Raw genomic sequence first — 72,089 nt, 5'->3', positions numbered from 1 at the left:
CAAATTCCATCATATCAGAGCCTCTCGAATTTATACCTGTGCTGCCCCAAATGATATGGTGAGCATTTATGTCACTGCCGATTACAAGCGGTAAATCACTTTTGCAGCAGTATGATACAACCTTTTTGAAGTCATCGCTTGGCGAAGGTTGGTTATGCGGCAAATATGCCGAACAATAGACATATTTCTGGTCTATGCCATCAGTAGTCATACCAACTGTGACAGCACAAATATCCCGAGTTGTGAGCTCCGATATGAGAGAAACATCGAGAGCACTATTTGCAAGTATGCATGCTCGAGGCATTTCACGTGGATTAGTCATACCGGTCTTGTTGAACAAAGACTGGGTTTAACAATTTTCCAACGTAGAAGTTTCCCTTTTGGAAATATGGTTCTTGAACCAAAGCTAAAGAAGCTTTACCTTCTTGCAGAAGTCTGGATAGATTCATAGTTGCTGTACGTTTATGCTGAAGATTGATTTGTGCTACTCTAACCATTATCAATTAAAGTAACGAACACTCCACCTCCAGCACTCACCGTACAACAACTACAAGAAACCAAATATATTGGCTTATAATCGCCTACAGCGAACCATGTAAGGATTTTTTTAAATGTTTTAATCATTTAAATCCCACGAGTTGCGAAGAAAGAAGTCGTTCACTGTGCTAAAGCTTCGCTTAACACAGTAAGGGAAAATCCCAAGATATTCCGTTCACGACTGCATTGTTTAACCTCCTGCAGCCATTCAGCCATCGGCACGGAAATACATCTTGACTTAGGAGTTCCTATTTTTGTGGCCTTTTACGACATGGAACAGGAAACCAGTGGATCAATTCTTGGTAAAAAATAATTCCGCCGGATGCCACACGGCTTACCTGTTTGGTGGACTTATACCACCGGTACAGGTGAACCGTAGCGTTATTCTTAGCCAGTTGGGAAACCGCTACCGACACTACACGGCTATCTAGGATGCTCAGAGAGGGAAGTTGACATTGATGGTCAACTTTTATGGATGGCCGAGCAGCCAGAATAAAAGTTATTCAAAATTTGTCGATCTTATAGAATCTAAATGTAAAAATAAAAAACAACGGGCGGACTTCCCTTCCGTTGATCCTATGCAGTCTAACAATATAAATAAATAAATAAATAAAGTTTTTCGAAAATTCCCAAAATGGACGCTTTCTTTCTGGGACGAAACAACAATCTATGCCTTCAGTGACGGTGATGATTTCAGACTTCAAAGCATTCCGCACTGAGCTTTCTACTTTTCTCTTGGAAGTAAAAGTCTCATTTCAAATCGGACGAAGAGGAGAATGTCGAGTCTTGGTTGGTGGGTTTGAAGATTACTAACGTCTTCTCCGGTATTTATCCGAGAAACTTCATAAATTTCATTCATATGATATAAAATTAGACAGACCCTTCAAGGCTGTCTTGAAAGGCTGATGATCAAAGAACTGATGAAATTAAAATTGGGGACATTATAAACGGCATAATGGTATTGCAAACTTAACGCAATGTTGTCGGCTTCGACCAGGGTATCAAAAACTGTCGTATGGATATTCGGTGTTTGAATTGTTGTAAATCGCATTCGAAAGAAGTCTGTTCAATGAATGAAACAACTGATAAATTTTCATTATCTAATTGTGATGGAAATCATAAATCCAATTATGCGATGTTTTAGACAACAAGTCAAATCAACGAACTTAACTTTACATAACATACCTGAAAATAAAAAAAAACGATGCAAATGACACGAACATTCTTCTAAGGTGCTTATTTCTTCGAATATAAAACAAAAAACCCTTCTTAATCCACCTAGTGGTGTGATAATGCCTTTCTCTTCTTTCATAACAGTCTCATGAAAATATGTTTCATAGTTTTATTAAATAATTTTGGACACTAATTTTGACAACAATTGATGCAGATTGATTCGAGTAGTTCACAAAAGCATGCTTCAGTATTTATGTCACACAGTCAGCATCATTTTTCCAAACTAGTGCTTGACATTTGCGTTGCCTATTTGTATAAGAACAGTGATGCTAATCTAAAAAAAGCCTTCTTAGTCAACTTAGTGGTATTTTCATATATCTTGAAAAATCACCATAGGGGGGAGTACATGAAATTTTCGAAATCGAAAAAAAATTTTTGATGCCAAACGGCTTAGAATTGCATGAAACGTCGAGATTTAGTGTCATCTCGAAAAAAAATTTTTTTGAAAAAATCGACTTTTTGGGACTTAGAAAAAATATGAAAATTTTTCTAAGTCCCAGAAAGTTGATTTTTTCAAAAAAACTTTTTTTTGAGATGACACTAAATTTCGATGTTTTATGCAGTTTTAAGAGTTTTGGCATCAAAAAAAATTTTCGATTTTGGAAATTTCATGTACTCCCCCCTATGGTGCTTTTTCAAGATCGAAAATTGTCAAACCTTTACCACCGGGCAGCACCCCTTACGCATGTCCGATTTAGGTCAAATTTTGCATGAAGGCTTTTTTCGAGGTGCTTAAACTTTTGAGCACTAGAACTTCACGAAAATAGAGGTGATCCTAACATTTTGGCACCCATATATATATATAAGAGCGGTAAAAATCAATGCGTTTTGTCGGTTACGTCACTTATACCATCATATATCTGGAACCAAAAGTCACAACCATTTGATCTTCGAACTTGATCAATGGTCCGACAGTAGCTTTCAAACGAGCCCAAGTTTGTTAAAATCGGTTCAGTTATCTCTGAGAAAATTGAGCGCGTTCAAATACAACGCTTTTTGTCGGTTACGTCACTTATACAATCATATCTCCGGAACCAAAAGTCACAGCCATTTGATCTTCGAACTTGATCAATGGCCCGATAGTACCTTTCAAACGAGCCCAAGTTTGTTAAAATCGGTTCAGCCATCTCTGAGAAAATTGAGCGCGTTCAAATATCTTCTAAAAGTGCACACACACATACACACACACACACACACACACACACACACACACACACACACACACACAGACATTTTCCGATCTCGTCGAACTGAGTCGAATGGTATATAACACTATGGGTCTCCGAGGCTCCGTTCGAAAGTCGGTTTTTCCAGCAATTCTAATACCTTTCTATAGAGAAAGGCAAAACCCTTCTTAGTCCACTTAGTGGAATTTTCATATATCTTGAAAAATCACCATAGGGGGGAGTACATGAAATTTTCGAAATCGAAAAAAAATTTCTGATGCCAAAAGGCTTAGAATTGCATGAAACGTCGAGATTTAGTGTCATCTCGAAAAAAATTTTTTTTGAAAAAATCGACTTTTTGGGACTTAGAAAAAATATGAAAATTTTTCTAAGTCCCAGAAAGTTGATTTTTTCAAAAAAACTTTTTTTTGAGATGACACTAAATTTCGATGTTTTATGCAGTTTTAAGAGTTTTGGCATCAAAAAAAATTTTCGATTTTGGAAATTTCATGTACTCCCCCCTATGGTGCTTTTTCAAGATCGATAATTGTCAAACCTTTACCACCGGGCAGCACCCCTTAAGCATGTCCGATTTAGGTCAAATTTTGCATGAAGGCTTTTTTCGAGGTGCTTACACTTTTGAGCACTAGAACTTTACGAAAATAGAGTTGATCCCAAAATTTTGGCACCCTTATATATATAAGAGCGGTAAAAATCAACGTGTTTTGTCGGTTACGTCACTTATACCATCATATATCTGGTACCAAAAGTCACAACCATTTGATCTTCGAACTTGATCAACGGCCCGACAGTAGCTTTCAAACGAGCCCAAGTTTGTTAAAATCGGATCAGCCATCTCTGAGAAAATTGAGCGCGTTCAAATACAACGCTTTTTGTCGGTTAGGTCACTTATACAATCATATCTCCGGAACCAAAACTCACAGCCATTTGATCTTCGAACTTGATCAATGGTCCGACAGTAGCTTTCAAACGAGCCCAAGTTTGTTAAAATCGGTTCAGCCATCTCTGAGAAAATTGAGCGCGTTCAAATAGCACGATTTTTGTCGGTTACGTAACTTATACAATCATATCTCCGGAACCAAAAGTCACAGCCATTTGATCTTCGAACTTGATCAATGGCCCGCCAGTAGCTTTCAAACGAGTCCAAGTTTGTTCAAATCGGTTCAGCCATCTCTGAGAAAATTGAGCGCGTTCAAATACAACGCTTTTTGTCGGTTACGTCACTTATACAATCATATCTCCGGAACCAAAAGTCACAGCCATTTTATCTTCGAACTTGATCAATGCCCCGATAGTAGCTTTCAAACGAGCCCAAGTTTGTTAAAATCGGTTGAGCCATCTCTGAGAAAATTGAGCGCGTTCAAATATCTTCGAAAAGTGCACACACATACACACACACATACACACATACACACACACATACACACACACACACAGACATTTTCCGATCTCGTCGAGCTGAGTCGAATGGTATATAACACTATGGGTCTCCGAGGCTCCGTTCGAAAGTCGGTTTTTCCAGCAATTCTAATACCTTTCTATAGAGAAAGGCAAAACAGGTACGCCTTCCAATTTGTCTTCTAAAGAAAACAATTTACTGACAGGTAGATCGACCACGTCATCATCTTCTTCTAATGACAGTTACGCTATGGTAAAAGGTAGACAACAACAGGTTGCTTCTCTTCCGTGAAAAATCCCCCTACAATTGATCTGGTTCTAACAGATCAAAGTCACATTTGTAGTGAACCGCTTACACATGTTTACTTCGACTCGGATCATCTTCCTGTAACATTCAGATTTTCCAACGAAGCTATAATTAATCCAATTAGTTCTATATTCAACTATCATAGAACGAATTGGTTGGAATACAGTTCTCACATTGAAAATCATTTGGATCATGAAATTATTTTAGAAAGTTCTATAGACATCGACACAGCAATAGATAATTTAAATTGTTACATTATCGAAGCTAGAAATCTTTTAGTTCCCAAAGCTCAAACTAAATTAAATTGTCCTATCATCGATGACCATCTTCAACTACTCAATCGGTTGAAGAACAATATCAACGTTCTCGTGATCCTACTATGAAAACCCTTATCTTGAACCTTTCTGGACACTTTCTAAGGTTCTTAAGAAACCTCAGAAACCAATTCCTGCTCTCAAGGAAGGAAATCAAATACTTCTTACGTATGGTGCAAAAGCTCAAAGACTTGCTCAGCAGTTCGAGAGTGTCCACAATTTTAATTTGAACGTTGTGAGTCCTATTGAAAATGAAGTCTCACTGAAATATGATCATATTTCAACACACTTGTTATTGCAAGATGATATTAAGCCAATTATTAGGAAACTTAAAAACATTAGGGCTCCTGGTAATGATGGAATCTTTAATATTCTTATTAAAAATCTTCCCGATGTTACCTTGAGACTCTTGGTTAAAATTTTCAACAAGTGTTTTTCATTAGCTTACTTCAGAAAGAGATGGAAAAACGCTAAAGTAATTCATATCCTCAAACCTGATAAAAAACCAGCAGAAGCATCAAGGTATCGACCAATTAATTTACTTTCTTCTATCAGTAAACTTTTTGAAAATAAATCTTGTTGAGAATGATGTGTCATATAAACGAGAATTCAATTTTTTTACAAGAGCCGTTTGGATTTGGTCACGAACATTCAACTACTAATCATTTTGTAAGAGCACCGACCTACCTAATAGCTATAGGCCTGGGGTGTCCTTTGCTGTATCAAGCATACGTCTCCACATAACTCGGTCCATGGCTGCTCGTCGCCAGCCACTCGAGGCACGGACGCTTCTGAGATCACCCTCCACTTGATCGATCCACCTTGCTCGCTGCGCTCCTCTTCTTCTTGTACCATTCGGATTAGATTCAAGAACCATTTTCACTAGGCTGTCGTCCGACATCCTTATGACATGCCCAGCCCATCGTAGACGTCCGATTTTAGCTGTCCTTACGATGGGTGGTTCTCCTAGCAGCTGTTGCGATTCGTGATTCATACGCCGTCTCCACGTTCCGTTTTCCATCTGCACTCCGCCATAAATGGTCCTCAGTACCTTTCTTTCGAAAACACTAAGGGCGCGTTGATCCTCAGCCAGCAAAATCCAGGTCTCGTGGCCATAGAGAACAACCGGTTTAATGAGCGTTTTGTAGATGGTCAATTTCGTGCGGTGGCGTACTTTTCTCGATCGAAGGGTTTTTCTGAGTCCAAGTTTCTTCTCTAGATTATGTTTTCGACACATTTATGGCCAGTCCGATACGCCTAGCTTCAGCTTTCAGTCCGATGTAGGTTTCCGTCATCTTCTCAAGGTTACGTGTTACAATATCAATATCGTCAGCGAAGCCAAAAAGTTGTACGGACTTTCGGAAGATCGTGCCACTCGTGTCGATCCTCACTCTTCGAATCAAACCTTTGTTTTGTAAAAGTAACGAACATGATAAAAACAAATAAATTTTCTGGGTTATCCACTGGAGTATCTCTTCTAGACATAGAAAAAGCATTCGACAGTGTTTGGCACAAAGGTTTGGTGGCAAAAATGTCTCATTTCCAGTTTCCTATTTATTTGATCAAAATGATTCAAAATTACTCTTCAGGTTAGCTATCTGAATTGTAAATCTGAATTGTTACCCGTACAAGCAGGTGTTTCGCAGGGTTCGAGCGTAGCTCCAATCTTGTATAATATTTTCACTTCTGATCTTCTAAATCTACCCGTTGGTTCTCAGAAATCGCTATTCTGTAGCGACACAAGTTTGGTAGCCACAGGTAGAAATCTAAGAGTGATCTGCAGTGGCCTACAAAGAAGTTTAAATATTTTCAGTGATTATCTGTCAAAATGAAAAAATTTAACCAAATGCAGCAAAAACGAAATTAATTATCTTTCCTCATAAGCCAAGAGCTTCTTTTCTTAAACCAAACAATAATCACATTCTCAAATTGAATGGCTTGGAATTGACATGGTCTGATCAAGCTAAATACTTAGGTTTAACGTATGACAAAAAACTTACTTTCAGGATCACATTGAAGGAATCCAGGCAAAGTGTAATAAATATATTAAATGTTTATATCCTTTTATAAACAGAAATTCTAAGCTCTGTCTAAAAAACAAAACATTAATGAAGCAAATTATAACCAAATCATGTCTATAAAACTACACGCATCAGCCCCATGGGGTTGTTCGAGCCATTGATGTGGAACAAGGCTCGACATTTTCAATCAAACAGTTCAATCAACTGCCAGACTTTTGAATCCGCAACTGCACGAGAGTCTGCTTAGATTGATCTTTATTGGGAACCAACACCAAACACGCGAATCCAAAATATAGACTTTATTTGTCTTGATTTGTATTTGTTTTGTAGCCGACATGATTACATCAATATCCCAAATGTATGCATTTATATTTTTGTACATACTTGCGATACGGATTTCGATATTTAAGCTTTTCTTCGCCAAGCTTGTGTTCAAGTTTTGTATGCAAGCAATTATTTTTATAGCGTTAAATTTCTCTACCATTACTACCATTCTGCCATTTCGGTTGAAGCGATAATTTCTCATTATTAATCGAGTCATTTTATATAAATTAGGAATTAATCTTAAGCAATCAAACTTTACCCTGTGGTAGTTGCAGATTTCTCAGGCGAATGGAATTTCATCCGAACTCGTATGACACAAGATCAGAGCATACCAATTAAAGCTTCAAATCGTTTTATGGCAGTTTTTGCCTTGCTACAACCTTCGTCTGGAATGCTATACGTAGGACTGTAACGTTAGTTATAATTTTGCCTCTATTTATAGATTCGCGAGCTTCCAACAGCTTCGTTTTGCATTGTTTGACCAATCAGAGCGATGCTTTCTCATTGAGATATCGCTAACTCCTTCAAAAGTGTCGTCTAGGGCAGGTAAATCCGGTATGCCGGAGATTTTTTGCAGACAAAATAGGACACTGCTAGCTATCAATCAACATTTCAATGATATATAATTGAAAATACATGACTATGGACATTCAAATCAATACGTAGAAATATTTTCAATCATTTGGTGATATAATGTTACTGATTGAAACTAAACTGAATGAGCTGTAAGTGTTCAAAACCTGACCACATTTGTACTTGTATTTACCCTTGAATTCCTAATGGGGCTGAAAAGTCATCACTTGTCGTTGAACACCCAATTTGAATTTTAATAATTCAATTTTAACTCATATTCCAATAAATAGTTATTTTAAAAAAATTTAAAAAAATAAAACAAATACACCTTACAAACCATTCGAAATAGTGACTATTGACACGGTAGGCCCGCTACCCAAAACAGTCCATGATAATAGATACGCTGTTAGCATACAGTGTGAATTAACAAAATATGTTGTATACATACCCATACCATTGAAAGAAGCTAACGTAGTAGCTAAAGCGTTAGTAGAAAATTTTATTCTCACATACGTAAAATTTCTAGAATTGAAAACGGATAGAGGAACCGAATAAAACAACGAGGTTCTGGAACAATTTAAATTAAACAAACTTTTTCAACAGCTTATCATCCTCAGACAATTGGCTCTCTGGAAAGGAACCGCATATGTCTTAACAAATATCTGCGATCCTTTACCAACAAACATCAATCTGACTGGGATGATTGGCTACAGTTTTATGCATTTACATGCAACACAACACCACATTCAGATCATGTGTACGCACCCTATGAACTGGTATTCGGTGTAAAAGTTAAATTACCACATGAAACATATGCCGGCAAAACCGAACCAGTATATAATTTCGACCTATACAATAAGGAATTACAATATAAATTACAGAAAACATACAAATTGACTAACAAACATCTGATTCGACAAAAAGAATTTAGAAAATCAACAACAGACCATCTTGCGAACCCATTGGAAATACAAATTAAAGACATAGTTTACTTACAAAACGAAAACAGACGTGAACTCGACCCATTTTATATACGACCATTCAGAGTTACACAATTGCAAGATCCAAATTACGAAATTCCAAACCTACAAACAAAAGAAAAATCAATTGTACACAATAGACTAATTAAAGTCTAATGTACACCATTACATTATAGTTACTATACCTTTATAGATCTAAGTTTAGTGCTCCATCGAGCCTAACTCCCACGTTAAACCCAAAAATATACAATAGAAAATCAAAAAAGTACGGGTGTGTAATGTCAGAGACATAACTGGATGTCGTGAATACAAATATGTCACGCTTTATTTATACTTCCGAAATCGAATTGGTAGTTGATCGATTGTTTGAATTGTGCAACTTTCCCTTCTTTCATTACTAGAATTTTAAACGATGCGCCTAGACTAAATTACGGATTAGTTACATTAAACATTCTAAAACGCAATTGAATATTATGAAATAAGCAGTATAGTTCTTTATAATAAAATCAATCATTCGAAATATCGATTATTCAGCGCACATTAAGGTGTAAGATTATTGTAAAATATCAAGAAACGTTATTCTGCTATCCGTAATTTTATCACTAGAACTTCGAACAATTTATTTCTATTAACGCTGTCGAAGTTCAAGGTAGCTAGGATTCGATCGGAAAATCAATACGTCACTATTCAGAATAAGTGATAATAACATACCTGATCGGATTCCATTCGAGTGCTCATCTTGTACTCCGCTCGGTTGCGAACTCAACAAACCACCTCCATCACTCGGCTCTGCTACTGTCTGCTCAACACGTCTCAACAACAGACGGCTCTCCTTCTGCGTGTTCTGTTGAAGCCTCCTGCTTCTTCCGCTTGCGGTAGCAAGCTTTGTATTTCGCCTGGAGATGCTTCGATCGCGCCATAATCGATACGTTAATAACGACAGCCAAATTCGAAATGAATGGCTTCTGAGTCGGTGCTATACATTTTATATAGCAAATCAGCAGGAAACATTATTGCATTTTATATAGCACATCAGCAGGAACAACTAATTTAAAAATGGGCCGTATAGAGTACAGTAAAGTAAAATTTCGCATAATTCTTTGGGAGTATTATTATGATTCTAATAAGAACCGATTTGAAGAATTCTGAAATTAGGAACTGGATCTGAGTTCAAGAACTAAACTCAGAACTTAGAACAGACTCAGAACTCAGTTGGATTTTAGTTCTAGAACTACAATTTCGAAACTGAAATCAGTTCCGGAATCATTTTCCAAAATCCAGTTCAGCACGCAGACTCTGAATTCTAAACCCATATTCCGGAACTAAGCTCTGAAACTTGAAGACGATTTTTCGCCATGACTACCGAAAAAGGGTTGTATAGCGAACAGTAAAGTAAAATTCCGCATAATCCTTTAGGATTATTATTATGGTTCTAAAAAGAACCGAATAGAAGAAGTCTGGAATAAAGAACTGGACCCTGAGTTCAAGAACTAAATTTAGAACCAATAACAGACTCAGAATCCAATTCCAATTCTAGAACTGCAATTTCGAAACTCAAATCAGTTCGGAAATACAGTTCTAGAATCCAGATTCAGCACGCAGGCTCTGCATTCTAAACCTATATTGCGGAACTAACACATGGATCAATAAGTCCCGAGACTAAAGCAGAGATGGCGCTCGTAGTAAACCAGTAACCACGTCTTTCTAGAGTCCTAACCTTTGCTTGAAATGGGTCAAAATTTTAAGTCGTTCGGACCAGAAACAGCTGAGTTATCGAGGTTGGAGTAAAGTCGATTTGTAGTTTGTTTAAAAAATTGAAAAACCCGAGTTTCGTGTCTTGATAAAACATTGTTTTTAATGGGTAAAAACAACGAGCGAAACAATGGATTGAAAAATGTTATCCGGACTCTTGTCCATCAAAAGCAACGATTTGTCGGTGGTTCGCCGAGTTTAAACGTGGTCGTACCGACACAAATGACGCGGAACGCTCGGGTAGACCTGTGGAAGCCGTTACACCGGAAAATGTGAGTGAAGTGACAAAAATTATAATGAAAGATCGTAAAGTGAAGCTCCGTGAGATTGCTGAGATGACACAGATATCATATGGAAGTGTATTTACTATCCTTCATGAAAAATTGAGCATGAAAAAGGTTTTTTCCAAAAGGGTGTCGCGATTGCTTTCGATGGAACAAAATGCACCCTGCCCTGTCGATGAAAACAATGGCGAAATTGAACGAATTGGGCTTTGATCTGCTTCCCCACCCCCATACTCGCCAGATTTAGCCCCCAGTGACTACTGGCTCTTTGCTGATCTTAAAAAAAAATGCTCCAGGGAAAAAGATTTGGCTCAAATGAGGAGGTCATCGCTGAAACTGAAGCTTATTTTGAAGCGAAAGATAAATTTTTTTACAAACATGATATTGAAAAATTGGAAAAACGTTGGGACCATTGTGTCACCCTGAAAGGTGATTATGTTGATGAATAAAAAAAAATTTTGCAAAAAAAATGTTGTTTCCATTGTTAGTCTCGGGACTTACTGATCCATGTGTTAAAATCTGAAACTTGAACTTCTCGTTACGACTACCGGAAAGCATATAGAGTTGCGACCTGAGCGTTTGAGGTTTTAACCACGCATAAGGTGCACTCTCCGTCGCTACTGGTTGATGGTTTAATTCCCGCGATGCCAGTCTTCTCGCCCTGATGGCCAGCAAGCGAATGAGAGTTGCGACCATAGCGTTTTAGGTTTTAAACACGCAGAAGGTGCACTCTCCGTCGCTGCTGGTTGATGGTTTAACTCCCGCGATGCCAGTCTTCTCGTCTTGATGACCAGCAAGCGAATGAGAGTTGCGACCTGGGCATTTGAGGTTTTAACCTCGCAGAAGGTGCACTCTCCGTCGCTGCTAATTGATGGTTTAACTCCCGCGATGCCAGTCTTCTCGCCTTGATGGCCAGCAAGCGAATGAGAGTTGCGACCTGAGCGTTTGAGGTTTTAACCACGCAGAAGGTGCACTCTCCGTCGCTGCTGGTTGATGATTCCACTCCCACGACGTCTGCTTCCATTGAACGCACGAAAAGAAATGATCGATTTTCGACCACGGTTCCCCTTTTATACGCATTCAGTTAAAGATATGTGCCTGACTACCTCAAAATCGTCGTCCTTGCGCGAAAAACCCAAGCGAAAGTAAAGAGTTTTCCGCATAGTTTTCAAATTTTGAGAAAACTATTTTTGTGTTATTTGTGGTTATCTCACATTGTTCAAAATATCATCCTAAATTCCTGATCACATTTTTCATGAAATGGTGGAAGAATTATGTTGCTACCATTAATACAAGTCGAGATATTCACGATTAAGTTCTGTCCATTCTTCCATATGGCTAATTTTGAAAAGGCACCCCATAGTAAAGTAAGTCATATTCACGACAAAAAACATTGCCGTGGAAGTAGGTAAAGTTTAACTTAGCTTCCCTGAGAAAAACTGTGAAATTGGGTTATCATAATCATACGACAAATTCTGTAATGTTCATTAGATATTGTGAAAGTGATAGTACATAAATTACCCACAACATAAATGATTTCACTACGTTTCATCATTCTCTCAAAGGATGGTGATGTAATATGACTAGCTAAGATAACGTTCTCACACATCAAAGACCACCTTTATAACATGAGTACTCTACGTCGCGCAATCTAACATAACGCTCCAACGCACCAAAGACCACCCTTATCGAAACACTTAAAATCATGCAGAACCATACCCGCTCATCGAAATTAAACTGACAACCAAAAACGCTGATACTTTCCCAAGCACCCTTGTGAGCATGTATCACTCACCACTTGTAAACAATCTTCGTGACATCACAAAATAAATGCGGATATAAAACAGACACCAAGGTTTCACTAACCCAAGCATAACAAACATATAACGCAAGGCAGCAACTCATCGACCGTACACCCGTACGCTCACGACAGACACTCACTCGCTCTTTAGAACAAATTAAACGAACTTTAAATAACTCGCTTCTGATTCTCACACGCTCTCCCTCCGTCATCAAACATGGCCTCGCGAAGCAACGCGATTGAGTAATCCTTATGTACTGTTAATTCCCCTACCGCCATACGAAAATGTAAACTAGAGAATAAGCTAGAACAGATTAAAAAATAGTTCTGACAGATCAGTTCAATCTTATAAGTGTTGTGTCATAATAATCTTTCAATCTACATTTCCGTAATCGTGAACTGTTTAAAAATAATGTTTCTTAAAATACATACGCCCTTTTAATTAATTAGTGTTGAGTGGAAAAAATCTCTAGACCAGTGAAAAATACTTCATTTGCTATAACGAACACACATGCAAAGTTTCATGCAAATCGAAGGGGGTCGTGCCAACAGTCAGCCGAGAACTGGGAGTCAGCAGCAATAAACACTCACTGCGAGTTGGTTACTGCTGCGAGCATTCCAGATTATGTTCAGAGCGAGTACCCATCAATACGCACAGAATCGGAGCACTCCTCCAGTGTGCTAGCAGTGTAGTGCGCAGGTTAGTTTTCATTTTAGCAAATCGAAGTATATGCGAGCACCATGATAGCCACACGCGTATGCTACAACTTGTTATCATCATATGATATGCTATTAGTATGTAGTCTAATCCATCTAACACTTCACATAGGATAATGACAAAAACCATTAACTTGCGATATGCACTGTAGAATTTATTGGGAATTACTGGAATTTACCGTTATAATTGAAAGAAAAAGTAAACAAAGAAAAATTGTCATTTGCACTTGACAATATAATGCAATCAGGATAGTTTTTTTTAATAACTATCTATTGGAATATGAGTTAAAATAAAATTATTAGGATTTAAATTGGGTATTCAGCTACAAGTGGTGACTTTTCAGCCCAATTATATACATGATTTGGTTATTATTTGGGTAAATTCTAAACCTACTTGTATTGTGTAATGGGGAAAAGCAACTTATATACTTACTAACCAACTACAGATAGCGAATCGATTCAATTGAAGATTGCATCGATTTTTGTCGGAATTTGATTATAATATTATGTGACATTACATCTAATGGTTCTATATTTGTGAGTCTGTGTAACTCATTTGTACTAAACCAGGGAGGATGTTACAAAATCATTTTCAGAATTTTATTCTGAATTCTTTGAAGCGTTTTCTTCCTGGTGGAACAACATAAATTAATAATTTGTTTTTTGGATTTTGGCTTGATCAGATCATGTCAATTCCAAGCCATTCAATTTGAGAATGTGATTATTGTTTGGTTTAGGAAAAGAAGCTCTTGGCTTATGAGGAAAGATAATTAACTGCGTTTTTGCTGCATTTGGTTTAATTTTCCATTTTGACAGAGAATCACTGAAAATATTTAAGCTTCTTTGTAGGCGATCACTCTTAGATTTCTACCTGTGGCTACCAGACTTGTGTCGTCACAGAATAGCGATTTCTGAGAACCAACGGTTAGATTTGGAAGATCAGAAGTGAACATATTATACAAGATTGGAGCTACGCTCGAACCCTGCGGAACACCTGCTCGTACGGGTAGCAATTCAGATTTACAATTCTGAAAGCTAACCTGAAGAGTGCGATCAGTTAAATAATTTTGAATCATTTTGGTCAAATAAATAGGAAACTGGAAATCAGACATTTTTGATATTAGGGGTAGATGGGGTAAGACGCACCCGGAAGAATGTTTAATGCATGACTATCTTCCGTAATCATTACTTCTCAAAATTAGGTACAAATACTCGTTGAATGCATTGAAAAATTCATGAAATATCTTATTTTCCAAAACGCCTACAAATTTTATATATGCGGGGCATGACGCCCGATCATGGAAAACATGAAAAATATACATTTTAAATTACGCGAAGTGACGATTATCTGAACATAGAGGCAGGATGATCTTAAACAACGGATAAACATCCATCAAAACAACGGATTAAAGCTCATTACAACCACGTGCAATATGCACCCTCATAAAGCTTCTTCTTCTTATTTAAAGAAAGCTCTAGACTTTTTGTTGACGAAATATTTGCCAGGTGGAAGATTGTTCACTATTATTCATAAAATTGATGACTTATGGATAATTTTTGTAAACGAATTCTGGAGCATTTTGCCTCACACAATTCGGATCGTTTTGCCCCCAAGAATATGAGACGATAAATTTTACGTTTTTTCTATAAAATTGCAAATACATCGTCTGTATTAGAGCTAATTTTAGAAACCCGAATGATTGGCAAAGAAGTTTACTGGATACATCATTAAAATCTTCTTCCTCATCCTAGAAAATTACTATGGAACGAACATAAAAAATTACTTATAACAGAGACATAATTGTTGTTTTTTTAATTTTCCAGATATGATTGAACCATCGCTACCCAAATTTTACAGTAATCTGTTGTTATGGTGGACTTTCGGTTTCATTAAAATTTCAGTGAAAAAAATTGGTAACCTTTGAGAAAAGCAAAAGGTGCATTATGCATCGGGGGTGCGTTTTACTCCATCTTCCCCTAAACCTTTGTGTCAAACACTGTCGAATGCTTTTGTCGTGAATACGACTTACTTTACTATGGGGCGCCTTTTCAAAATTAGCCATATGGAAGAATGGGCAGAACTTAATCGCGAATATCTCGACTTGTATTAATGGTAGCAACATAATTCTTTCACCATTTCATCAAAAATATGATCAGGAATTCAGGATAATATTTTGAACAGTGTGCGATAACCACAAACAACTCAAAAATTAAGTTTTCTTAAAATTTGAAAACAACGCGGAAAACTCTTTACTTTCGCTTGGGTTTTTCGCGCAAGGACGACGATTTTGAGATAGTCAGGCACATATCTTCAGCTGAATGCGTATAAAAGGGGAACCGTGGTCGAAAATCGATCATTTCTTCTTGTGCGTTCGATGGAAGCAGACGTCGTGGGAGTGGAACCATCAACCAGCAGCGAGAGAGAATGCACCTTCTGCGTGGTTAATAAAAACCTCAAACGCTCAGGTCGCATCTCTCATTCGCTTGCTGGCCATCGAGGCGCGAGGACCAGCCAGCAGCAGCAGCGGGAGTTAACCAGCAGCGAGAGAGAATGCACCTTCTGCGTGGTTAATAAAAACCTCAAACGCTCAGGTCGCATCTCTCATTCGCTTGCTGGCCATCGAGGCGCGAGGACCAGCCAGCAGCAGCAGCGAGAGAGAATGCACCTTCTGCGTGGTTAATAAAAACCTCAAACGCTCAGGTCGCATCTCTCATTCGCTTGTTGGCCATCGAGGCGCGAGGACCAGCCAGCAGCAGCTGCGAGAGAGAATGCACCTTCTGCGTGGTTAATAAAAACCTCAAACGCTCAGGTCGCATCTCTCATTCGCTTGCTGGCCACCAAGGCGAGAACCAGCAGCGACTGAAACTAGATTCTGAGTGTTATTGGATCTAAATTTAGGTCTTGAACTCAGGGTCCAGTTCTCTATTCCAGACTTCTATTCGGTTGTTCTTAAAACCATAATAATACTCCTAAAGAATTATGCGGAATTTACTTTACTGTAGCTCTATACAACCCATTTTGTCGTGAATACGACTTACTTTACTATGGGGTGCCTTTTCAAAATTAGCCATATGGAAGAATGGGCAGAACTTAATCGTGAATATCTCGACTTGTATTAATGGTAGCAACATAATTCTTTCACCATTTTATCAAAAATATGATCAGGAATTTGGGATAATATTTTGAACAGTGTGAGATAACCATAAACAACTCAAAAATTAAGTTTTCTCAAAATTTCAAAATAATGCGGAAAACTCTTTACTTTCGCTTGGGTTTTTCGCGCAAGGACGACGATTTTGAGGTAGTCAGGCACATATCTTCAACTGAATGCGTATAAAAGGGGAACCGTGGTGAAAATCGATCATTTCTTTTCGTGCGTTCGATGGAAGCAGACGTCGTGGGAGTTAAACCATCAACCAGCAGCGACGGAGAGAGCGCCTCCTGCGTGGTTAAAAGCACAAACGCTCAGGTAGCAACTTTCATTCGCTTGCTGGCCTTCAAGGCGAGCAGACTGCCATCGCGAGAGTTAAACCATCAACCAGCAGCGACGGAGAGAGCGCCTTCTGCGTGGTTAAAAGCACAAACGCTCAGGTAGCAACTTTCATTCGCTTGCTGGCCTTCAAGGCGAGCAGACTGCCATCGCGGGAGTTAAACCATCAGCGACGGAGAGAGCACCTGCCATCATTTGGTTTTCGGTAGTCGTAACGAGAAGTTCAATTTTCAGATTTTAGTTCCGCAATATAGGTTTAGAATTCAGAGCCTGCGTGCTGAAACTGGATTCTGGAACTGTATTCCGGAACTAATTTGAGTTTCGAAATTGCAATTCTAGAATTGAAACTGGATTCTGAGTCTGTTATTGGTTCTAAATTTAGTTCTTGAACTCAGGATCCAGTTCTTTATTCCAGATTTCTTCTATTCGGTTCTTTTTAGAACCATAATAATACTCCTAAAGAATTATGCGGAAATTTACTTTACTGTACTCTATAAAACCCATTCTGGTAGTCATGGCGAAAAATCGTCTTCATGTTTTAGAGCTTAGTTCTGGAATATGGGTTTAGAATTCAGAGTCTGCGTGCTGAACTAACTCAAATCGTCACCATTTTTTTATTATAAAGAACTATACTGCTTATTTCATAGTATTTAAGTGCGTTTCAGAATGTTTAATGTAACTAATCTGTAATTTAGTCTAGGCGCATCGTTTAAATTTCTAGTAATGAAAGAGGGGAAAGTTGCACAATTCAAACAATCGATGAACTACCAATTCGAATTCGGAAGCATAAATAAAGTGTATCATATTCGTATTCACGACATCCAGTTATGTCTCTGACATTACACACCCGTACTTTTTCTATGTCTAGAAGAGCAACTCCAGTAGATAACCCAGAAAATTTATTTGTTTTTATCATGTTCGTTACTCTGACAAGTTGATGAGTAGTTGAATGTTAATGACGAAATCCAAACTGCTCTGGTAAAAAAATTGAATTCTCATTTATATGAGACATCATTCTCAACAAGATTTTTTTTCAAAAGTTTACTGATAGAAGAAAGTAAACTGATTGATCGTTAACTTGATGCTTCTGCTGGCTTTTTATGAGGTTTGAGGATAGGAATTACTTTAGCGTTTTTCCATCTTTTTGGGAAGTAGGCTAAAGAAAAACACTTGTTGAACATTTTTACCAAGAGTCTCAAGGCAACATCAGGAAGATTTTTAATAAGAATATTAAAAATTCCACCATTACCAGGAGACTTCATGTTTTTAAGTTTCCTAATGATTGAAATAATTTCATCAAAATTCGTCTCTATATTGTCATTTGGTAATAACACTTGCGTTGAAATATGATCATATTTCAGCGAGACTTCATTTTCAATAGGACTCACAAGGTTCAAATTAAAATTGTGAACACTTGATTTCCTTCCAAGAGAGCAGGAATTGGTTTCTGAGGTTTCTTAAGAACCTTAGAAAGTTTCCAGAAAGGTTTAGAATATGGTTTAATTTGTTCAACTTCTTTAGCGAAATTTTCATTTCTCAAAAGAGTAAATCTACGTTTAAAGCTTGCTTCAAATAGAATTGGAACAAAGACAATTGCCTGTATTTCAGTTATTTATTATTGTATTCAAGATCTTTTTTTATACAAATGTAGCGTTTTCTTCATACTTTTAAGAAAAAAATACGGATAAAATTATTCGTCACGGTTTTGAAGGAATTCTCGAATTTTTCCTGTAACACGGCTCAGCAGGCGGTGCACACCTTCTTCGTCCATCGTTTTAGCTATCTTATTCCACCAGGTCGTCATCTGATTGATGTCTTTGACAACGTTTCCCTTTGCCTTGAGTCTCCTCTTCATGATTGCCCAGTATTTCTCAAAAGGGCGGAACTGGGGGCAGTTGAGTGGGTTAAGGGTTTTCGGAACAAACTGGACCACTTTCTCTGCATACCATTCTTAAACGGCTTTGCTGTAATGACAGCTTGCCAAATCTGGCCAAAACATTACAGGATGGTCGTGGGATCGAATGAACGGCAAAATTCGTTTTTGGAGACACTCTTTTTGGTATAGTTCCGATGTCATTGTCTTATTTGTAACGAAAACTTTCGTTTTTTTGCCGCAGCTGCAAATGCCCGGCCAAATCATAAATTTTCTTGCAAATTTGTCGGCAAAAACAAATTTAAATTTGGCTGGAACATCCCCCCGAGCCGTTGCCAAGTAAAATTTTTGACCTGAGATTTGACCGAAGTCAGCCTTGACACAGATTTCATCGTCCATCAGGAGACACCCATTGAACTTGGTCAGCACCTGGTCATATAGTTTCCGAGCACGAATTTTGACCACACTATTCTGTTTCACGGTCCGATTTGGCTGTTTGCTAGCTCGATACGACTTGATTCCTTCCCGGAGTCGAGTTCTCCTCACGGTACTATGGGCAGCACCGAATTTTCTGACCAAATCACGGTCCGACAGATTAGGATTTCTCTTAATCGTCTTCAAAATCTTACCACGCAATTTCCGGTCGTCAGTTCGACTCCGACGATCGGCTTGAGGCTTTCGAACCGTCGTCAATGTTTTCTTATACCGTTTGATAACGCGCCATACGGTATTTCTGGGCAATTTCAGCTGTTTAGCTAGCCTAGATGCAGACCACAATGGATTTTCCAAATAACTGTGCACAATTTTTTTTCCTTCTTTCGGCTTCCATGTTGATTGTTTACAAAGTACAGTCGATTTTCGGAATGTCAAAAATCATACGTGAAGCTGACAAAATTCCCGACACGTGGGCGCCAAGAGCTTCCAAATCCGTCCATCAGGAGCGCCACAATATGAGCAAAAGTTTGTTCCAATTCTAAATGAAGCAAGCTTTAATACCTTTTTGTATATCCTTAACTAAGTTTTTCATAGCAGGATCACGAGAACGTTGATATTGTCGTCGACGAACATTCCTCAACCGAATGAGCAGTTGAAGATTGTCATCGATGATAGGAGAATTTAATTTAGTTTGAGCTTTGGGAAGAGAAGCAAGTCGGATTACTGGGATGAAGAACTGTGAAGTAACCAGCAGAGAGTTGATTATGAAGTATTTTACCATTACTGTTATTTTGCCTACAATTCCACTGAACATGCTTTGCATTTAAGTCCCCTATTACGAAAAATTTCGGTCGATATCTTGTGAGCTTTTGCAAGTCGACTTTAAAGAAATTTAATGCCATCAGGATTGTTGATTGTACCAACATTAAGCTGCTAAGCGGAAACTATACGCAAAACTTGAGCTGAATCAGACGAGGGCACGTAGTATCGTTAGAAAATTTTCAGCTTAAAAAATTGCCAATGATGAAAGGAGGAGGCAGGGGGGATTAATTATTCTTTTCTTCAGATGTTACAGGAATGCATGGGACATCTTAATCTAATGCAATCTCGAGATCTTTTTTGCGAAAATCGTCTCTCTGGAACTTTTGAACCTAGTGGTCATTCGAGCAATTTAGAAGTTCCGTGGATATGCGAAAGGCGTCAAGTTCACTGTATTCTGCGATCACGCTGCATTGTCGTACCTGAAAAACAAAATACTGAGAAATTGCCTTCAATCGTAGCGGCAATCAACTGTGCAAAGCATAAAGTCACAGGAGTAAGTCCACACTTCGCCAACTTCGGTAGAAAGCTGATCCTATACAGCGATTTCTACAAACAGCAGGACCTCAACACCCCGCAGGACTTGAAGTTGGCACAAGACCTTCGGTTATCAAATCTCAAGCGGATCCAAGAATTCATGCTTCAACGAATTAGGAGCTCACACGAAAACGTGAAGCAACGGAACAATTTGCGCACAAGAACGGTGTCGATTAAAGTCGGCGACTTAGTTTGGAGAAAATCTTTCGGATTATCATCCAAGGCAGACTACATCAATCAGAATCAACCTGTACGCGGTAGAAGACGTGTCACCCGGTAAGGCAGGTATATTTCACGCGAGAGACATCAAATCGAATTGAAAGCTATGCCTGTCAACGATGAGTTCAACCCACAAAACACCGTTAACGATCGGGATAAATCGTAGACTATCAGGGTGTGATGAACAACAATCCATTGAACCACTTCCCCACCTTGGCACGAACAGAAAACCAGCCTTCTGCAGGCTTGCCGTTAGCGGATCGGGAGAAAACGCAGATGAAGTCGCTAACAGAAAATAGCTCTCTGCAGGCTTGCCGTTAGCGAATCGGGAGGAAACGCAGATGAAGTTGCAAACAGAAAACAGCCTCCTTCTGGCATACCGTTAGCGTACCGTGAGAAAATGCACCCAAGTCGAGAAAACTTCAAAACAAATTGCCTCCCACAGGTGCGTCGGTAGTGAACCGGGAGAAAAACGCACATCGGAACACTCGCCAAATCAGCGAAGCAAAGCCTCCACAGGCCAGCCGGTTGCGTACCGGGAGAAAATCTCGCAGGGACGATTCAATTAGCCAGAAAGCCTTCAGTAGGCCGGCTGAAACCGTAACGGAAGAAAACGGACAGTCGAAACATAGGGTCGTGAGTCTGGTCAATTCAAACAATAGGATCGAGTAAAGCGATTCATAAGACAGACAGATTGGTCGAGGAAGGGCCAAGACAACTGGCAGTCGCAGCAAGTTGCATTCGAGACGTCAAGGACAAGATCGAACTTCCTTCTAAGGTCGAGGATATCTATACGTTACCGTTCAGCGAAAAAACCGACTCAAACTAAGCGATAGCATGACTTATGTCAATAATACACTTTCAAAACCCATAAAGATGACAGTAAACAATGAATTCAAGGGAACGAAATGTGTCGGGAGATTTCGAAACGAGAGGAAACCGCACTCAATAGCTGCGAGTTTCAGGGAGTAAGCCTTCTGCAGGCCTGCCGGTAGCGATCCGTGAGAAAAACGCACTCAAGTACCACGATTGGTTAGGAAACGAGCCTCCCACAGGCGTGCCGTTACCGTAGCGAGAGAAAACGGATAGATGAAGAATCGAATACTTTCACCGACGCAACCGGAGTGCCTCAAAACGCAGTCGTCAACAAGGATCTAAGAAAACGAGCTATGAGCAGCACCAGCTCCCAGAAAAACATGTTCACAAAGTACGCAAACGGTAAAAGTTCTCCTAAAGCCTGAACAGGTGCACAAGGTTCAGTGATACAGTAAGTCTTGTTGGTTGGAGGCGTCAATATAAATTCCCTAAGACTGTCAATTCTATAGTTAAGCCAATCAATCATTCTTGCATGTGGCATGTTGTTAGCCATTAAGACTAAATAAGTGCATGTAGTTGAGGTGTAAGATCGCAGCGTGTAAACGCACGGAATTATGCTGCATGGGACCAACGAAAAAAGATTTTGGAAACAGTGACCTTTATGTAAACCTCGGTCACTTGTAGAGTGCGGAGGTGTTTTTTTCTTGGTCTTGGGCACGATTACTCGTGGTGGAAAGTGTTCTTGGTTGGCAGAAAGTTGTCCGCGATGTGCTATATAAAAATATGCAGGTTCTTGAAGCCGAAACATTATTGTTGAATTAAGCAAACCCAGTAGCCTCTTCAATTCATGATCCGTTCGTGTGAAACATTTTCGCAGAGTCAATATGCCTGAACTTACTTGTAAATAGTTTTGGGATTTCAATCGAGCGTAGGTGTTCCGGGATTCCACGCACTTCGCGCTGCATGGATGTGTTTCGAAAAATAATGTTGAGTCAGGGACATTTAGGAGGCTGTCACGGAGAGGAATATATCTTGAAGGATTGATTGTAGAGTGCGGAGGTGTTTTTTTCTTGGTCTTGGGCACGATTACTCGTGGTGGAAAGTGTTCTTGGTTGGCAGGAAGTTGTCCGCGATGTGTCGCGAACCACCGGTAAAAATCGTTCAACATCGCTATTGACGATCAGTCGGATGTTCTGAAGGAGACAGAAAATTGCTCGATGTTAACAAACAGAATCGATCGTTCCTGCTTCCTGTGGAAATCTCCCCCAAGCGAACGAAGAATGCAATGTAGTTCTAGAAGTGGTCTCTCAGTTCACAGTAGAAGCCGTGTAATGTGACGATTACACTCAAACTATAATGAACTGCTATATAAAAATATGCAGGTTCTTGAAGCCGAAACATTATTGTTGAACTAAGCAAACCCAGTAGCCTCTTCAATTCATGATCCGTTCGTGTGAAACATTTTCGCAGAGTCAATATGCCTGAACTTACTTGTAAATAGTTTTGGGATTTCAATCGAGCGTAGGTGTTCCGGGATTTCACGCACTTCGCGAAGCATGGATGTGTTTCGAAAAATAATGTTGAGTCAGGGACATTTAGGAGGCTGTCACGGAGAGGAATATATCTTGAAGGATTGATTTCCTGTGACATATGGTTAAAATTTACCGTCATGAATCTTGTTTAAGATTGAAGCTCAACTAGCCTTTAAAAGTTTTTAATAACCAGGGGATTCAGTACATTACATCTTATTAGCAGTCGCGATGAAAGCTCCCAAAAACGATCTTTCAATGAAAGAACTCCTGCCAGGACTTCAAGACTCATTATATGTGTCGAGTGCATGCAGCCTAAGGCGATTCGTAAACAACGATACTGAATTCGCTCAAGTTTGATAGTATGAGAATTTGCAGCGGAACGAAAGCAAACGCATCCATATTCCTTCACTGAAAGTATCGCTGCGTGATACAATTTTATTAGATCTTCCGGATGAGCACCCTACCAAGATCCTATTATTGTTCGAAGAATTTGGAAGAATTTTCTTTGTTGGAATTTTGTTATCAGATACCTAATGTGTGCTCCCCACGTGCATTTGGAAACAAACCACAACCCGAGGTATTTGAAAGTCAAAACCTGTTGCATCATTCTTTCCATCATATGAAGATGAAGCTGCGCGGGATCCTGCTTTCTTGAAAAGAAGATGAACAGTCCAATTATCCAATTTCCAATTTATCTAAGGTGTCTTGCAATGGTTTTTTCAGATCAATAGTTTTGGGTCCAGTACCTGAAAACGCGCCATCATCTGCCAATTGTCTTAGTGTACATGGGGTTACTAGACAGCTGTCAATGTCATTAACATAAAAATTATAGGGGAGCGGACTGAGACATGATCCTTGCGGGAGACCCTTGTAGCTAATTCTGAATGTTACCAAATCGCCATGTGAAAAATACATGCATTTCTCTGACAAAAGCTTATGCAAATAATTATTTATAAACGCTGGGAGTCCATGTTGGTGGAGCTTGTCTGAAGGAACATCAATGAAAACTGAATCAAATGCTCCTATAATGTCTAAAAATACAGATGCCATTTGTTGCTTTTGAGCGAAGGCAATTTGAATGTCAGACGAAAGTAATGTAAGGCAATCATTCGTCCCTTTATTTCTACGGGAGCCAAACTGAGTATCTGACAACAAACCGATGCAGGACAACATTGCAATGGGTCTATATGAGTTGTGATTGGAAGCTGGGTTCCCCGGCTTTTGAATGGCAACAACTTTCACTTGCCTCCAGTCAGGTGGGACAATATTTTGCTCAAGAACTTGTTGAAAAATTCCAATAAACGTCTTTTTGAAAGGTCGGGCAGATTCTTCTCCAAGTTGAATTTAATTCTGTCCAACCCAGGAGTGTTATTGTTACAAGACATGAGTGCTATTGAAAATTCCATCATTGAAAAGGGACTATCAATGGAACAATTATTTGGAGAAGACTCCCTAATAATGTTATGCGTAGGAACAGAATCTGGACAAACTTCCCTCGAAAAATCAAACATCCATCGATTCGAGTATTCCTCACTCTCATTTCCTACGTTACGATTCCTCATTCGTTTGGCCGTATTCCAAAGAGTGCTCATTGAGGTTTCTCTAGACAAACCGTTGACAAAATGTCTTCAATAGATACATTTCTTGGCCAGAAGTATGTTCTTGTACTTGGTTTTTAAAGTCAAGAATTATTCAAAATTCTGAGGAGTTCCTCCTCCTCGTTTTAAAAACGTCTTGAAAGCATTTTGTTTCGCGTGTTTAGCATCTGAGCACTCTTTGTCACACCAAAGGTTTGGAGGCCTTCTGTTAGACGATGGACCAAGAAATCGTTTTTTGGCTTGTTCTGCGGCCTCCAGGATCGAACAAACGAGGAAGTCATATTCTTCAAGTGGGGGGAGCTCTTCCATTGAAGTTAAGACACTTGAAAAATTACTTTGGTATTTAATCCAGTCAATATTTTTGTCAAATCATATGGAATATTAACTGAATTAGCAATGCCCTTGTTACTGCTAATTTAGATGATGATTGGTAAATGATCGCTACCATGTGAATCAGGAAATATTTTCCAGGTGCAATCTAGTCGAATTGGAGTCGAGCAAAGAGATAAATCTAATGCACTTGGAAGGTGCAGGAGGTCTTGGGATCGGTGTCATGCAACCCATATTTAATACCGTCATGCTAAAATTATCGCAAATATTATATAATAAGGATGATCTGTTATCATTGTAAACGGAATCTCACATAATTCCGTGCAAATTGAAATCTCCCAGAATCAATCGTGGAGCAGGGAGGGCTTCGACCATTTCATTAAGCTGTCGCTGTCCAACTTGTGTTCTTGGAGAAATATACACCGAGCCAATGCAGATGTCTTTTCCTTTAATGTTTATTTGACAAGCAATCACTTCTTTGCTAGAAGTCGAGGGAATATTCAATCTAGAAAACGAATAACTTTTCTTAAATTTTAAAAGCACTCAACTTTACGGAGAGTCTCTATCGAGACGTATAATGTTAAAGTACTTAAAATTTGAGGTTATGTATGATGTAAGCCATGTTTCACACGAAGCAAATACATCACATTTTTGACTATGCAATAAAACTTTAAATGAATGAAGTTTTGGCATGATGCTTCGAAAATTCCACTGCAGGACAGTGATTGATTCATTTGCGGCGTATGATAAATTATCCATCAAATGATGCAAAACCTGAGAGAACTGGCCATTAAGCCGATAAATGTTTCAAAACAGTTCTAGCTATTGGAGGAAATGCCATTACGATGATCTTTAGAGGTTCAGAAATATTGAATGCTGCGAAAATCCATTCTACAATTTCTGAAAATTTCAGTAATCCTGTTGGTGATTGTCCCCAAGATAAACAAATTTTTCAATATCTTTATCGCAGATTATCCTTATGAGGCCCTTGACATTTTATACATTTAGATTTATTACTGCAATAAGTAGCTGTATGTCCGATTTTTTTACAGTTCGAGCAATTCATAATATGCGGTACGAAAAGCCGAACAGGAAGACGAATTTTATCGATATAGACATGGCTAGGCAACGCAGATCCCGTAAATGTTACTCGAAATGAAGCTGAGGGACGATAAGACTTAATTTCATCGACATTAGATGCTGAGTACAATTGCTTGCACTCGAGTATCCTAACTCCCTCAAGCATGGAGTGTTTAAAACGACCAACTCCATTTTTAAGTAAATCATCGGCTGTCATACTTGCTTCCGTCACAACACCGTCAATTTCCACTTCCTTCGATGAAATGTAAACATAGTTCAACAGTAAATAATTTACAGGTTACAATATCGTTTGCCTGTTTCAAATCGTTAACAACAACTCGAATTTTATCTTTATTAATTTTAGAGATTTCTTCAACTTTTGAAAAATGTGATGTCAATTCCTTTATAATTTTCATTAAATTAAATATCTTTTCTTTTTTTCGAAAATATACTATCCATGGCCCATTGGTACCCTCTGGATAATGTTTAGCCCTTAGAGTATCTAAGATCTTACTAGTATCCGGAATCGGATTCGGATGATGTTCCATGAGATCATCCATAACATTAACTGTTTTTTTGTAGATTAATAATATCAAAATGAAAACTTATGTATAGTAAAATTTCAGTTATAAGAGAAATAAAAAAATTAAATTAAATTAAATCTACCTTGTTACTGTTGTCTCTGTTCCTCTATCGTAAAGAACGACGTGAAGCTCATCCAACGATTTCCAATTGGCAGTCTTTTGGTATCGTTTTCTGCTATCTCAGTTGCTCTGCCGTCGTTGTGGTCACCACTGAACTTGGTGTGGTGCCTGTATCTGAACCTAAGTACAATGTTGTTGCTTTTGTTGCTTTTGGTGGTGATAAAATGTGATCGTTGCAGTGTAGCACCTCACGATATATGTCGTCTCTTTCGATCCTACGCAGCGTACTAATTCTAGTACCTGGTAGATAAGCACTGGGTTGCTTTAGCACCTCTGTACCTTTGCACCCCTTCGTCTTCGCACCTCTGTGTCTCTACACCTCTGTGCGTATGAACGGGATGGCCTTCGTTGCTAGCTTTCCAGTCGAGAAACGCCCCGAATATTGCCGCTTGAATGGTTTTACTGGTACTTCCATATTTGATAATTTGATATTTTTGCTACACTGATTAGTAATTATGTATGAATAATCGAACCGCTTGGTGCTAATACCGTGTGATCAAAAAAGAACCAGAATTTTCATTTTAAAATTCCCGCGCTTGTCCAATCGGTAAACTTTTATTCTCTCAACGTTGACAAACACTTTTATACACATTCTGTCAAATTTTGACGCATATCGTACGATTAGTTTTTGTTTAGAAAGTTGAAAAATTTTCGTGTGGCGATTTTTATAATGGATGACAATTTAGTACAACGGCTCGCCTTCGAAGCGCCATTCGGTCGATTGTTGTGCGGTTCCGACGTCATATTCGTAGATCCACACCTCATCACCAGTGAGGTGCTACTTGAATGATAAAGCTGAGATGCTACTTATACTTCAATTAGCGCCATCAACTATAACTAAGAATTAGGATAAAAATGAGAACGTCTCCCATTGTAGTTTCTTGTTATGGTCAAGTTCAAGATTTTATGTACATTATCGAGCTTGATCAGATTGCACATTAGTCCTAGCGCATCAAAACCGAATACACTGGGGTCTGGTTTTACGCGGTTTTATGTGATATTTTTACGCGTATTTCCGAAGTTACGCGGTTTTTTTACGCGGATTTTCGAAGTTACGAGGATTTTTTTTTCGTTGTACGTATCTTCCGCGTAAAAATAGACCTTAGAGTATATTATTAGTTTACGAATGAGAGCTAAATTGTGAGTAGGAGCCAGAGTGCGAGCGGGAGTTGGAGCGGACAGGGAGGGACAGCTCCAGTAAATGTGTGCACGCCGACGAGTAGCCCAACGAAAGAGTGAGTATTACACGAAAGGAGTGCTCGGTGCTCCATCGCCACTCATAGAAGAGCACTGCGATTGCAAAACAAAGGATGAAAAACACCACCGGGAGCACATTTATATGGGAGTTTTAGATTTATTGATGGCACACGATTGAGAATTATGTGCACAATATGAGCAAGTTTGGTAACACTGGTTTCCATCCGAAACACGGTGCAAGTACGAATGTCTGTTACAAATTTGATTTTGTTACACACAATGTTGAGGTTGAGACAAGTCAAACATTATGCGGGAAACGCACCCGAAAGAACGAGGAGTGAAGTTTATTTGAAATTATATGCACCGGATTTTTTGTGTTACTGTGACTAACATGATTAAACACTAGAATAATATGTTAATGGTTGGTAAACGACTGGACAATGCGCAATTCATACCCCAATGTGGTTCTTAGCCTCTTGTTTAGAAACTCCTATTCCAACCTCACCGCGGTGCCAACTGGGTCGTTTGCTGACAGGGAAGGGGGAGTTTACCTTCTCTTTACAGAGAGCGAGCCTACCTGAGCGTTTGTTCTTCATGTTGGGGCGGCTCGAAACATGTTAGTATCGGCTGATTACTGTCCTTGTGTCAGTGTGGGACTCTAAACAGTGCTGACACGTAGGCACTCCGGCTGGACAGGAGGTTGGTGCAGGCCGCCCAGAAAACACATTTTACGTGCAATCAGGATATAAATACGACACGGAATAATCGGCAAAGACCCAGGTGACGAATTAAGGACTACGATTGGAAGCTTGGCACATGGAACTGCAAATCGCTTGGCTTCCCAGGATACGGCCGAATGCTGCATGAGAAGCTTCACACCGCGGCTTCGATGTCGCAGCACTGCAGGAACTTTGTTGGACAGGACAGAAGGTGTGGAAAAGTGGGCATCGAGCGGCTAACTTCTACCAGAGCTGTGGCGCAACCAGCGTTCTAATAACGGGATTTGTAGTGATGGGCAAAATGCGCCAGCGCGTGATTAGGTGGCAGAAATCAGTGATAGGATGTGTGTATTGAAGATCAAGGGCCGTATCTTAAATTACCGCATCATCAACGTGCACTGTCCACATGAGACGAGAAGGAAACATTTTACGCGCAGCTGGAACAAAACTACGACAGCTGTCCACAACGGGATATAAAACTCGTCTTAGGCGAAATGAATGCTCATGTAGACCGGGAGGCAATGTACAGGCCTGTGATCGTGCTGGAAAGCCGGCATGCGGCAACAAACTACAACGGTCAACAATGCGTTCACTTTGCAGCTTTCAGAGGAATGGTAGTTCGAAGCATCTTCTTCCGGGGGGGGGGGGGGCTCGATTCTTCTCTGACGTCATCAATGCCCGCTTTTACTGCAGTGCCAACATTGATTCTGACGGACCAGGGTCATGTCGCCGAAAGCCATTTCGCCGAAAGTCGTTTCGCCGAAAGTCATTTCGCCGAAAGGGTCATTTCGCCGAATGTCATTTCGCCGAATGGGCCACTTCGCCGAATGTCATTTCGCCGAAAGCCATTTCGCCGAAAGGGTCGTTTCGCCGATTCCTGCAATTATCTTAAAATCGTAATGGGAATTGATTTAAAATAAAGACAAATTAAAGATGATAACGTTAACGCCCGTTTTGTTTTTTTTTTTATTCAATATTATAATACAATTTTAAGGCACACTGCTTAAGCTCTAAGATGCCAAGGGTATTTACTAATCTTAATTACGACTATATTAAAACTAGAATAGTATCATTATGTAATGCCGGAGAATTGGATATTGCATGAGGGTCTCCCATATGGCGTTTGCAAATGTCCATGTTGGCCGCATCCTTCGGTCCGTGTGGGTCCGCGGGAAACACCCCCAGGCTACGAAGGCCCGGCGGGTGGCCCGCATGCTGGTCATCGTCTGGAGCGTAGGACCGTAGGCGGTGATGGTGATGTTACGAAGAGATGAGAAAATAAAAAAAGTAAATATTGTGAAAACCGAGGTAAATAGGGGGTATGGAAACAAAATGTCTGAAAACTACAGAGATCTAATTAGTTGCCATCGAGATGGTGAAGAGACATGGAAGGGGGGAACGAAAAGTTAGTGACAAAAAAAGATCTTGTTAGTTACAATGAAGATGGTGGACAGGGACGGTGATCGAGAGAATCGAGCGGATGTTAGTGTCGAACCTGTAGGTGGAGATTATACTTTCTGAGCGAGGTATAACAGATTACACTTGGATATTAATGTGTTTGAGGTACTGGTATATAAGAAGCATATAAGAGATATCCCGACTAGCCAACACATCTCGGACCGGAACTTCAGGGCTATTGAACTTAGACTGTCCGTGACAATGAAGTAATGGTCTTTGGGCAAGGTTTCAATGATCTCGAGGGTGTACTGAATAGCAGCTAATTCTGCGACGTAGACTGAAGCCGGATCACTGAGTTTGTACGAAGCGGTGATGTTCTGATTGAAGATTCCGAAGCCTGTGGACCTGTTGATGTTTGATCCGTCAGTGTAAAACATCTTTTCACAGTTGACTGTTCTAAATTTATTATAAAAAATATTTGGGGCCACTTGAGGGCGCACGTGATCCGGAATTCCACGAATTTTTTCTCTCATGGATGTGTCGAAAAACACAGTAGAATTAGTAGTATCCAAGAAATGAGCACGGTTGGAAACAAACGAAGAAGGATTAATATTCTGAGCCATGTAATCAAAATACAAGGACATAAAACGGGTCTGAGAATTGAGTTCGACAAGCCTTTCGAAGTTTTCAATCACCATCGGATTCAAGATATCGCATCGGATTAGCAATCGATATGAGAGATCCCAGAATCGGTTTTTCAACGGTAAGACGCCCGCGAGCACTTCGAGACTCATCGTATGAGTCGACTGCATGCAACCTAAGGCAATACGCAAACAACGATACTGAATTCTTTCCAGTTTAATGAAATGGGTGTTCGCGGCGGATCGGAAGCAGAAGCATCCATATTCCATTACGGACAATATCGTTGTTTGGTACAGCCTGATCAGGTCTCCTGGGTTTGCACCCCACCAAGTTCCGGTTATTGTGCGAAGAAAATTGATTCTCTGCTGGCATTTTTGTTTCAGATATCTAATGTGACATCCCCAGGTGCCTTTGGAGTCGAACCAGACCCCGAGATATTTGAATGTGAAGGCCTGAGCTATGGTTTCACCCCCTAGTTGAAGCTGTAATTGTGCTGGTTCTCGCTTTCTTGAAAATACGACCAGCTCAGTTTTCTCCGTAGAGAACTCGATACCCATTTGAAGAGCCCATGTCGACAAGTTGTCGAGGGTATCTTGTAATGGTCCTTGGAGATCGGCAGCTTTGGGTCCTATAATGGACACAACGCTGTCGTCGGCAAGTTGTCTTAGCGTGCAAGATGTGTTGATACATTCATCAATGTTGTTTACGTAAAAGTTGTATAAAAGGGGGCTTAAGCATGAGCCCTGAGGAAGACCCATGTAACTGAATCGTATTGTCGACAAATCACCATGTGCAAAATACATGTGTTTCTCGGACAATAGATTATGTAAAAAGGTGTTCAAAACCGGCGAAAGACCATGCTGGTGCAGCTTCTTAGATAGGATATTTATAGAAACTGAATCAAAAGCCCCCTTGATATCTAGAAATACTGATGCCATTTGTTCTTTACGAGCAAATGCCATTTGAATTTCGGTTGAGAGCAACGCAAGACAATCGTTCGTTCCTTTACCCCTGCGGAAGCCGAATTGTGTATCTGAAAGTAAACCATTAGTCTCGACCCAATTGTCTAGACGGAAGAGAATCATTTTTTCGAACAACTTCCGGATACAGGAAAGCATAGCAATCGGCCGATACGAATTGTGATCGGAGGCTGGTTTCCCAGGTTTTTGAATGGCGATAACTCTCACTTGTCTCCAGTCGTGTGGAACAATATTACCCTCGAGGAACTTGTTAAACAAATTCAGCAAGCGCCTTTTGGCAGAGTCAGGAAGATTTTTCAACAAGTTGAATTTAATTCTGTCTAACCCCGGGGCCTTATTGTTACACGACAAGAGCGCAAGTGAGAACTCTACCATCGAAAACGGTGTTTCGTTTGTATTCAAAGTCGCGGCGCGGGATATCTTCTGTTCCGGAACAGAATCAGGACATACTTTTTTTGCGAAATCGAATATCCAGCGGTTAGAATATTCCTCGCTTTCGTTCGTTGTGTTTTGGTTGCGCATTCGTCGGGCTGTGTTCCAAAGAGTGCTCATCGATGTTTCTTTTGTTAATCCGTCAACAAACCGTCGCCAGTAACCTAGTTTCTTTGCTTTAACTAAGTTCTTCATTTGCTTATCTAGCGCTGCGTAATTTCTATAATTATCAGGTGTTCCATATTTTCTGAACTTTTTGAATGCTAAAGATCTTTTCGCGTTCAGTGATGAGCACTCTTTGTCCCACCACGGGTTGGGAGGACGAATGTTAGTATTCGCGCCGGGTATACGTTTCGTCTGAGCTTGAATCGCAGTGTCGAGAATCAAGCCAGCCATAAACGTATACTCTTCCTCCGGAGGAAGTTCTTGTGTTGTTTCTAGTTTCTCAGATATCGATATTGTGTAGCATTTCCAATCAATATTTCGTGTGAGGTCATACAAAACATTGATTGTTTCCGATGGTCTTAATCCGCTGGCGATTGAAATTACGATAGGCAGATGATCGCTACCGTGGGGATCAGGGATTACCTTCCACGTGCAATCCAACCGTAGCGATGTCGAGCAGAGGGATAAGTCCAGCGCACTTGGTCTTGCTGGTGGTGCGGGAATTCGTGTCATTTCTCCCGTATTCAAGATTGTCATATTGAAGTTGTCGCAAATATCATGGATCATAGCTGATCTGTTATCATCATGAAGACAACCCCATCCCGTACCGTGAGAGTTAAAGTCTCCTAAAACTAACGTCGGTGTGGGAAGAAGTTGCATGATACTGCTGAGCCAGTGGTACCCAACTGAGGCTCTAGGGGGAATATAGATGGAAGCAATACAAAGGTCCTTGCCTTTAATTGTGACATGACATGCGACAACTTCAATACCTGATATCGAGGGGAGGTTAATTCGAAAGAAGGAATAGCACTTTTTGATCCCCAAAAGTACTCCTCCGTAGGGATTATCTCGATCCAGGCGAATAATGTTAAAATCGTGGAAGTTTAGTGATACATCAGAAGTTAACCAAGTTTCGCACAATGCAAATGCGTCACATTTCAGATTATTTACTAAGTATTTAAAAGGATCTATTTTCGGGATGATACTTCTACAGTTCCACTGTAAAACAGTGATCGAATCCTTGACCTCGTTCGAAAAATTAGCCATCGAAGGAAACGATTGCTGAGAGGAGGGGCCATTTTGCAGTCAGCTGCATCAAAAACATTTTAACTTTTGGCAGGAAAGTCATCAAAATACCTTTTAGGGGGTCAGAAATGTTGAAGACGGAAAATATAAAGTCCACAATGTCACTGAATTTTACAAGTCCAGCACTTGATGTGTTTTCTGGTTCCTTGGGGACTTTCGGGGTTTTGGGTGTCCCCGGAAGTGTTGGATATTCTTTCTCCGATTTCAAGTCTCCGGAACTAGGAGCTTTTGGCTTCTTCTTTTCGTTTTTTTTACCAACACTTCCATCTGCTGTTACTTTTGGAGGGCCTTCAAGAGATATCTTCGAACCCTTTCTAGGGAGTTTAGGAGATGATATATTTTTCCTCTTCCTAAAACTACGAGGGACAGTTGAAGATGTACTTTCTTGAGGATCGTCAGAGTCGCAATCGTCCGTAGACAAACAGGTGTAGGGGTTCTGTTCAGGTGGTGTGGCGATTTTCAGCATTTCTGCGAACGAGCGGTTTGATCGTTGCTTGAGAGATCGTTTCAAATGATCTCCACGCAATTTATACGCAGAACATGCTGTGAGGTCATGCGGGGCCGCCCCACAGTAAAGACACTTTTCAATGTCTCTGTCGCAAACGCCATCCGCATGACTCTCTCCACACTTCGAGCAGCGGGGCCGATTTCCACAATGGGAAGCTGTGTGTCCTAGTTGTTGACAACTAGTGCAATTCATTACCCGTGGTACGAAAAGTCGTACAGGTAGACGAACCCTGGCCAGGAGAACGAATTTCGGCAAAGCCGAGCCGGAGAAGGTCACCCGATACGAGTCCGAGTGGGGATAAGACTTTGTCCCATCCGCGGCGATCGATACTGAATGCAAACGTTTGCAGTCCAGTATCTTGACATTCTTAAGCAAGGGATCTTTAAAACATCCGACCCCATGTTTGAGAATGTCCTCGCATGTCAGACTTGGATCCGTGATCACTCCGTCTATCTCGACTTCGCGAGCTGGTATGTAAACGCGGTAGTCCCGCGTAAAGTGGTCGTTTCGAGCGATCTCATTAGCATGTTTCAGACTGGTCAACGAGACCCTGAGCTTATCGGGACGAATTTTTGAAATAGATTTCAATGTTGCATATTTCGACTCCAAGTCTTTAGATATTTTCAAAATATTAAGCGGTTTATTCTTCTCTTTGGTCCGAAAATAAACCACATAAAGGCCGGCCGAGGGTGAAGGCTCTTCGGGATACTGTTTAACCCGGTGAGTCTTACTATTTGGAGCAGATTTAGAATCTGTTTCCATTTTATCTTCGGGGGGCAGGGTAGAATTTAATGGACTTGCCATCCGCGCAAATTATAGGGGGAGTCAAAATATAAGACGATAAAGGGACACGAAGGGAAAAAATATTATACTTAGCTAATGATCCGTAGCAACTCGGCCGCTGAGGCCAAGCGTTAGTTACAACGACCTCCGAGAATTAATATGTACACAGCAGCGGTTCACGGCACCACACTGAACGTCGGTTCACTGATCTTATTGTTTTAACACAATAGCACCCGGCACTGTCTAACGGTATTTATTGTTTATACTGTATTGATCTACTGCACAAGCTCACGAACAAAAGATCTGATATTAAATGACCTTGAAACGGATTAGAATGGATTAACGCACAGCTGCTCTAATGCAAACTACCATCCGATCGATACGACGGTCACGAAAGGAATGACGCCCGTTTTGTTGACCTACAATTGTACTTCTTGTGGAGGGGCTCACGCGGATGGCTCTTGAGGGAAGAGCATCGAAAAGTGCCTCTACTGTAGAGAGGACCCTCATGACTTCGTGGCATGCCCTGAGTACAAACTGCGAGGAGATGAAATGCTCAATCTCAGAAACTCAGATCTAAAAAGGAATTTCCGACACTTCCTGGGTCATCAAAATCCCCAAGTGTCCCAGAAAACCAACCAGAAAATCGACCGAAAGCTGGATTCATAAAATTCTCGGATATTGTTGACTGGATTTTCACAACTTTCAATATTTCCGACCGTCTGAAACAGCTTATGATGAGTTTTATACCCACAGTCAAAACGTTTCTGAAGCAGTCAACTGCAAAATGGCCCCTCCTTTCAGCGACTGTATCCTTCGATGGCTGATTTATTGAACGAGGTAATGGATTCGATCACTGTTTTACAGTGGAATTGTAGAAGTATCATACCGAAAATAGACCCCTTCAAAGTATTAATAACTATCCTGGAGTGTGGACAACTGGCAACACGGTCGTACATGACAGGTCGGTGCGGGAAAGAGATGCTACATCGGCAGCTAGAGTAAAATGTCAAAATCAAACCATATGCAGAACGGAGCAGACGTAAAAAATAATCGTTATTATTTTCTCACAATTTGATAACCTAAGTTTAAAAAATTTGTTATTCCATGAGTAAATGGTTATTCTAAATTTGTTCTCTTCTTATCTGCTAATAGTACGGAAGTAAGTAAAACTAAATTGTTTGAAGTTAAATGCTAATTAGTACGGTTACAGAGGTGATAGTACGGAACAAGTGAGGTTAAATACTGCAAGGAAGAACAAGGAAGATAACCGAAATTTGTAAGCTTTATTGAATTTATTGAAACCTATATTAACTGAAATAAATTTGCAGCTAAAAGCGTGCACCACCAATACAAACTGTGGTCTGCTGATTTTGAGTTCGGCGAACTTGCTCGGACTGCGCCAACATTCTTTTAGAAATTTCGCCATGAATGTCGATGAGAATAATGGAAGCCCTCAAACCCCTCCTAGAGCAGAAAGTAGTTGTGCTGGCTGTGACCGTCCGGATAGTGTGGATGACTTTGTCCAATGCGATAAGTGCGATTCTTGGTGGCATATGTCATGCGCCGGTGTCACAGAATCTGTCGCCGAACGGGATTGGAATTGCCGTAATTGTTTGTTAGAAAGCACATGTGATCAAAGTATAACCTCAAGTGCCAAGCGAGCGAGGACAAAGTTGAGGTTAAAATTGTTGGAGGAAAAACATGCGCTGGAGATAAAGCACAGACTAACAGACATGACAGTATGAGTAAATTCTTATAAAAATAATTTTTCGTGATGCACTAGTTCCACCTATATTGTACTGAGCGAACTATTTACTATCTGTACACCCCTTGTGTTATGTAAAAGTTTTTTTACTAGTTGGTTTCCCCTCGTTTGTCAACACCGATCAGCTGCTTGCAGGGATGCCTGATTTCATCAAAATATTTGAAAATGAATCGTCACAATAAATTATTGGATTACGTTGATAATATATTTAACTTTTTCGCGATGTTGAAAGGTAACCGTTTATTTGACTCAACGTTGTTCATCTAGACTATTTTTTATTGTGTTGGTAGTTTTCACTCGAAATTAAATGGCGGCAGACCAGAAGCAAGTAAATATGGTAACAAAACGGGTTCGATTTTGTATTGCGTTGGAGGATGAGAAGTAGGCACAATTATGTATATAGTTTTGGCAATGTGTATTAAATCTGAATCCTGCATGAAATTCGCATGGACGTATACAAATCAATACATTACAGGTAATTCTGTATGAACGGCAACTCTGTTGGTAAATGAAAAAAATAAACACAGTCTAGATGACAGACAGGATATTTTTGATAGGGTAAGGTGGCGCCATCATGACACATGTGAGTACTGTCCCAAATAAAGGAATATTCGAAATGACCGTTAAAATCATTGAAGAATCTAATTTGAGTGTCCTGTCTGTTAGTCTGTGGATAAAGTTCCTAGAAGATAAACAGAAGCTATTGGAGGAGGAATTAGACGACGATGAAGACCGGGAGAGCTGTCGTAGCAGAATTAGTCGACGGAAAAGCCTAAACCTGGTGAAGCAGTGGTTGAGCGGAAATGCGGATGAAGTGAAAGGCGACCAGAGCCAACGTAGCCAAGGAGCAGCCTCATTGTTATCGCAATCGCCAGATACACGCAACCAGAGAAAGGAGAAAGACGACCGCAACGACATCCCAAATTTACCGCCGAAGAAGCTGCTCTCTAAACCACGTGATTCGAAGCAGCAGCTATCAGAATCCAATCTTCAGGACGACGGGGTAACTAGCCAAGCCACAGGTAACCCTAGCATCCTCTCTCAGTCCTCCGTAACACAACTAGCCATACCAGGTAAGCCACTATCTATTTTTAACGAAAGCGCTAAAGCGCGAACCGGATATTTCAAAAAAACAAACACAACCGCCCAACCCCCGCGCGTTGATAATAATCTCAATGAGTTGATAAAACAATTTGGGAATCTCAAACTGTCCCAACCGGGTTCAATGTTTGGTACTGTTCCTATTGCACAGGAACTGCCAACGATTACTGAATTCATTCCTACCCCCTCGCAGTTGGCCGCTAGACAAGTTATGCCTCGGGATTTGCCTACATTTTCAGGCGACCCAGCGGACTGGCCCGTGTTTATCAGTAGTTTCATGAATACTACACTCGCCTGCGGCTATAGTTCCGTAGAAAATATGTCAAGGCTACAACGATGCTTGAAGGGACAAGCATATGAAGCAGTACGAAGTAGATTACTTCTTCCTGAGTCCGTTCCTCAGGTGGTCAGCACCCTTCAATTGTTATATGGAAGGCCTGAAATGTTAATTACCGCTCTCCTCGAAAAGATTCATTCCGTTCCAGCCCCTAAAACAGAGAAACTGGAAACGCTATTAGAATTCGGCATGGCCGTACAGAGCTTGTGTGACCATTTGGAAGCAGCAGGTCAACATGCTCATCTGTCAAATCCAGCACTCCTCATGGAGTTAGTGGACAAGTTACGCGCCCATGTGAAACTTGATTGGGGTGGATACTTGCGCAAGTGTGAAGTAGTGAACTTAAAAACGTTCAGTGGTTTCATTTCTGAAGTGATGTTATCCGTCAGCAAAGTTATTGGAAATACTGGAGGCAGTAAAAATACTGCTGGTGAACGAACGCGAATGAAGCAGAAAGGATCTGTTTACACACACATGGATGATACCAGCGATAGCCGTGAGGTAGAAAGGTTATGTACCTCGTGCAAGAAACCGGGGCACCGTATCCAGGATTGCCGTTCGTTTAGATCCACCTCAGTAGATGATCGTTGGAAATTCGTTCAATTGAATAACCTGTGTCGGACTTGTTTAAATGCTCACGGCAGAAGGAGCTGTCGCAACCCGAAACCTTGTGGAATTAATGGTTGCCAGAGTCGGCATCACCCTCTCCTGCATTCTTCTGTGAATTGCGCACGGAATCGGCAACAAGTTGTTGCGGAAAATCATACTAATCGTCAGCTGGAAAAGTCATTATTGTTTCCAATCGTTCCTGTCACACTGCGTGGACCGCGTGGTGTTGTTACCACATTTGCCCTACTCGATGATGGCTCTTCAATGACCCTCATAGAAGAAGGTTTAGCTCGTCAGATCGGTGCTGTTGGAATCAAAAACCCCCTGTGCTTAGTGTGGACCGCTAATGTGACTCGCAGGGAAGAAAATTCTATGCAGATTACTTTGAATATATCTGGTACTAGAAGCCAGAAGCAGTTCAGATTAAACGATGTCCAAACTGTGAGAGAACTTTCACTGCCGAAACAGACGATCGATTTCAAGAGCCTTGCCAGCCGTTACCAACACCTGCGTGGGTTACCCATCGCAAGTTATGATGATGCTGTACCACGTTTACTCATCGGGGTGAACAACGTGAACCTTACCGTGCCTTTAAGAGTCAAGGAAGGGCAATTCCGAGAACCAATCGCTGTGAAAACCCGATTGGGGTGGTGCGTGTATGGCGGAGAAACAAGAAACCGAGTGTCGACGTTAAACTATCACGCCTGCAACTGTACAGGTGATCAGAAAATCCACGATATCGTAAAGAATCATTTTGAGCTGGAGGAAATCGGGACACGGGCTGCAACACAGCTTATTTCCGATGAAGACAAACGAGCGCAAAGAATACTCGAAGAAACGACTGTTAGAAAGGGCGTTCGTTTTGAATCAGGATTGCTGTGGCGGTATGATCGCGTGGAGTTTCCTGACAGTTACCAAATGGCGTTACGAAGATTGGAGTGCCTGGAAAGGAAAATGATCCGTGAGCCGCAACTGAAGGATAATTTACACCTCCAAATGAAGGAGTACCAGTTAAAGGGATATGCGCATCGAGCTACCCAAGCTGAGTTAGCCAATGTTGACATGAGACGTGTGTGGTATCTTCCAATAGGTGCTGTGACGAATCCAATGAAGCCTGGCAAGGTTCGTATTATCTGGGATGCTGCGGCGAAAGTGGACGGTATCTCGTTGAACTCAATGCTCTTGAAGGGACCCGATCAGCTGGTCTCGTTACCCGCGATCTTGTCACGCTTCAGGCAGTTTAAAGTGGCAGTTTCAGCCGACATACAGGAAATGTTCCACCAAATCTCTATTCGACCAGATGACCGGCATTCACAACGCTTTCTGTGGAGAAGTGATCCATCCTGTGCTCCGGAGGTCTTTCTGATGGATGTGGCGACCTTTGGATCTTCGTGTTCCCCGGCGACTGCACAATACGTCAAGAACAAGAACGCCGAAGCCTTTGCCGAAAAATATCCAAGGGCAGTAAACGCAGTAATCCAGAATCATTATGTGGACGATCTGTTGGATAGCTTCGAGAGTGAAGAAGAAGCTTCTCGCGTGGCTGAAGAGATTCGGACTATTCATCGGTGTGGAGGCTTTAACCTACGTAACTGGTTGTCAAACAGCAAAAGGGTGCTTAGAACGCTGGGAGAAACCAATCCTGCTGTAAGCAAATCCGTAAGGTTGACGTTAGTCATACACATGGTCGAGTTCTGGGAATGCTGTGGATCACTGAAGAGGACGTGCTTTGCTTCTCCACTTCTATGAAGGAGGAAATTCAACAGTTGCTGATCGACAATGATCGACCCACGAAGAGACAGATCTTGAAGTGTCTAATGGGTTTTTTCGATCCTTTAGGACTACTTAGTGTTTTCCTCGTGCATGGTAAAGTAATTCTTCAAAGTGTATGGCGTTCAGGAATCAAGTGGGATGAGAAGGTTAATGAAGACATCTATGAACAGTGGAGAAGGTGGATATTGCTAATGAAGACAGTCGAAACCCTCAAGATACCACGTTGCTATTTTGTAGATGCAACATCTGAACGGTATCGTCATCTTCAACTTCACATTTTCGTAGATGCGAGTGAGGTGGCTTATGCAGCACTTGCATACTTTCGAACCATTGGAGTGAAGAGCAAACCGGAATGTGTTTTAGTAGCAGCGAAAAGCAAGGTTGCACCTCTGAAACCGTTGTCAATCCCGCGCCTTGAGCTGCAAGCTGCAGTCTTGGGAGTACGTCTCATGCAGTTTGTGAAAGAGAGTCACAGTGTATCGATTCATCAGGAGTATCTATGGAGTGACTCCCTCACCGTACTGGGTTGGCTGAGGTCAGACCACCTTAGATATCGTCAGTATGTAGCATGTAGAGTGGGAGAACTGCTCACATCAACATCGGTGGAAGATTGGAGATGGGTGCCTTCGAAACAAAACCCAGCGGATCAGGCGACGAAATGGGGAAAGGGGCCGCAATTAAACACAACCGGTACATGGTTTAGCGGACCAGAGTTCCTGCAGCTTCCGGAAAAAGAATGGCCACAACAGAAGACGATAATATCGACAGCAGAAGAAGAATTGCGCCCTATTTACAGTCATCGTGCTATAGCAATTCCTGAGTTAGTATTCGATTTCAACAGAGTATCCAAGTACGAACGTGCCGTCAGAGCTATGGTCTACGTCCTTCGATTCATAGAGAACTTGAAGAGGAAAAAAGGTAGTGAGGAGGCCATTGTCGGTCTGCTCAACACGACAGAGATTCAAACAGCCGAACGAAAACTCATTCAATTGGTTCAGTGGCAAGTATTCGGCGACGAAATGGTCGTAATTAGGCGCAATTTGCAATCTCCCACCGGAAAACGCGAAGAATTGGAGAAAAGTAGCAACTTATACCCTCTTACTCCAATAATGGATGAGTTCGGAATCCTACGGATGGATGGCAGGATCGGAGCAGCCCGTAATGTATCTATGGACGTCAAATTCCCTGTTATTCTACCTAAGGAACATAAGTTCACACACTTGCTGATTGATAGCTATCATCGTAAGTATCGCCACGCCAATTTTGAGACCGTAGTAAACGAGGTCCGTCAGATGTTTTACGTCCCGCGGTTGAGAGCGGTTGTGAAGAAAGTCATCAAAATCTGTCAATGGTGTCGAGTGCAAAATACGAAACCGAGAATTCCCCGGATGGCTCCGCTTCCCGCGGCTAGATTGTCATCGTTTTGCAAGCCTTTCACGTACGTAGGCTTGGACTTTTTTGGTCCCTTGACTGTGAAGATCGGTAGGAGTACTGCGAAAAGGTGGATCGCCCTATTCACCTGTTTGACATTGCGAGCTGTACACGTAGAGGTGGCCTACAGTTTGAGCACGGATTCGTGCGTAAAGTGTGTCCGTCGATTTGTGGTTCGCCGCTGATCACCAGCTGAGATATACTCAGATAACGGAACCAATTTTCAAGGAGCCGAACGACTGCTGAAGGAGCAAGTACAGCGTATTCAGGATGATCTGGTAACGACATTTACCGGCACGACTACCAGGTGGCTACTAATTCCTCCAGCTGCGCCCCATATGGGAGGTGCCTGGGAGAGATTGGTGAGATCGATAAAGACAGCTATGGAAACCACGTACAACAACGATAGAAAGCTGGATGATGAAGAACTCGAGACGATGGTATTCGAAGCAGAGGGAATAGTTAACAGTCGTCCGTTGACTTATCTACCGTTGGACGCTGAGGAGAGCGAAGCCCTAACTCCAAACCACTTCCTGCTAGGAAGTTCCAACGGAGTCCGTCAGCCAGTTGTAAAGCCAACCGACCCAATAAGGTCCATCATGAGTTCCTGGGACATGATCCAACTGCAACTAGACCGTTTCTGGAAGAGATGGACGCGCGAATATTTGCCAACCCTGACCAGAAGAACCAAGTGGTTTGGAGAGGTGAAACCATTAGCTGAAGGAGATCTTGTATTCATCGTCGATGAGTCGAAGCGGAATAACTGGATTCGTGGGCGGGTACAGGAGTTGATCAAGTCGGGAGATGGGAGAGTGCGACAGGCCGTAGTCAAAACTGCGAGGGGGATCATACGTAGACCGGTAGCCAAGCTGGCTGTGTTAGATGTGGCGAGTAGGGGTAAAACAGAACCTGATGGTCAGTGTTACGGGGGGGGGGGGGGGGAGGATGTGGACAACTGGCAACACGGTCGTACATGACAGGTCGGTGCGGGAAAGAGATGCTACATCGGCAGCTAGAGTAAAATGTCAAAATCAAACCATATGCAGAACGGAGCAGACGTAAAAAATAATCGTTATTATTTTCTCACAATTTGATAACCTAAGTTTAAAAAATTTGTTATTCCATGAGTAAATTGTTATTCTAAATTTGTTCTCTACTTATCTGCTAATAGTACGGAAGTAAGTAAAACTAAATTGTTTGAAGTTAAATGCTAATTAGTACGGTTACAGAGGTGATAGTACGGAACAAGTGAGGTTAAATACTGCAAGGAAGAGCAAGGAAGATAACCGAAATTTGTAAGCTTTATTGAATTTATTGAAACCTATATTAACTGAAATAAATTTGCAGCTAAAAGCGTGCACCACCAATACAAACTGTGGTCTGCTGATTTTGAGTTCGGTGAACTTGCTCGGACTGCGCCAACATGGAGTGTGACGCATTTGCCTTGTGCGAAGCATGGCTAACTTCTGAAATACCAATTATCTTCCATGATTTTAATATAATCCGCTTGGATCGAGAAAACCCATACGGAGGAGTACTTTTAGGGATCAAAAAGTGCTATCCCTTCTACCGAATAAACCTCCCTTCGATACCAGGTGTTGAAGTTGTTGCATGTCAAATCCCAATGAAAGGCAAGGACCTTTGCATTGCTTCCATATACATTCCCCCTTTGATTGAGCACCAACGGACATCATGCAGCTCCTTTCTACACCTACGTTAGTTTTAGGAGACTTCAAGTTTTAGGACTATGACAATTTTAAATACGGGAGAAATGACACGGATTCCTGCACCATCAGCAAGAAAAAGTGCGCTGGATCTTTCCATTTGCTCGACATCGCTACGGTTGGATTGCACGTGGAAGGTGATCCCTGATCCAAACGGTAGCGATCATCTACCTATCGTAATTTCAATCGTCTGCGGATTAGGACCATCGGAGACAATCAATGTTTCGTATGACCTCACACGGAATATTGATTGAGAATGCTACGCAAATTCGATATCTGAGAAAATAGAATCAACACAAGAACTTCCTCCGGAGGAAGAGTACACGTTTTTGGCTGGCTTGATTCTCGGAACCACGACTCAAGTTCAGACAAAACGTGTACCGGGCGCGAAAACTAACATCCGTCCTGCCAACCCGTGGTGGGAAAAAGAGTGCTCAGAGCTAAACGCTAAAAAATCTGAAACGTATATCAATTTTAGAAAAAACATGCAAACAAAGAACTTAATTAAAGCAAAAAAACGCGGATACTGGCACCGTTTTGTTAACGGATTGAAAAAATAAACATCGATGAGCACTCTTTGGAAGACAGCCCGACGAATGCGCAATCGAAACACCACGAACGAATGCGAGGAATATTCTAACCGCTGGATATTCGATTTCGCTAAGAAAGTGTGTCCCGACTCTGTTCCGGACCAGAAGATCTCCCGGCATTGCATTTATCCGTAAAGAACAAATGGCATCAGTCTTCCTAGATATCAAGGGGGCTTTCGATTCAGTTTCAATACATATCCTATCTGAGAAAATGCATCAGAACGGTCTTTCACCAGTTTTGAATCACTTTTTGTATAATCTATTGTCTGAGAAACGTATGCATTTTGCGCAGGATGATTTGTCGACAATACGAATCACGATTAAGCCCCCTTTTATACAATTTTTACGTAAGCAATATTGATGAATGTATCAACACATCTTGCACTATAAGACAACTTGCCGACGACAGCGTTGTGTCTGTTACAGGACCCTGGACAACTTGTCGACATGGGCTCTTCAATTAGGTATCAAGTTCTCTACGGAGAAAACTGAGCTGGTAGTATTTTCAAGGAAGCGAGAATCAACACAATTACAGCTTCAACTAAGGGGTGAAACCATAGCTCAGGCCTTCACAAATAAATATCTCGGGGTCTGGTTCGACTCGAAAGGCACGTGGGGATGTCACATTAGGTATCTGAAACAAAAATGCCAGCAGAGAATTAATTTTTATTAATTCGCACAATAACCGGAACTTGGTAGGGTGCCCACCCAGGAGACCTGATCAGGCTGTACCAAACAACAATATTGTCCGTAACGGAATATGGATGCTTCTGCTTCCGATCCGCCGCGAACACCCATTTCATTAAACTGGAAAGAATTCAGTATCGTTGCTTACGTATAGCCTTGGATTGCATGCAGTCGACTCATACGATGAGTCTCGAAGTGTTGGCGGGCGTTATGCGATTTAAAAACCGATTCTGAGATCTCTCATATCGATTGCTGCGTCGATGCAATGTCTTAAATTTCGAAAGGCTTGTCGAACTCAATTCTCAGACCCGTTTTATGTCCTTGTATTTTGATTACATGGCTAAGAATATTAATCCTTCTTCGTTTGTTTCCAACCGTGCTCATTTCTTGGATACTTCTGATTCTACTGTGTTTTTCGACACATCCATGAGAGAAGAGATTCGTGGCATTCCGGATTACGTACGCCCTCAAGCGATCCCTAATATTTTTTATAATAAATTCAGAGCAGTTGACTGTGAAAGGATGTTTTACACTGATGGGTCAAATCTCAACGGATCCACAGGCTTTGGTATCTTCAATAAAAACATCACCGCTTCGTACAAATTCAGTGATCCGGCTTCAGTCTACGTTGCAGAATTAGCTGCTATTAAGTATACTCTTGAGATCATTTAAAACTTAGCCAAAGACCATTACTTCATTGTCACGGATAGTTTAAGTTCAATAGAAGCTCTCCGTTCAATGAAGACAGAAAAGTATCCCCCATATTTCCTGCGGAAATACGGGAACACTTGAGAACTCTATCTGGTCGGTCTTTTTAAATATCCTTAGTCTGGGTCCCATCACATAGTTCCATTCCAGGCAATGAACAGGCAGACTCATTGGCTAAAGTGGGTGCATTAGAAGGTGAAATTTATGAAAGACCAATCTGCTTCAATGAATTTTTTAGTATTTCGCGTCAGAGGACACTCGAAAGATGGCAAACTTCATGGAGCAATGACGAACTGGGACGATGGCTATACTCCATTGTTCCCAAAATATCGACGAAACCTTGGTTCAGGGGGATGAACGTGAGTCGCGACTTCATTTGTGTGATGTCCAGACTCATGTCAAACCACTACACATTCAACGCACATCTCCGGCGTATTGAGTTCGCGGAGAGCGGTCTCTGCACCTGTGGCGAGGGTTATCAGGACATCGAGCATGTCGTGTGGTCGTGCGTAGAGTATCGCGACGCCAGGTCGAAGCTACTGGAATTCCTTAGGGCCCGAGGTAGACCACCTGAAGTTCCGCTCCGAGATGTGATGGCGAATCGGGATAGTTCATATATGCTTCTCATATATCAGTACCTTAAACACATTAATATACAAGTGTAATCTGTTATACATCGCTCAGAAAGTATAATCTCCACCTACAGGTTCGACACTAACATCCGGCCGATTCTCTCGTTCCCCGTCTCTGTCCACCATCTTCATTGGAACTAACAAGGTCTTTTTTTGTCACTAACTTTTTCGTTCCCCCTTTCCTCGTTTCTTTACCATCTCGATGGCAACTAATTAGATCATTTGTTTCCATAAGCCCTATCTACCTCGCTTTCCACAATATTTACTTTTTTTCACTCTCTTCCTTAACATTACTATCACCGCCTATGGACGACCGCTCCAGTCGATGACCAGCATGCGGGCCACCCGCCGGGCCTTCGTAGCCTGGGGGTGTTTCCCGCGGACCAAAAGAACCGAAGGAAGTGGCCATAGATATTTAACAACGCCACCTGGAAGGCTCATGCAATATTTAATTCAACGAACACTGCCGATCGCCAGCTGAAAGCTGGATTTCCGAAAATCCGAGACGACATAATCTACTGATACTGTTCTAGTTTTAAGTTAGTCGCTAATTAAGATTAGAAAATACCCTTGGCATCTTAGAGCTTAAGTAGTGTGCCTAAAAATATATTATATTATTGAATAAAAAAAACGTTTCGTGCGGCCAGTGTAGGTTTTTTCATTCGGGTTTACAGACTTTTTTACATGATATAAGCCGGATTCAGTAAACTTCCAATAAGTTTCACCGAAACTTAAGACCGATTTACAATAAAATACCATAAAATAGAGGAAATGGGGTAAAATAGTCATCAAAACGTTTCGTGCGGTAAGTGTAGATTCTTCCATTCGATTCTACAGACTTTTTTTCATAAGATAAGCTAGATTCAGTAAACTTCCAATAAATTTTACCGAGATTTAAGGACGATTTACAATAAGATATCATGAAATAGATGAATTGGGGTAAAGTAGTCACCAGAACGTTTCGTGCGGCCAGTGTAGGTTCTTCCATTCGATGCTCCATGATTTTTTACATAATATAAGATAGTTTTCGTATGCTTTCAACGTGGTTCGCTTAAAACATAAGGGTGATTTAGATGAAAATTTCCAATATTGGAGGAATTGGGGTAAAATTGCCACCAAAACGTTTCCTGTGGCCAGTATAAGTTCTGGCATTCGATTCTACAGACTTTTTTACATAAGATAAGCTAGATTTAGTAAACTTCCAATTAGTTTCACCATAAGTTAAGACCGATTTACAATAAAATACCATAAAATGGAGGAAATGGGGTAGAATAGTCACCAAAACGTTTCTTGAGGCCAGTGTAGGTTCTTCCATTCGAGTCTCCATACTTTTTTAAATATAAGATAAGCAAGATTTATCAAACTTGCAATAAGTTTTACCAAGATTTAAGGACGATTTACAGTAAAGAGCTCATGAAATGAAGGAATTGGGGTAAAATAGCCACCAAAACGTTTCGTGCGGCCAGTGTGCGGCCACACTCGACTTGTTTTCAAGTTGAAGAGCGAATGTTATAGGAAACCCTAAAACTGCTGTACATTTGGGGTAAAACGAGCCGGATTGCGATTCGTGCGGCCATTTTAATTAAATTCCTGGGAAATTTTTACATAAGAAACACTTTAGTTTGTTGTCCTATCTCAATTAGTTCATGAGTTACTGAATTCTTTGCGGGTTTTCATAGATTTTTTCCCACTGTGCAGTGAGTGGAAAAAATAATCCTACCATAGCAAAACTTGTAATCATTTTCTGTCATTGCAGTTGGATTTGTGTATAATATTGATCATATTCTCTCAAACATACTCTATTATCACGATATGCTCAGCACATTAAATTATTTTTTAATCGACTGGACTGGAAACACTGGAAAAATCTTGCAACAAAGTTATAATTTTAGAGCTTCTGTAAAAATTGCTTCTGTGTAATTTCTTTTTATACTTTCACTCAAAGAAAATACCCCAATAAAAAAGGGCGGGTGGATAATGTCAGAGACATAACTGGATGTCGTGAATACGAAAACAACTGACATGTTCCTCAACACTTCCGAATATCAATTAGTTGATCAATTGTATGAATTGTGCAAGCATTCCCCTTTTCCACATTTTTCGCAAAAAAAGAAGGCTTCACTTGATCTCGATTACTGTGAATTTCACACAACGAAAAGTGCAAAAATCTAACCAAACTGTTGCTCTCCACCGTTGCTTTTTCACCAATGCAAATGACTGGCAGCTGCGACGTAATCGCGCTTGCGAAACTAGCTTTGCAAACGACACAAAATACATCTGCTCGCAGTGGCGATATAATCCAGTGATCCAATTTTTGTTGAGAGGCTTGTTTTTACCTGATTTCGTTTGTAGCTTTTTCACTAATGGGCGGTCCTAACGGCTATAAAAATAACAGCATATAGAATTTTAATTATGATATTTCATTTCGGATTTGCATTTCATTGAAAGAAAATATCCGGATCCTGGACGGGATTCATTCCTGCCTTTCAGAAGGACCAATTTGTGGAACTCACTACGATATTAAACACTGTTCGAAACATTTTCTCGATTTGTTGTACAGCAGCAGATATTTTGTTCTCTTCCTCAGAACGCGTTCTGATTGGCTGGTGTTGACATGGGTCAAATGAGACAGGTTTTTCAATAGTGTACTATTGAAATACTTCAATGCTTTTTCTTTACACGCTCAAGTTGAAAAATTTCGATTCTATTGGTAGTTAGATTATATAAATACTTTCACAGATCACTGAGCTATGAGCTTTAAAAATATGAGAAAGGCAAACGCGTCCTCTTTGATACTCGTTTATACCAAACATTTCAGAAAAGTTTAATTTTGAAGTATTTGAGATTATGTCTCACAACTGAATATTTTATCATAAAATTGTGATCATATTTCTGATGGCATGTAGCAAAAATTATGTTGATTCGTTAGATACAACAAGAGATATTCACGATCAAAAACTTATCACTCTCTCAGAGGGTAAATTTTGAAAAGGCACCCCATAGTAAAGTAAGTCGTATTCACGACAAAAGTTTAAATACTATGTTAAATGAAGTAAGTTTATCTCGAAATTCTTCTTACTTTCGCTGAATAGCAAATATTTATTTGTTATTCCTTCATCTGACCAGATATAGTCTACATGAAGCATTGGAAGGGGAAAAGCCCAATTGAAGATCCAAACAGAAACTATCTTCAATTTGGCATAAAAACCCCTTCTTCTTTTCTAATTTCTATGGTTGGCTGAACTGACAATATAATCACATCACAAACAGTTTCATGTTACATAAATTGACATATTGGTTTTTACATAAATTCTCATACACTAAGTAAATTTCTTAAGTCTATCTTTAAAATTATCACATGAAATGGAAAAGTCTAAAAAATCATAGACATTGTTAAAAATACAACACATTCCCCTTATGGGTTCGTTCTGTCCATAATCAGTACGTTGATGGTCAAGTCTTAAAAAGTTCCTCGATTTTAAAGTTCTAGGTGGTACGTTAATATTAACTCGAGAAAGTATATATGGAGCGTCAATTTGACCGATTAATAATTTTCCAATAAAAGCGCCCTAAAGATATTCCTTCTTTTGGCAAGCGTGTCCATACCAAGCAATCTGCAGCGATCTGTATAGGGTGGTAATTCTGTAGGGTTACGCCATGGCAGAGATCTTAGAGCATAACGAATGAACCTAGCTTGAACTGATTCAATTCGGTTAATCCAGACATCTATGTAAGGACTCCAAACTACAGATGAAGTTTCAAGGACTGATCGCACAAGGGTGAAGTACAGTGATCGAAGACAATATGGATCTTTGAACTCTTTTGCTATTTTGAATATGAATCCAAGATTTCGGTTGGCTTGAGCAATAATATGACAGTAGTGGTCTCTGAAGGACAGCTGTGTATCCAGTAGTACACCAAGATCTCTGACAACTGATACTCTCTCGAGACGTTCTCCGGAAACAGCGTAGCTCCAAACAACAGGCTTTTTCTTGCGTGTGAAGGTAATTACAGAACATTTGGATACACTTAGCGTCAATCGGTTACGCGTACACCAATCACAGAAAACATCGAGCTGTTTTTGCAAAACAATGCAGTTCTCTTCGGATCGAATGATGAGGAAGAGTTTTAGATCATCTGCATAAATAAGCTTACATCCTGGTTGCAGGATAAAGCAAATATCATTAAAAAATAAAGAAAACAGCAAAGGTCCTAGGTTGCTACCGTGAGGTACGCCTGACAAGTTGGATAAATTATCTGACTCGTTATTTCCAAGTTTGACAGAGAGAGTTCTACCAACGAGATACGATCTGATCCATTCAGTGAACGTTTTGGAAGCACCCAGTTTTCGAATTTTCGCAAGTAAAATAGCGTGATCCACGCGATCGAATGCTGCTTTGAGATCAGTATAAATCGTGTCCACCTGTGCCCCATCTTCCATACTTCGAATGCAATGCGATGTAAAATGAGCAAGGTTTGTAGCTGTAGATCTGCCTGGGAAAAATCCATGTTGATCTGTCGATATGTATGTTTTAATTTCACTGAACAGAACATTGCTCACGAGAATCTCGAATAATTTAGATCCGGCGCAGAGTGATGTAATTCCACGATAGTTTTCTACATTTTGCTTATTTCCTTTTTTAAATACGGGAAACATGTATGTTTTTTTCCAGCATTGCGGAAATATTCCTTGCGAGAGCGACTGATTGAATATAAGTTTTAAGGGAGAGCACAAAGCATTTGCACATCTTTTCAATATAATAGCAGGAATGCCATCTGGACCAGACGATGATGATGACTTCAACTTATTCAATGCGTTGGTGAACTGGATGTTATTAAGGCTTAGTACATCACAAGGAACATCTCTTAGACCGGACTCCACCTGTGCTGAAGTAGATGGCACAGTTTCAAAAACACTTGAAAAGTGTTTAGCAAACAGCTTGCAGATTTCACCAGACAAACTTGAACTTTCATTCCCAAGAGTCATTATGGAAGGAAGACCGTTCTCCTTGCGTTTGTTATTCACAAAAGACCAGAAACGTTTTGGGTTCTGTTTAAGGTTGGCTTGAATCTGTAGAACATGTCTCGAATAAAGGAAGCGATTATACGCCTTATAATTGTTGCTGGCATGAGTGAATTCCCGTTTGATAGTAGGATTACGTCGAATTGTATAGTGCCGAAGTGCAGCTGCTCTTAAACGTTTTAGTTGACGAAGGTGTCGATTTGACCAAGGTGGTTTTGGTCGAGGACGAGGGGCTGGTACATGTAGTCTAAACAAATAGTTGAGCACAGATGTAAATCTTTCCACCGCTACATTGACGTCTTTTGCATTGTCCAAGAGTAATTCCCAATCGATTGACTCAAATGAGCTATTAAGTTTAAGAAAATCGGTTTTAAAAAATCAAATTCTACATCTTCGACCACATCATTGAAACAGATTTTTTGGTAGCATGTTAATTCAGCCAACAGAGGAGGATGATGGCAATCTATACCAACAAGTGCTTCATCAGCTTGACGCACGTGACAGTTCGCTAACGCTTCCTCGTTAACGAAAAAAAGATCCAAAGTGCGATTCAATCTATTAGTCACTGTACAAATTTGAATCATGTTCAATAAAGACATCCCGTCTAACAGAGTGCTACTAGATCCCGACACGACTGAGGATGACGGATCGGCAGACGCAAATCCATAGGAAGTGTCTTTCCACACAATACCAGGTTGATTGTAATCACCAAATATTAGATGAGAGGTTGAAGGATCAAGCGAGTTTGCAACATTCATCGCGGAGTCGATATGCTGTTGTACTATGCTTGCATTAATTGCCAAATCTGGCGGAATATATACTACACCGACGCATACGTTGAAATTGACTACCTATGTTCACCCAAAGCTGTTCGAGAGTAATGTTACAATTTTTGTTTGCTTTAGACATTAACCTATTAGTTACAGCGATGAGTACACCACCACCTCTTGTTTTACCAAAAATTTTTGGATCGCGATCGTTCCGATAAACTGTGTATCCAGGACCAAACAACTGCAGTGAGGAGATGTCATCGTTCAGCCATGTCTCGGACAGTACAATTACATCATATTCTGCATCATAAACAGCAACGAAGAGGTCGTCGATTTTTGTGCGCAGTCATCTCACGTTCTGATAATAGATTCTGAGTTGTGCAGTAGTTGAATCATCGTCGGGTATCTGGAATCCAGATTTGTTTTGAGGAGGTGCTGTATCGTTTGTAGCTTCAGAGGAACATATACCCTCCCTGGCTTTACCTGGAGAAAAAACCATGGCGGCACCAGGATCTGGGATGACAGTCGATATGCAAGTGATGGGTACAGAATCGGAGACATATTTTTCAAGCGTTGACGGCAAACAGTAGTTGACGACTGAGTCGGAAGCATCTGTGTCAATTGGTGGCTGCAAACGGTAGTAATTTTGAGGAGGAGCAGTATCATGTGTAGCTTCGAGAGGACATACACTCTCATTAGTTTTACCTGGAGAAAAATTCATGGCGGTATCAGGATCTAGAGAAGAAATCAAGGCGGATGAATCATCTGGGATGAAGGTCGACAGGCGAGAGACGGTAACTGAATCCGAAGCATCATTTTCCCACAGTAAACAGGTGTTGACGGAGACGGAATCGGAAGCATCTATTTCAATCAATGGCTGCAAACAGTAGTTGTTTTGAGGAGGAGCAGTATCATGTGAAGCTTCGAGAGGACATATACCCTCACTAGTTTTACCTGGAGAAAAAATCATGTCGATAACAGGAACTAGAGAGTAAGGCATGGCGGTATCGGAATCTGGAGATGACTTCATGGCGGCATCAAGTGATTGCTATTCAGTGCGGTGAATATATTGGCGTCTCCGTTCAACAAGTTTCTTATACACTGGGCATTCCAAACTGTATGCTTCATGTATTGTGTCCAAGTTTAATTTCTGATTTTTGTTAATCTGAGTACAGTTAGCGCAGCATACTGTTGTTGATTCGCAAACAGCCGAAGCATGTTCACCAGCACATTTAGAACATATTTGAGGATGATTGCACTCATTGCTCTTATGTCCATAGGCACAACATTTAAAACAACGCACAATCCCGAAGCATTCAAACACTCTACATCTTTCCCAACCAATGTTCACACGACCTAACTTCAGCATGGAGTCATTAGCATCAGCGTTCACCTCGATTATAAAATTGTAAGTCGTGATGTCGTTACGCACTGAATGGAAACATGTAATTAATTTCAAATCAGTCAAGTTAACTGCTTCATTCTGTTCCATTATACATTCCTTAAGCTCGCTTTCAGAGAGCTTATCAGCCACACCAACAATCTTCAGTCTAGGTTTCATCGGTTTTGGTACTGAGATCTCGTAGTTTTCACCAAGCTTTTCTTTAACGACCGCAACTGCTGGTTCTACAGCTTCAGCACATTTTACACCAAGAATGATAATACCATTATTATTAGGTACAACACTTCAGCAAATGATTTTTTTCTGTATTTCCAGATAGTTCCCGCAACAAGTCACTTTTTAGGTTTCCTACTGCATTTTCTATTTGCTTGCCTATATCATATTCTAATGATTTCACCTTTTCAATCAATTCATTCCTCAACAGCTCAACATTCTCACTCATTTTTGCTAAAATGCCATTACATTTGGCTATGATTTCATTGTGACCAGATTGATGCTTGCGACAACCATGGCAAAGATATTTCAAGCCACGATTAGTTTCCATCGCTTTCAGCCCTTGTTTATCAATATCGTCAGTACATTTTAGGTGCAGTATTACATTACACGGGCCGTAACAAAACACTTTATCGCTGTCCTCTTTTATAGCTTTCGCACAGGCGCCGCATTGTAAAGTTGTCGTCATCTCGCCCGTGGTCGCTGACCCGTAGGTCACCAACCGAACAGAACAATAGGGCCACTTCTAATAAACTTTTTTAATTGTAACTTTCGGAGAAGATTCACTTAACTCAGCATATGAATATTAATCCACCAATGATGACACAGAAACCGCTGAGCGTTGAACTTAACGTAGATATAAAAAAAACTCCATTCAACTTAACGCGGAACACAGAGAAAATGTGGTTTAAACGCGGAGATAAACTATTCGCATTCAACCTTACAAGTGTATATTGTTTGAGAGAATATGATATTACTCCATTTGCATTATTTTCAGAGCAAAATAGACCCAAATAACTTTCCATTCATCAAATTTTGAAATAGGCCGCAGTTTTAAATAAATTTAACTACTCGATAAAAAATTAAAGTTCAAATAATTCGCAGAATGGTCCATATTCTTCTAATGTAGGAAGGAAATAAATTGCAATCGTAAAAATGCTAGCAAACTCACGGTCACAAAATTAACAACAAATAATAATTTTATTGAAACTTGAATATCGACTAGTAAAAACTGGCCAAATGCCATTCCACTCAGTTCGTCGAGCTGCGTAATGTCTATGTGTATTTCTCTAAAATGACGTAATCGATTTTGACCAACTTAGATTCAAATGAAAGGTCTCAGGTCCTACTCGGAATTCCTGAATTTTATCCGGATTCGACTTTCGGTTCCGAAATGAAAGGGTTTTTCGAATACTTCATGCATTCATCAACAGTGTTTAAAGTTTATTGAAAGAATGCTGCAATCAGTGTTGGTGATTGTCGAAAATTTGACAGAAGCTGCTTTATTGCTATCTATTGCAGTACCTACACCGTGCGGAGCGGGTGGCAGAATAACGAAGATGACGTTTCTTTCAGTTCTATACGGAGTAATACTCTTCAATTCGGTTTCTACATGTACTTGAGTTTAATATCACGAATTTCACCTTTTTCTGAGTTTCAAATCTTTTTGTGATTTTCACACATTTACATTAGAATTGGAACCTTTTAACTTTCACCGTAAATTCTGTGCAGTTATGCTACAACCATAGTATGTTGAGTTATTTTCTTTAATTTGACTCGTAGTTCTATTGCATACTCCACTAGTTTGTAAATCTATTCGCAACACTTCATGGTGATCTCGTCGAATATATGTCTCAACATTTACTTGTTTACATTAATAAAAGAAGTTATTCTTCCACACATACTTTTGTTGTCGTATATTGTCAACACTAATTCTTCAACACATAATTTTATTGTCGTATATTGTCAATACTAATTCTTCAACACATAATTTTGTTGTCGTATATTTATTAACACTATCTTGACACGAGCAATGGTTGTGTATAACTATTTTGTTCTTCTCGCATATGAGTATCAAACATTGCACATGAAACTGTTAAATCTTTATTCATTACAGCAATCTTTCACTCAATTCTTTAGATGCCTTCCGAAATTGAATTTGAACTCATTACAACAATCTTTCACTCAATTCTTTAGATGCCTTCAGAAATTGAATCTGAACTCATTACAACAATCTTTCACTCAATTCTTTAGATGCCTTCAGAAATTGAATCTGAACTCATTACAACAATCTTTCACTCAATTCTTTAGATGCCTTCAGAAATTGAATCTGAACTGATTACAACAATCTTTGCCTTCAGGAATTGAATCTGAACTGAGCTCTAACTTTTCCCGACTAGGGGTTTTTATGCTCCTAACATTTCACTAACTGTTCGGCCTAAACCCGAGACCATCGTGAACGTTACCGCGGTTGTCCGTGAAATTTCTTTGTTTACGCAGAGCACCTCAGTGTCGCGTAAACAAAAAACTGCTCAGCAACCCCGAGCACATTCCAAGAGCGCGTAAACAAAAACTGCTGCGCCAATGCAAACTAGCAATACAGCAAATTCGCTAAGGACGCTGCAGGCCCCCTTACTTACTGAGCTTGATGATACCTTAAGGGTTAGCATCAAGTCGATTGTGATGGTATCGGACTTAGGTGCGAGGATATGGGTACTAAAAAAATTTTGTATAGTTTTCATAACTTAATGATAATCTTGGATTGTAAATTTTAGCTCGGCTTATTGACTTTATGGACAGAAAAATATTTCGATTTTATCTAGTCAGCTGTTATCATCCTCAATTGAAGAATCCTAAAACGGATTGCTTAGGTGTTTTTGTTTTCATGTGTTTTCGTTTTGCTCTGTATTTTATTATTCCTTTTGTTTAATAAGAAAAACAAAAAACAGTGCAAGAATACAAAAGAAAAACAACAAAAGAGTCAAGTTAAACGAGAAAATAAATCGATTCTGGCTAGTATACAATATGCGTTTTTAGTTTTGCTGGAAACAACAAAACGTACAAAGGTTATTTGAAAGTTTAGTTTGGGACTATGCTATAATTATAATTTTGAGATACATACACGGCTTGGTTTTCTCTACTAATAAGTAAAATTTCTAAACAGTCTGATCGGTACTCTAGAAGAAGAAGTTCTCTGTACTTTGTATTATGGGGGGCGGGGACTATTTCGATGGTTGGACGTAGAAATAGGATACACGTACGCAAGAGCGGTTCGAAATGTTCAACACACGGCAGAGAAAACTTTTAAAATCGTAATATTTATTTAGAGACCTACCTACACAACACGTGCAAATTTACAAGCACACATTTTCGATGCGTTTTGTTATGTTTTGTAAGTGGAACAAAAAACAGTGAATTTATGCTTCGATTCGTCACATTTGTTGGTTTGTCTGTTTTTTTTTTTCGGTGCTTTAGCTGCCATTCTTTAAATAACGGATATGTTGCGGGTACTACTTTTTGGTGTTCGTATTGTTTCCGAGCTATTCCCTTTTTTGCTGCCAATTCCTATCTCTCTATTTCATAATTCTATTATCGTGAACGGTTCCACATACTCATTTTCCGTTTCTGTTTCTCTGTTGGTGCTTTTTTGTCTCGGTTCTACAGAGATTGTCGGTATTGGTTCTTCTTGAGTCTCCGCTATCGGCCGTGCTCTTCCGTTCTTATTTCAATTGCTCCCGCCTCCCCGGCTAGTATTTTTAATGCAAGTATCTGTCTATGACGTATTCTCCGTACGATGTTTCGCCATTCCACTACTTTCCTTATTGCTGTCATTTCCATCAACAATAAGTCTCTTGTTGATTCTGTTTGGTTCATGTCCCTGAGAACCTCGTTTTTCATTTCTTCGTCTTTCCGACATGTTTCAATAGCCTTCAGATCTATCTGATGCACTGACTCATTCACCAAGTTATAAATTGAATCGACGGCTGCTGTTTGTTGATACGTTAGCTCTTTTATTTTTTCCTCATTGCCTCTTAGCCTATCTATATCCATATCCATTCTTCTCCTATCTTCGGAGTCCATTAGCCCTATCGCGTTCCACACGCTTCGGCGTTTCCTTCCCCTCGGCGATCTCCTTATCATTTCTCCGAGGTTGTATATTTCTTTGCTATCTTCCTCTAGCATTTTAATTAACTCCCTGCACCGGCTAGGATCTATCGTCCTTGGTGCAGCTTTGCAGTCCTCCACCAGGGACTGTACCCCCTGTCTAGTTCTATCCATAATTGTTAGTAATTCTTCCAAATTTACACTCACCCTAACATCATATGATCCGCTTATCGTTCGCGCTATCCCCAGTTTCTGTAACACGAGATTCCCATCGTAGCTTCCGCTGTTTTCTCCTAATACCCCGATAGCCGTCATGATACTGGAATGTATACAAGCAGACACATTCCAAACGTGAAAACTCTTGGATATGTTAATGAAAGAATTTTTTTTCTTAAGATTATAGTACAAAAAAAAAACAACTGATACTAATAATCCTTAAAAATATGAAATGCGTTTTCGCCGCCCATGCTTAGTCGCGCGCATTCGTCTGCATTCATATTTCATGGCCATATTGTCACGCGTCATACCGTTTTCCGACGTTAACGTCGCATCTCATGCATGTCACGTATCATGGTAGTCGCTTCATAGGTGCTTCTAAATCGAGTTTAGCCTGTACTTTTTTCGCGATGGTTTCATTTGTTTTTGCCGAGCGCCCATCGCTCTGGCGCATGCAACGCTTGCTTGGTTTTGCTGTGCGCGGCAGAAAGTTGGACTGTTTAATGTTTACAGCTTACTATGCCGCGTAGTTTTGTTTCTCGAGTGATTCTGTTGTTGAAAAGAAAGAATTCAAGTCCATATCCGTCTAGCCTGATATTGACCTTGGCGCTAAATTTGTGATACTTCATAGCGATTAAATTTATGATACTTCAATGATTAACCAAAAACTGTTCCAATATAAATTCCAATTAGAAACTTAATCCGTGTACTTCTTCAATCTGTTGTTATGAATCTTTTCTAATCTGTTTCCGTTTTTGATAGTTGTCGTTTGTTCGCTAGGGAGAGCAACTACTTCGTAGGGTCCTCTCCATAGCGACTGTAACTTCTGTCCTGCTCCTGTGGGGTTGGCTTTAACTAGTACCTAGTAAGTCTCCCCACATTGGTTGCCATTCATTGGAGCTTCTATCGTACAACTCCTTCCGTTTTTCTTTAGATTTTACTAGATTTTCTCGTGCTTGAGTATGTAATCGCTTGAATGTCGATCGCATTTCGTTCACGTAGTCTTCATAGTATAAACCATCATTGTCATATTTGTAAATTGAATTCGGAATATTTGCCCGTTTTCCATATAATAACTCAAACGGTGTGTAGCCAGTAGATGAGTTTATGGTCGTGTTATATTCGAACGTGAAGAATGGTAACAACTGATCCCATGTTGTTGGGTCGCTACCCACGTACTGTCTAAGATAAGTTTTCAATTCCCTATTTGATCTCTCCACGAGGTTTGCTTGTGGGTGGTAGGTACTTGTAGTAATCTTCTTAATTTTTAAAATTTTACATACGTTTTTCATTAGAGAACTTACGAAATTTGTTCCATTGTCGGTTACCAGTTCGGCCGGTGTCCCAAATTTACATATATAATGGTCTACGAATGTTTGAGCAACCGTGGAGCTCTCTTGATTTGCCATTGGTGCTACGATTAAATATCTGGTCAGATCGTCTTGCATAACCAGACCATATCTGTTACCCCAGTCTGATTCTGGGAGTACTACTATGTCCATATATAATTTCTCGAATGGTTCAGAAGATGTTGTAGTTATCTTCATCGGAATTTTGTTTGCCCTGCCAATCTTATTTTTCTGGCACGAGTCGCATTGTTTGACATAATTCTCGATGTCTTGGCGCATATTTTTCCATTGGAACAGCGGGCTCATTCGCATCCGCATACGTTTGCTACCTACATGTCCGCCTAAGGGAGAATCGTGGAATTCTTTCAATACTGTCTCGCGATCCTTCTCTGCTACAAGCATTCGATCCTTCTCTGGGGCGTATAATGTGAATATCTTGCCAAATTTCTTGGCAATAAACCTTAGTGCCGTCGACTCAGGAGCCCTTTTCAAGTTCCTGAATGAAATGATTTGAATGGTTTCCGCATTTCTTACGTATTCGGAGCAGTTTGTAAAGGCATCCATTAGCCCTCCCAAAAGTACGTGTGTATCTGTTAATGATTTCTTGGACCCGTTCAAAATCAACCCCCATAGCTTCCTATTCGGGATTTCAAAGATCCTTTCGTTCAAGTGGTCCTTTAGACCATGAGGTAATTCTACGATTTCCTCCAATTCCTTGTATGCTGATTTGCTGTTTACTATTACGAATGTAGCCTCAGCGTTGTTTTCGTCGAATTTCTTTGTCGAAATTTTTAATCGATTGAATTCAATGTCGTTCTCTCTGGTACATATATCGTACTCCTCGAGGTACGAGAATTCCCCCAAATCTTCCTTCTCATCGCATCCAAAATCGATGTTTTCCAACCCGTCCATGTGTGGGTTCCATTCAGTTTTCTGTTTATTTTCAAATAACGCGAATCGCCCGGATTCATCCCTAATTTGCTTGGGGTTCACTCTACTCTCTGCATCTTTCTGCTTCGCAAGATCTTCTTCTGCTTGCTGATGTTGGCGCTTTTGTTGTCTCGTTACTACCGATATGGTGTGTCCTTGCCTTGTTTGTAGCGAATGTCTATTTCCAATCCTTGTAATTTTAATCGTAACCGTGTTAGCGTTGGCGAAGTTTCCTTCAAGTGCCATATTGAAATTAACGGTCTGTGGTCTGTGTAGACGATGAATTTTTGATTATAAATGAAGTGTTTGAACTTGTTTACCGCCCAAACAATGGCCAACAATTCCTTCTCAATCGTATGGTACCTTCTTTCAGCACCTACTAGGCCTCTACTGGCATATGCTATTGGTCTATCGATAGATTTTTCGTTAGATAGTACAGCTCCAATGGCGTACTCGCTAGCATCTGTTGTGATCACGAACGTATCTTTGTAGTTCGGTCTAACCAACAGTGTGTCGGATGTCAGAAAAATTTTTAATTCCTCGAATGCTTTCTGGCATTCGTCTGTCCAAACAAATTTTACATTTTTCCGCAAGAGGTCGTTCAAAGGTTTACGTTTCTCTGCTAGTTGCGGTATGAATTTTCCATAGAAGTTTACCGTTCCTAAAAATGAGCGGACGCCTCTGACCGTTCTAGGTGCTGACATTTCTTTGATAGCCATTATATTGTCCTCCATAGGACGTACTCCATTCTGATCTATCACATGCCCTAGGTATTTTATTTCATCTTTCAATATCTGGCATTTGCCCGGCTCAACTTTCAAATTATGTTGACGCAAAGCCTTCAGCACCTTACTTAAGTTGTTATTGTGTTCCTCCACGGTAGTGCCAAAAACAATTATATCATCTAAGTATACGATTGCTTTGACGTCTTTTATTTCGTATAGAACAGTATTCATTAATCTTTGGAAAGTAGATGAACTATTTCTTAACCCCATAGGCATCCGCGTAAACTCAAAATGCCCTTTTGGAGTGGAAAAGGCTGTCTTTACAGCATCCTTTGGGTCGATCGGTACTTGATAAAATCCCGATTTTAAATCCAAAGTTGAAAAATATTTACTGTTCCCTAGGTTGTCTAAGATTTCATCGATCAAGGGGATCGGGTATACAAAGGGTTTTGTCACCAAGTTCAATGCTCTGAAGTCTACTACAATTCGATACTTCTTGTTGCCATATTCATCGTCCTTCTTTGGTACGCATAATACTGGAGCATTCCATGGGCTCTTGCTAGGCCTTATGATGCCTTGCCTACGCATTTCTTCGATTTCTTCGTTAATGTGCTTCTTGGTTGCCTCGGGGAATCTATATTGTCTTTTATTTATGGGTATGTTCGAGGTTGTCTCTATCTCATGTACCGCCGCATCGGTAATAGTTAACTTGTCCCCCTTCAGATAAAACACATCACTGTAAGATGCCATGATTCTTTCAATATTTTCGTAATTCTCTCTTCTTAAATGGCTTAGGTTGAGCACTTGCAGTACGCTGTTCGTTCTATCTTGTCCGAATTTTTGGTCGCATCTTTTGTTCTCTGTCAGGCTTATATCTTGATTCGTATCTAAATCAGCCGCCCACGATTCTTCCTTGGCATAGATGGTTTTAGAAAAGTATCCATCATTCTCCTCTCTTATTCCGTCGCGTATTTTCGCATCGCATGTAGTATATTTATTCTTCTTAAAAGGGGTATCTACCAATGTACAGTCATAATCTAAGTGCTCGTTACTGCCATTAGTGTATTGGTGATGCTTCGTGTTCCTATTCTTATCTTGTATTATATCTACATTCGCTATGATTACTTCTGTCTGGCAACTTATGTCTCTTTTCGTTGTGTTCTCGGGCGGATTTCTTTCTTTGGCCTCGCATCTGTTTTCGATCCTTTGATTGTATTGCTTTTTATCACTGTAGTTATTCTTTTTTTTCGGATTGTCTGTGTATCTACCTCGTTGTACTGTTTTATTGTTTGTTATATCAGTTGGTTCGCTTCTATTTTCTAATGAATTCCTATCTCCAGGTGTGTTTCTGCATAACATACCGGGTTGTTCATCTGCTCTTGTATTTCTGTTGTTTCCTTGTAATTTGGAATCTTCTGTCGCATATTGTAGCCACTTAGGGCATGGTTTAGCCTCTGCCTTGAATAGTATTGGATCTGTTTGCAAAACTAGTCGGCCATTCTGATTATCTATGCTCGATACATATCTATTTATAAAATCCATTCCTAGGATTCCTGCGAATTCCAAGTCCTCTATAACATCGAATTTCACTTTGAATATCATGTTATCTATTAAGAAATCCGCATACGTTGTCCTCAAGCTTATTCGCGCAATGTTCATTACACCTTTGTAGTGGATCTTTTCCCTTGTGTTTATTGTTGATGAACCAATTTCTTCTGCGCATCTCTTACTTATTAAATTCGAGCTTGCACCTGTATCGATAAGATAGTTGTTTCGTATATTTGGTCTGGTAGTTGTCCTTAGTTCAATTTCGTATGCATTGAACCAATTTCTTGTTATTATATGGGTTATTGTATTTTGGTCCGTATTTTTTTGGTGTGTTATGTTGTTGAACACTTTTTTCAGCTGTTGATTCAAATTTTCCATTTGGTTCTGTAATACTCTGAACGCGTTTTGTGACTTAAAGTTTTCATTTCTAGTATCTTTAAGGTCTCTCGATGCCTGGGGGGCCAGGTTATCTATCAACTCCGGTGCCCCAATATTTAGTTTTTTCGATAATTGTACGTTTGGCTATAGTATTGCCTGTCATCTTGCATCCTGCCCCAGTTTCTACTTGGTCTTTGATCATAGCTTCCGCCGTTGTCGTTTCGTGCTGGAAATTGTTCTCCCTGTGTTACTGTTCTGTTGTCTTCTCTTCCGCCTCTATTTCGCCATGGTCTGTTTTCCATCTGCACATTTGTCCTGTGCCCTTGAGGCTGATTCCTTCCGCTACTCCAATGGTTCTGGCTTCCATGGTCTCTTCTGTCGTCGTGATTGTTGTAGTTTGCCACCGTGCGTCTATTTTCTCCGTATGGTGTTGAGTTGCCAAGCGGTCTTTGGTTATACCCCTGTCTGCTATCGGGATGGTTATTATAATTTCCGGAATTCCCCCAGTCTTGCCTTGCCGGGTATTGGTAGTATTGGTTGCTGCTCATTCCTCGGGTGCGTGGGTGTTGGTCTATAAATCCAGATCTATCTCGGTTGATTTGTCTATCATTTTTGCTCGCCGATACACGGCATGCTCGAAGTCGCTGCTCGATTTCTTCCAAATGATCACATTCCGCGTGTTCGTCCTGCAAGAACTGTATCAACTTTCTGAATGTCACGCCTTTTTGATTTCTCGCTGCCTGTTTTAGGCTTGTATTTCTTAGCCCCCCGATGAAGTGGATTTTTAGGCTTCTTTCAGCGAAGGAGGTCTCTTCGCGTTGGTTGCATCTCTTCGATGCATTCATAAATTTGTAAAGCTCTATCGGCGTACTTGATAAATGATTCAGTCGATTTCTGTTCCAAAGTTTCTATTTTTTGTGAGATGTCTTCGACTGTGACTCTTTTGCTGAATTGTCTCTTTAAATTTTCTAGCATTTCTTCACACGTATCCGCTCGTATTCTGTTAATGAAGCCTGCTGCCTTACCCTTCAGTTTCATTAGTATTATATTCAGCAGCGGTTTCTCACTTTGCCCAGCCGGGATTTCATCTGCAAAGTATCTTATTTGTACCAGAAATGGTTCCAGCTCATCTATTGATCCGTGGTATTCTGGTATGCATTGTATCGCTTCTTGCATGGGGAAGCGATATGCTGCGTTTTCCCTTGCCATTGTAGTTCCGGTTTTCCTACTTGAGTTTTTATCTCCTGCGATTTGGTCCTGGTGCGAATTTCCGCTAAGGTTCTTGGCCTCACGAGATAGATATTTCCTTCGTTGTTGTGCGACGACAACGCCGCTTGCTGTCGCGCTAATGTCCTCACCTTCTGAGAGGCTCCTTTGATGCCAAGGTATTATTATTGATTCGTTTAATATCCGGATCGCTGCCTCGTATTTGGCTCTTACTACGTTGTATACGTCAGTTAGTCGGTTCCATTCTTCGGTCGTAACTCGATATTCGTATTTCTCGATCTGTTCTACGAAGTGGTCGAAGGCTTCCTTTAGAGACTGTTTTTTCGTTAACACGCCTTGCAAGGACCTAGGCCGTGTCTTATTTTTATACAAATTATCGTGTTCCTTCAAGATATAATCTTTCAGGTCTTCGATTGCGGACATCAAAGAACGAGCAGACTTTCTGGAGTGAATCCGTTTCCCGGATACGACTCCAGTCACCTGCTAGTGAAGACTCGGCAGTATGTGGTATAGTAACGATATACCCTTAGTAAACTGTATGTTTTCGCCGATGCACATAAAAGCGCGTCGCGATTCACTTTAAATTTACGCGCGAAAGAACGTAAAAATACGTATTATCATTGATTTCCCAGCAACTTTTAGATGAACTTTACTTCGAGACAGACGCGCATTTTTGCCCTATGTTTCAGTACAGGTAATGTTCTGGTGCTACAAAAGAGTACGCGTCTTGCTGTTGTTTATGTCATTTGGTGCTAGGCGCATTCCGTTACATGGAAAGATCTATTTAATAATTAATAATGATTCATTGAATACGATAGTACCTGCGAATTAATTGTTTGGTATGGGGCACTCTAACTACGCTGTCGTTTGTTTTATTTTTGTTGCCCGCACTCAGGTGTCAACATATACTTCGGCCGTGACTCATATTTTCACGGTCAATGCCGTTTGTACTCGTGCCGCTAGTCGGTTGGTGTAGTATATCAAGTGTCCTACAAACATGGCTGTCGCTACCTAGAGACACGCCCATAAGTGTCACCGTTGGTTATTTATTTATTATTGTTATTATTATTATTTTTCCTGCCGTGCGGCTCTCAGTGCGTTCGCTAAGAGAGACATGACTCATGGTTTAATTTATCGCGTATGCTACCTTATTACTTGGGGTCTCTGCATACTTTATGTGAATGTTTCCAGTTGCACCAAAGATACCGAATGCAATAAGTTTGTTTATCGATTGGCAGCAAAGACTCCCTATTGGAACAAATATTCGGCAAACTTTTAAAAGTCGGTTCTTTATAGAACCATCGAAAATCTATTCTAACGGGCTATCAGAAATTTTACTCCTCAACGTAAAAAAAACAAACTGTGTGATGTAAATAACTCGTCCTTTATGTTCCTGACATTTTACAATTATGTTATGTTCCTGACATTTTACAACTATGCTATCATTAAATTATGTTTCATTTTTTTTTCTTTTGTGAATTCATAGTACCATATTCGGCAACGGCCCGATCAGGCGTGGTTGCCCCAATTCACTGTTGAATGTAGATGTCAAACAAAGCGCACTGAATGTGCATGGATTACTTACTCGACCAACATGATGAACATCCCCCTTCTGCCGATCATCTCCGACCTCTGGTAGTCACTTGGGTTTGCGTTGCGATGATGTCTTCCTTTGCTTCTTTTGTGTTTCGCTAGATGCAACCAGCAAAACGTGTCCACACACTTTCTGTATCCATCTGTCCACCGTTGTAGGTTATGGTGATGATTATGATGTCTCAGGGTTTGGTTAGCATATGCGCCGGACCGACGGAAAACAACACGCTTTCTTCTACTTGATACCGAACGAGCGTCTATTAGATCACGATTCTTCACTACCACCACCCGCTAATGGCTTCCGCTTTTTTTTCCACTGGCGGTGAAATTTTTACCGCTGTCACCACAATGCAGTACCTACACCGTGCGGAGCGGGTGGCAGAATAACGAAGATGACGTTTCTTTCAGTTCTATACGGAGTAATACTCTTCAATTCGGTTTCTACATGTACTTGAGTTTAATATCACGAATTTCACCTTTTTCTGAGTTTCAAATCTTTTTGTGATTTTTACACATTTACATTAGAATTGGAACCTTTTAACTTTCACCGTAAATTCTGTGCAGTTATGCTACAACCATAGTATGTTGAGTTATTTTCTTTAATTTGACTCGTAGTTCTATTGCATACTCCACTAGTTTGTAAATCTATTCGCAACACTTCATGGTGATCTCGTCGAATATATGTCTCAACATTTACTTGTTTACATTAATAAAAGAAGTTATTCTTCCACACATACTTTTGTTGTCGTATATTGTCAACACTAATTCTTCAACACATAATTTTATTGTCGTATATTGTCAATACTAATTCTTCAACACATAATTTTGTTGTCGTATATTTATTAACACTATCTTGACACGAGCAATGGTTGTGTATAACTATTTTGTTCTTCTCGCATATGAGTATCAAACATTGCACATGAAACTGTTAAATCTTTATTCATTACAGCAATCTTTCACTCAATTCTTTAGATGCCTTCCGAAATTGAATTTGAACTCATTACAACAATCTTTCACTCAATTCTTTAGATGCCTTCAGAAATTGAATCTGAACTCATTACAACAATCTTTCACTCAATTCTTTAGATGCCTTCAGAAATTGAATCTGAACTCATTACAACAATCTTTCACTCAATTCTTTAGATGCCTTCAGAAATTGAATCTGAACTGATTACAACAATCTTTGCCTTCAGGAATTGAATCTGAACTGAGCTCTAACTTTTCCCGACTAGGGGTTTTTATGCTCCTAACATTTCACTAACTGTTCGGCCTAAACCCGAGACCATCGTGAACGTTACCGCGGTTGTCCGTGAAATTTCTTTGTTTACGCAGAGCACCTCAGTGTCGCGTAAACAAAAAACTGCTCAGCAACCCCGAGCACATTCCAAGAGCGCGTAAACAAAAACTGCTGCGCCAATGCAAACTAGCAAAACAGCAAATTCGCTAAGGACGCTGCACTATATTGTATACAACATTTTCAATCCGGTAGAAGATGCTACAAGAACTCGAGTCTCTCAATGCATGAACCGTGAGAGAATTTTGCTACTTTTCTTCGATCCACTTCATACTCTGAGTATTTCACGCCTATAAAAAAATTTACAGTCTGATAATGATCGTTGCTGTGTGGAATTTCTCAAGAGAGAATCACAAGTTGACAATTATCGCAGAAAATCGAATCGATGATTCAACTAGATGATTCTCGTACTAGGTTGCAATATTTCAAAACCCTTGTGTGGAGCATTCACAGACATTTTCAAAGACACAATTTATGCAAAGGTTATATGCACATAGTTAGAATAAGCGGCAATAGTAAAATGATTCTATCGTAATTGTCAACTGCCTGTATAGAATCGGATCGCGGAACGAGAATAAGCGACCGTTTGTTGCTTCAGAGAGGATCCCCACAGCAGCGTGCTAACCTTTGATTCTCATAAATGTCATCGAGAGAAATTCGCTCTCGCACTGTTGTCGATTCTATGTTAAATGAGCCATGCCAGGTTTTTGTTGTTGCGATGATTTCCGTTTCTCTTTGATGGCACTGATTCAATCGTTGAAGAGTTGCCAGTGAACATTCTTTGATGCGATAAAAGCCATCCTTGGCTGCAATGCTGTTCCAGTTATATGAAACAAAAGTAGGTAGTATCCTATCAACAGATAGAAAACCTTTAAAAATAGTTAGTTATGATAGGAAAAGTACTCTGTGTTTTTTCACTTGTGTGTGGGTAGTAACCTAAACGGCCAGGAAGACTTATTTCCTTGGTCTCGGTTTAGTACAGAAGTGTAGTTATTTTTGAAAATTTCTAAACTTTCGGCAGCAGCTAATTTACATGGGTTGAAAATTTATCTTCAGATTTTTATATCATTAGTAGTTAAATCGTGGTTTTCGGAAAATGCAGGCTCTGTTACTTTTGACTAGAAATGGTGTGGTAATCCCTTTTCCAATTCCTTGTGTGCTTTCCCTATTTCTGTTGTGTACACTCTTAGAAAAAACGAAATTTACGCTTGACGTAAATTCAAGTATGTCGTAATTTCTTCGGTGATGACACAATATTACATCTACTAACATGTAAATATAAATTTTGCGTCTGTATCGATGTGAGTTCCAGCTAAAACAACTGTGATGGTAATGATATGACTTATCTTTAAATGCTTTGTATTGTGAATGTAAGTGAATCGCGACGCTCCTTTTATGTGCATCTATAAAGATGTAACATTTTTTAAGTGTGTACCTTAAACTGGGTATCTAAAGTTATCTTTGTTTGTCCGATATATATTTTATCACAATGAGAACATGAAATTTTGTATACCCCAGATTTTTTCAATTTATCAGGAGGATCCTTTGTAGATACTAGTAAAGTTTTTGGTAATTAGTAATACTGAATACTAAAGCTAAGACAAAGGGTTTTAATTTCGATTTTAGTGGATGTTCTATATTCTCTTCAAATTTTCTGATAGGGATATTAAAGTTGTAAGTGATTGTTTTTTCAACGATCTTATTTTTATCGAGGATTGTTTGGATTGAGCGCTGCAGATATCTATCCAAATTTCTAGCTTGGTGCCTAGCGCATGGGACACAGCTGCGGTATCAGTAGTAGAGGAAAACAATCGCTTGAAAGAAAATAATTAACAAATTGAATTGTTTTTATATATTTCTAAACTGAACTTTTTCGGTTACGTCTAATTCCCATGGGTGAAAATTTGTCTTAAAATTTTTATGTCATCATTTATTTTTTTCTTTATGCTTTCTTGTAGTAAAATATTTCAAGAATATTCTGTGAAATTTTCAAACCTATCGGAACAAAATTCAGCAAGTTATAGGCCTCACTCTAAACTCTAGACAATCTCATACTAATAAACTCATTTCATTCCAAAATAAACTTCTCTAATCTCCTTTAATCCCAACTAGTCTAGATAAGTTTGGGTAATTTTAAACTAATCCAGCCTAGTTTTGCCTAATCTTGTTAGAAGTGTATCTGTCATTCGAGATCGCAAAAAAGTGTATGACAAGTAAACATAGAGTTGACCTACGATGTAAAATACACTGGTGATCACGTTTTTCTATGTGTTAGTGCGGTTGTCATTTTATTTTGGAATAACAGAGATTGCGGGATTAGGTTTTATGAAAATATTTAGAGTTGATTCTGTTTACGAAAATATTGACAGTAAAATACGGTGTTTTGTTCCTGGATGTTTTAATCGTCGAATTTGAAGAAATGATCTGTCTATTTCATATCATCGAGTACCGAAGAACCCGGTTATTAGAAAAAAAAACTGGTTCATTTTTTTGCGGACTGGACGACGAACTGGACTACCAAATCGCTCGTAGTTAACCTCGAACGGATGTACCCAGTAAACATTCGGAATCCCATATTCCGGCTGGTAACATTCTCCACCGATTTTTTCAGTGTAATTCGAAAGAAATGGATCGATTCGCTCGATCTTCATATGAGCATCGATAGTCTGGAATGATTTCATTTGGTCATCTTCGGTATTTCACGATGGATTGATGTCTCCTTGTTATGTTGACAAAACATCATTTTCGCCAAATACTTATTTAGTGAGAACGCTGAACACATGACACTAAATCGTATCAGAAAATAAAATATAATAAATCACATAAAACCATACTTAAGAGTCTGAAGAGCTACAGGCAGATATTGTTTGCTCGATTAGGAACTGTAAAACCAAAATATTCGTTATCAGTTAACCGATCGGTTAAGCGACAATCAACGTGTGGTCTCCATTGTTTATCAATTAAATTTTTCAATAAGTGCAACATTTTACTCTTCCAATTCGGAATCATCTAAAGCATCATCTGCATTTGAAATGCCAGCCACAGCACAATCACTCCATTATCCATGATAACTGTGATGTGTGTAAATTTTTCTATAATTCGATGTTACCATGCAAGCCCTTGAAGGAAAAATGTCCAGATTTTCAATTAGTGCCAAAGATTCGCCAGGCTGCACGACAACCGGAGTAACTTAGAATTGAAATCCCGATCTGAACTGGTCGTTTGTTTATGTTTACATGCTTGAATCCCGAAACGCCATACTTAATTTCGGGAGAAAATTATCAATACAACCAAAAATGTCTTATCACGCCACCAGTGTATTTTACATCGTGGAGTTGACCTGCGTCAGACCCTGTCAGTTTGGAACGAAATCAATCTTCAGTTCAGCAACGCCGTCGCACGGCATCACATTCAACGTATCATGTCAACTGTATGGGTGCGCAGTGCTGCTATTTTGGGGCGAACGACTTCGACATTTCTCTCCCCTTTTTCTATGTATGAGATTGGATGCGGACTCGCCTGCGGGCGCCATGCTTGCAAAAAATTATGTTGTCAATGATTTGTTCAGGAAATGTGGAAGCTGGATATCTTGTTACGATGCTGTCTTTGCCTGCGTTGAGCAGTTTCAAAAAGAAAAAATATCAGAAAAGAAACAAAAACTACGTTCAAATTTTCAACGATAGAAAATCCTACAACCGTGTCTTTGTTCAGATACCGGCACAGCATCGATTAGAATGTATTACAGCAGCAGCAAACCCGCGCCGTGACGTCTGACGTTAATTTCGCGCGGATTGTATAAGTGTTGTGACTTGTGCTTTTTCCTCAAGGAGGTTTTTGGAACATATTAAAGAGGCAATCGACCAAGACCAGGTCTTGGCGGCCATTCCTTATTGCCAGACAAGCTTAGCTTATCGTTGCATTCCACCTCATATAATTATATAACCTGCGCGGAGATAACTCCGTGCTTCAATAATCATCGTTATAATGAATTCCCCTAATCCTGATAATGTAATGGATACAGATCCAAAACCACCTCTTGCTAACAGCAAGAAGATCTCAAGGGTAAAGAAGTATCCTGATGATCCTTTGCTTTCGACCGGTTCCTATGTGGTCTATTTCCGGACCGAGAACAACAACAAATTTAATCTTATAAAAATATCTCACGAATTGACCTCACGATACTCTACTATTACACGTATTGATAAAGTACGCCCAGGGAAGCTTAGGGTATTGTTAACCAGCTCAAAGCAGGCTAACGAGATCGTTTAAAGTGTTCTTTTTGCGCGGGAGTATTGTGTCTACGTGCCAGCACGCGAAGTGGAGATTGACGGCGTGGTCACAGATGCAAGTCTGACATGTGAAGATCTTCTTGAGCACGGGGTTGGCGAATTCAAAGACCCCCTACTCAAGAAGGTAAAAATACTGGGTTGTAAACGTTTACATTCAGTGTTTATCGCTGGGGACGGAACAAAGTCTTATCCCCAATCAGACTCTTATCGAGTGACCTTCTCCGGTTCCGCTTTGCCCAATTTCGTTCTCTTGGACCGGGTACGTCTGCCTGTTCATCTGTTTGTACCGCGGGTCTTGAACTGTACCAATTGTAAACAATTGGGACATACAGCCTCTCGTTGTGGCAATAAACCTCGTTGTGCTAACTGTGGAGAGGCACATGCGGATGGCTCTTCCGAAAAAAACATTGAAAAATGTTTCTACTGTAGAGAGGGCCCGCATGACCTCTCGATATGCCCCGCGTACAAATTGCAAGGGGATAAATTGAAACAATCTCTCCAAGCACGCTCCAAGCGTTCTTTCGCCGAGATGCTCAAGAATGCTAAGCCATCTAAACTAACAGAAAACATCTACACTTGCTTGTCAACTGACGAGTATGAATCTGACGATCCCCTCGAAGGTCCATCTTCGGCTCAGAGCTTTAGAAAGAGGAGAAATATTTCCTCTCACTAGCTCCCTAGTAAGGGTTCGAAGATATCTTCTGAGGGCCCTCCAAAAGTAACATCAATGGGAAGTGCTGATAAAATTAAGAAACCAAAGCAAACAGCCCTTGATCTGGATAAACTTATATCTAAAAAGGAATTTCCAGCACTTCCTGGGACATCAAAACCCCCAAACGTCCCCAAATACCAACCAGAAAAGTTAAAACATTTTTGAAGCAGTTGACTGCAAAATGGCCCCTCCTCTCAGCGATTGTATCCTTCGATAGGTAATTTACAGAACGAGGTCATGTATTTGATCACTGTTCTACAGTGGAATTGCAGAAGTATCATTCCCAAAATAAATTCTTTAAAAATTCTAATAAACAATTTGCAATGTGACGCATTTGCTTTGTGCGAAACATGGTTAACTTCTGAAATACCCCTCAACTTCCACGATTTTAACATTATCCGCT

At 40.2% G+C, this 72,089-nt stretch overlaps 1 protein-coding gene across 1 annotated transcript; it reads left to right on the top strand.

Moving 5' to 3' along the window:
- The first annotated feature begins 21,710 nt into the window (after positions 1–21,710).
- On the top strand, positions 21,711–42,973 carry LOC131429011 (uncharacterized). The gene is made up of 6 exons (XM_058593067.1): positions 21,711–21,770; positions 21,840–22,009; positions 37,207–40,201; positions 40,252–41,842; positions 42,020–42,706; positions 42,963–42,973. The coding sequence occupies exons 1-6, from the start codon at positions 21,711–21,713 to the stop codon at positions 42,971–42,973; spliced, it is 5,514 nt and encodes a 1,837-aa protein (XP_058449050.1).
- The last annotated feature ends 29,116 nt before the right edge of the window (positions 42,974–72,089 follow it).

The sequence above is a fragment of the Malaya genurostris genome, chromosome 2 (genome assembly GCF_030247185.1).
Source record: "Malaya genurostris strain Urasoe2022 chromosome 2, Malgen_1.1, whole genome shotgun sequence".
Taxonomy (NCBI): Eukaryota; Metazoa; Arthropoda; class Insecta; order Diptera; family Culicidae; genus Malaya; species Malaya genurostris.
Note: the sequence above shows the minus strand (reverse complement) of the source record. Positions and strands in the feature narration are given on the sequence as shown.

Bases quoted from the DNA above. Each gene is read 5' to 3' on its own strand.
- LOC131429011 (XM_058593067.1), top strand. From the start codon at position 21,711: ATGTGTCGGGAGATTTCGAAACGAGAGGAAACCGCACTCAATAGCTGC. The intron at 21,771-21,839 runs GTAAGCCTTCTG...ACGATTGGTTAG, and splicing joins ATAGCTGCGAGTTTCAGGGA to GAAACGAGCCTCCCACAGGC. The intron at 22,010-37,206 runs GTACGCAAACGG...CCTGTCTGTTAG, and splicing joins CAGAAAAACATGTTCACAAA to TCTGTGGATAAAGTTCCTAG.